General features: G+C 52.0%; 2 protein-coding genes and 1 long non-coding RNA gene across 3 annotated transcripts in view; 2 read left to right on the forward strand and 1 right to left on the reverse strand.

Annotated features, from left to right (window-relative positions):
* Nucleotides 1–13,387: 13,387 nt before the first annotated feature.
* On the reverse strand, nucleotides 13,388–38,628 carry LOC101948957 (cAMP-dependent protein kinase catalytic subunit alpha-like). Its single transcript, XM_065576272.1, has 10 exons — nucleotides 38,573–38,628; nucleotides 35,237–35,298; nucleotides 33,707–33,835; nucleotides 33,429–33,527; nucleotides 18,363–18,445; nucleotides 17,195–17,321; nucleotides 16,860–16,955; nucleotides 16,622–16,744; nucleotides 14,895–15,059; nucleotides 13,388–13,829 (listed from the first exon to the last, which is right to left on the reverse strand). Exons 1-10 carry the CDS (start codon nucleotides 38,583–38,585, stop codon nucleotides 13,704–13,706), a joined length of 1,023 nt encoding a protein of 340 aa, XP_065432344.1. The 5' UTR covers nucleotides 38,586–38,628; the 3' UTR covers nucleotides 13,388–13,703.
* On the forward strand, nucleotides 23,841–31,202 carry LOC135977126 (uncharacterized). Its single transcript, XR_010594475.1, has 2 exons — nucleotides 23,841–27,744; nucleotides 28,362–31,202. It is a non-coding gene; the product is annotated as an uncharacterized LOC135977126 (long non-coding RNA).
* A 25,670-nt stretch (nucleotides 38,629–64,298) lies between the features above and the next one.
* The window catches only part of LOC101953893 (uncharacterized), a 9,402-nt gene continuing 3,308 nt past the window's right edge, over nucleotides 64,299–70,392 (forward strand). Inside the window, exons 1-6 of the mRNA XM_065575487.1 lie at nucleotides 64,299–65,121; nucleotides 67,951–68,001; nucleotides 68,393–68,521; nucleotides 68,701–68,786; nucleotides 68,893–68,982; nucleotides 70,197–70,392. The exon at nucleotides 70,197–70,392 is cut by the window's right edge and continues 350 nt beyond it. Coding sequence (XP_065431559.1) covers nucleotides 68,396–68,521; nucleotides 68,701–68,786; nucleotides 68,893–68,982; nucleotides 70,197–70,392 — 498 coding nt within the window. The 5' untranslated portion in view covers nucleotides 64,299–65,121; nucleotides 67,951–68,001; nucleotides 68,393–68,395. The remainder of the gene's footprint in view (nucleotides 65,122–67,950; nucleotides 68,002–68,392; nucleotides 68,522–68,700; nucleotides 68,787–68,892; nucleotides 68,983–70,196) is intronic.

A 70,392-nucleotide genomic window follows, 5' to 3' on the forward strand; every position in this document is an offset into this window, starting at 1 on the left:
TGGGCCGTGACTCTAGAATATTGCTGGGTTTGGACCAGGCCTCCAGAACACAGCAGCACTTTTGGGTTGCGGCTCTAGAACACCACATTGTTTGAAGCCCTGCCCCTAGAATGCCAGGGCACATGGGGGCCCATTATGAGAACTCTGCAGTATGTGGGCCCATCACTCTAGAACATAGCAGCATCGCGCCCCGTGGCTCTAGACCAGGGGTAGGCAAACATTTCGGCCCGAGGGCCACATCTGGGTATGGAAATTGTATGGCGGGCCATGAATGCTCACGAAATTGGGGGCGGGGTGCGGAAAGGGGGAGGGCTCCAGCTGGGGGTGCGGGCTCTGAGGTGGGGCTGGGGATGAACGGTTGGGGGTCCAGGAGGGTGCTCTGGGGTGGGACCGAGGGGTTTGGAGGGCGGGAGGGGGGGTCAGGGCTGGGATAGGGGGGTGGGACACGGGGAGGGGTGTGTGTGCAGGCACTGGGCGGTGCTTACCTCAAGCAACTCCCAGAAGCGGCAGCATGTTCCCCCCTGCGGCTCCTACATGGAGGCGCAGCCAGGTGGCTCAGTGCACTGCCCCATCCGCAGGGCGGGGGCAGCGTGCAGAGCCTCCTGGTTCCCCCTATGTGTAGGAGCCAGAGGGGGGACATGCCGCTGATTCTGGGAGCCACGCGGAATGGGGCAAGACCTGGACCCCGCTGCCCGGTGGGAGCTCAAGGGCCAGATTAAAATGTCTGGAGGGCCGGATGCGGCCCCTGGGACATTGTTTGCCCAGCCCTGCTCTAGACCAACACCATAAATGGACTCGTGACTCTAGAATGCCATCCAGGCCTGTTTCTGTGACTCCCATTACCCTTTCCTGTCTCTGCCCTACAAATTGTTCCCTCCTTGATTGTTCAATCCAGATTGGATGCTGTTCTAAGAGATCTGCTCCAGGAATCGTTTGGGGGAGGAAAAATAATTACAGCTTCTGACAGATAATATGTTAGTGACGGGCAGTGTGAGCAGGGAGCAGGGAGGGCCCCGGCCCTTTAAAACGCCTACAGATGCTGGAGAAATTCTGGGCTTGATTTTTGGTGCCTAGCTACTGACACAAGCCTGGGAATTAGCAGAGCTCCGAAAAACTCCTGGGCTGCACAGCTCCCGCCCACACACCCACACAGTGAAGGAGGAGCCAGCGTCCTGTCCAGATGGCTGAATGGAGTCATTCTGGATCAAGCCCCAGCCAGGACTGATGCGGTCCAGTGGGACCTGAGGTAGGAGTCAGGACATTGGGGTTCTGGCTGGGCCTACTCTGGGCAAGCTGCCTCCTTTCTCTGTGCTTCAGTTTCCACTCCCAAACTGTAGATTGTAAGGTCTTTGGGGGCAGAGGCCATCTCTCAGTATGTTTTTCTGCAGCCAATGGGGCTGTGATCTCGGCTGGGGTCTGTGCAGCACCTGACACAATGGGGCCCTCATCTGGGGTTTCTGTACAACACTGGGGACAAGGAAGCCCTGATTTCAGCTAGGGCGTCTAGGTTCTGGTGTGTTATTAATAACTCACAGTTTGGGAACACACGAGAGAGGGAAAACTATTCGGATGATGGTTTGGAATCATGATTGGCTTTCCGTGCTCTAGCTCAACCATCAGATATGGGCTGGAGGTAGGAATAGCTGGGCGGATTCTCTGTTGTCTGCTATACAAGGGTCAGCCTGGAGGGCCTGAAAATCTAGGAATCTATGAAATTTGCAAACAGAAAGAGAAGGGAAATTCCTCCAGTACATTATTTGTTGCAAACTTTTGGCCCTGTTCTAGCAAGGACACTGTTACCCCCTCCCCCCCAACCGCCCCATTTCTGTGAGCAGGATGTCAGTTTTATGATGCATATGAAAGGCAGCACTGCTATTCCATGTTAGGGCATTGGGGTCAGCACTGACTGAGAGGGGAGAGGGCCCCCTGCTGAGCCCACACTCTGCTCCCTGCAGCACAGCGCCCCCTAGTGCTGCAGTGGGGCATTGGGGTCAGGGCTAACTGAGAGAGGAGAGCACCCCCTGCTGACCCCTCACCTCTAGGGGGCGCCCGTCTGGTGGGGGGCAGGAATGGAACACAGGAGCCTTTCTCCCCTAGGGGACACTACTGGTAGCAATTGAACTCTTACCCGCTGCCCCCCATTCTGCTCCCTCAGGGGCCCCCTTGCTGCAGTTCATTCTGGCTCCCAGCAGATGAACCACCATAGCCTCGGATGCAAACAACTCACATTAGCTCTCTTGGCTGCGGCCTGGTTAGTCACACACAGGCTCAAATGAGCCAGGGAGCCTGAACTTCTAACCGGGGGGGCGGAAGGGGGACACCCTTCTGGTGAGACACAGGACCACAGGACTCAAGTCCCAGACAGGTGCCAGGGCCCAGGACTGTAGCAGCAAAAGCCTGAAAGCCCTTGCAGGGCCCTTGCTGCTTCCCTGCTCCCCTGGTGGCAGGATTTTGCAGCACAGCTGGCAGACCGGCATCAGCCGCTTTGCCTCTCTGCACGACTGGCTGGCACCAGTTGAAAACACCACTGATCCGTTCACTCTGAGTGTGCAGCCCCATGGTTGTTGGGTTGGATTTGCAGATTTGGAGCTACCTGGCAGTCAGACCTGGCTCTCAGATAGCCCGGGCTCAGGTCACACAGGCTCAGGTCACACAGTTGGTGGCACAGAACCCAGGAGTCCTGACTTCCAAGCCCCACCCAACCCTAACTCCCAAAGCCAGGACTAACTAGAGAGCCCAGGAGTCCTGACTCCCAGCTCCAGCTGCACTGGCCTTCCTCAGTAGATCCCATCACAGAGCTGGGAATAGAACCCAGGAGTCCCAGCACACAACCCCACCCCCACACTCAAGCACCCCACTTTAACCACTAGAACATGGTCCCTTGGCATTGCTGGAAATAGTAGCCAATCACATGATCAGTCCTATGCCCTCTGACATGGGGGGTGGATTAAGGAGGGGTCATGCTTGAAGCCGCCCTGCTGGGTTAATCATGGAAGGCATCCAAAATGGGGAAGAGGACAGTCTGTAGAGATGTAGCTGACGTAGACGGGGTGGAGAAAAGGACTTGGAGAATCCAGACTCCTGGGTTCTATTTCCAGTGGTGGGAGAGGAGTGGTGTAAGACGGTTACTCACCGTTGTAACTGTTGTTCTTCGAGATGTGTTGCTCATATCCATTCCATTAGGTGTGCGCGCGCCGCGTGCACGATCGTCGGAGAATTTTCTACCCTAGCAACACCGGCGGGTCGGCTGTGGAGCCCCCTAGAGTGGCGCCTTCATGGCGCTGAATATATACCCCAGCCGACCCGGCGCCCCCTCAGTTCCTTCTTGCCGGCTACTCCGACAGTGGGGATGAGGGGCGGGTTTGGAATGGATATGAGCAACACATCTCGAAGAACAACAGTTACAACGGTGAGTAACCGTCTTTTCTTCTTCGAGTGCTTGCTCATATCCATTCCATTAGGTGACTCCCAAGCCCAACTTAGGTGGTGGGGTCGGAGTGAGACATTGCTGTGTGCAAAACCGCTGATCCGAAGGCAGCATCGTCCCTGGACTGCTGCACTAGTGCATAGTGAGCTGTAAACGTGTGGACTGATGACCAAACCGCAGCTCTACAAATGTCCTGGATCGGAACTTGCGCCAGGAAAGCCGTCGAGGAAGCTTGGGCCCTCGTGGAGTGAGCGGTGAGGTGCGGTGCTGAGACACCTGCCAGGTCATAGCAAGTCCGGATGCAAGACGTAATCCAGGAGGATAGGCGTTGTGAGGAGACCAGTGAGCCTTTCATTCGGTCGGCCACTGCAACGAAGAGTTGCGTCGTCTTTCTAAAGTGCCTTGTGCGGTCAATATAGAAAGCCAGGGCCCTGCGTACGTCCAGAGAATGCAAACGTTGATCCTGGCGAGTAGCATGTGGTTTAGGATGAAAGACCGGGAGAAATATATCCTGGTTGATATGAAAAGGAGAAACCACCTTAGGGAGAAAGGCAGGATGTGGACGAAGCTGCACTTTATCCTTATGGAAAACTGTGTAAGGGGGCTCGGATGTAAGCGCCCTGAGTTCAGAAACGCGCCTTGCTGAGGTGATGGCTACGAGGAAGGCTGTCTTCCAGGATAGGTACAAAAGTGAACAGATGGCCAGTGGCTCGAATGGAGGACCTGTGAGCTTGGAGAGAACCAGGTTGAGGTCCCACGTCGGAACGGGCTGACGTTGTTGTGGGTACATCCGGTCTAAGCCCTTGAGGAATCTAACGACCATCGGGTTAGAGAATACCGAGGACGCGAGTTCTCCTGGGTGAAAGGCTGATATAGCGGCCAGATGAACTCTAATTGAAGGGTTTCAGAGTAGCAGCCGTGTTAGTCTGTATCCGCAAAAAGAAGAACAGGAGGACTTGTGGCACCTTAGAGACTAACCAATTTATTAGAGCATAAGCTTTCGTGGACTATAGCCCACTTCTTCGGATGCATATAGAATGGAACATATATTGAGGAGATATATATACACACATACAGAGAGCACATGCAGAACACAACGCCATCTACAGCCTCAGAAACAACCCTGACATCATAATCAAAAAGGCTGACAAAGGAGGTGCTGTCGTCATCATGAATAAATTGGAATATGACCAGGAGGCTGCTAGACAGCTCTCTAACACCACATTCTACAGGCCATTATCCTCTGATCCCACTGAGGATTACCTAAAGAAACTACACCATCTGCTAAAAAAACTCCCTGACAAAGCACAGGAACAAATCTGTACAGACACATGCCTAGAACCCCGACCAGGGGTATTCTATTTGCTACCCAAGATCCATAAACCTGGATATCCTGGACGCCCCATCATCTCAGGCATTGGCACCCTAACATCAGGCTTGTCTGGTTATGTAGACTCTCTCCTCAGACCCTACGCTACCAGCACTCCCAGCTATCTTCGAGACACCACTGACTTCCTGAGGAAACTACAATCCATCGGTGATCTTCCAGAAAACACCATCCTGGCCACTATGGACGTAGAAGCCCTCTACACCAATATTCCACACAAAGATGGACTACAAGCTATCAGGAACAGTATCCCTGATAATATCACAGCTAACCTGGTGGCTGAACTTTGTGATTTTGTCCTCACCCACAACTATTTCACATTTGGGGACAATATATACCTTCAAGTCAGCGGCACTGCTATGGGTACCCGCATGGCCCCACAATATGCCAACATTTTTATGGCTGACTTAGAACAACGCTTCCTTAGCTCTCGTCCCCTAACGCCCCTACTCTACTTGCGCTACATTGATGACATCTTCATCATCTGGACCCATGGAAAAGAAGCCCTTGAGGAATTTCACCATGATTTCAATAATTTCCATCCCACCATCAACCTCAGCCTAGATCAATCCACACAAGCGGTCCATTTCCTGGACACTACTGTGCTAATAAGCGATGGTCACATAAATACCACCCTATACCGGAAACCTACTGACCGCTACACTTACCTACATGCCTCCAGCTTCCATCCAGGACACACCACACGATCCATTGTCTACAGCCAAGCTCTAAGATATAACCGCATTTGCTCCAATCCCTTGGATAGAGACAAGCACCTACAAGATCTCTATCAAGCATTCTTAAAACTACAATACCCACCTGCTGAAGTGAAAAAACAGATTGACAGAGCCAGACGAGTACCCAGAAGTCACCTCCTACAAGACAGGCCCAACAAAGAAAATAACAGAACACCACTAGCTGTCACCTTCAGCCCCCAACTAAAACCTCTCCAGCGCATCATCAGAGATCTACAACCTATCCTGAAAGATGATCCTTTACTCTCACAGATCTTGGGAGACAGACCTGTCCTCGCTTACAGACAACCCCCCAACCTAAAGCAAATACTCACCAGCAACCACACATCACTGAACAAAACCACTAACCCAGGAACCTATCCTTGTAACAAACCCCGATGTCAACTCTGTCCACATATCTATTCCAGTGACATCATCATAGGACCTAATCACATCAGCCATACCATCAGGGGCTCGTTCACCTGCACATCTACCAATGTGATATATGCCATCATGTGCCAGCAATGCCCCTCTGCCATGTACATTGGCCAAACCGGACAGTCTCTACGCAAAAGAATTAATGGACACAAATCTGACATCAGGAATCAAAATACTCAAAAACCAGTGGGAGAACACTTTAACCTGTCTGGTCATTCAGTGACAGACCTGCGGGTGGCTATATTACAACAGAAAAACTTCAAAAACAGACTCCAACGAGAAACTGCTGAGCTAGAATTGATATGCAAACTAGACACAATCAACTCCGGTTTAAATAAGGACTGGGAATGGTTGGGCCATTACAAACATTGAAATCTATCTCCCCTTGTAAGTATTCTCACACTTGTTATCTAACTGTCTGTCTGTGCTGGGCTAGCTTGATTATCACTTCAAAAGTTTTTTTCTCTTAATTAATTGGCCTCTCAGAGGTGGTAAGACAACTCCCACCTGTTTATGCTCTCTGTATGTGTGTATATATATCTCCTCAATATATGTTCCATTCTATATGCATCCGAAGAAGTGGGCTATAGTCCACGAAAGCTTATGCTCTAATAAATTTGTTAGTCTCTAAGGTGCCACAAGTCCTCCTGTTCTTCTAATTGAAGATATCGCCAACCCTTGTTGTTTTAGGGAGAGGAGATATTCCAATATAAGAGGAATAGGTGTCTGTAATGGGAGCCCGGAGCTCGACCTTGCAGGGAGCAGAACACGTGGCACTTCCTGTTGTCTCGAGATGCAAACAGGTCTATCTGGGGAAACCCCCACTTCTGGAAGACGGAATGTATGATGTCCGGCCGGATAGACCACTCGTGCGTTTGGAAGGACCTGCTGAGTCGGTCCGCTAAAGTGTTCTGGACTCCAGGGAGGAACGATGCCGTGAGATGGATTGAGTGGTGCAGAAGTCCCACAGGCGAATGGCCTCTTGGCATAGAATTGACGAACGTGCTCCTCCTTGCTTGTTGATGTAAAACATGGCCGTGGTGTTGTCGATGAGAACTAACACACAGCGGCCACGTAGGAGATTGAGAAATGCCTGGCACGCCAGGCGCACCGCCATCAGTTCCCGAACATTGATGTGCAGGGCTAGCTGAGGTGCAGTCCACAGGCCCTGGGTATGGTGCTCGTTGAGATGGGCGCCCCAACCCAGAGATGAAGCGTCTGTGACCAGGTGCAGAGAGGGTTGTGGGGCGTGAAACGGCATCCCCTCGCAAACCACATTGTGATCTAGCCACCATGTGAGGGAGGTCAGGACCGAGTTCGGGACCGTGACCACCATGTTCAGGCTGTCCCGATGTGGGCGGTATATCGATGACACCCAGGTCTGGAGTGGGCGAAGCCGAAGTCTGGCATGCCTGGTTACGTACGTGCAGGAAGCCATATGACCCAGCAGGGTGAGGCACGACCTCACCGTGGTAGTTGGGAAGGCCCTGAGCCCTTGATGAGGCTCGTGATGGTACAAAAGCGGTTGTCTGGCAGGATGGCTTGTGCACGTCTGGAGTCTAGGACTGCGCCGATGAATTCTATTCTCTGGGTAGGTTCTAGAGTGGATTTGTCCTTGTTGAGTAGGATGCCCAACTCGTTGAATGTGTGCACTATTATGTGGACGTGCGCTCAAACTTGCTCTCTGGTGCGACCGCGTACCAGCCAGTCGTCTAGGTACGGGAACACCTGTATCCCTTGCCGACGAAGGTACGCTGCCACGACAGCCATACATTTCGTGAACACTCTTGGGGCCGAGGATAGGCCGAAGGGAAGGACTGCAAATTGGTAGTGCACCTTGCTTACCACGAATCGCAGGAAGCGTCTGTGAGGCAGGTAAATTGCGATATGAAAGTATGCGTCTTTCATGTCGAGGGCGGCGAACCAGTTTCCAGGATCGAGGGAAGGGATAATGGCCCCCAAAGAGACCATGCGGAACTTCAACTTTACTACGAATTTGTTGAGTCCGCGCAAGTCCAAGATGGGTCGCAGACCTCCTTTGGACTTGGGGATCAGGAAGTAACGGGAATAAAATCCCCTGCCCCTTAACTCTACTGGAACCTCCTCTATGGCCCCCATAGCAAGGAGCGTGGAAACCTCCTGTATAAGAAGTTGCTCGTGAGAAGGGTCCCTGAAGAGGGACGGGGAAGGGGGGGAGGAGGGGGGGATTGAAGAAAACTGGATAGCGTATCCCCTCTCCACCGTGCGAAGGACCCAACGGTCCGAAGTTATAAGGGACCAAACACGGTGGAAGTGGGAGAGACGATCCCGAAAGGAGGGGGCTGGATCCTGGGGGATGACTGGGGCGCCGTCCTCGACCGCACCTTCAAAAGTTCTGCCTGGGGCCTGCGGGTGGTCTTGGTGGCCCTTGGTTCTGACCGGGTTGAGGGCCGGTCCACCTTCGTCTACCACCTCGCCCGCGCCTCCGGGCCGAGTCCTGTCTCTGACGAGGTGGAGGGGGGTAGAAGCGCTGAGGCTGAGGCCTAAATAGCCTGCGCTGAGGGCCCGCAACATGCATCCCCAGGGAGCGCATGATCGTCCTGGAGTCCTTGAGGCTCTGCAGGCGAGAGTCCGTCTTCTCCGAGAACAACCCCTGTCCTTCGAAGGGCAAATCCTGCAGGGTTTGTTGCAATTCCGGGGGCAAACCCGAAACTTGGAGCCAGGAGGTCCTTCGCATAGCGATACCCGAAGCCAGGGTTCTCGCAGCCGAGTCCGCTATGTCCAAGGAGGCCTGTAAGGAGGTCCGAGCCACCTTCTTACCCTCCTCTACCAAGGCCCCAAACTCCTCCCTGGACTCTTGGGGAACCAATTCCTTGAACTTCCCCATAGAGTTCCAGGAGTTAAAGTTGTAGCGGCTCAGGAGCGCCTGCTGGTTAGCCGCTCTAAGTTGCAGCCCTCCGGCTGAATAAACTTTACGGCCAAACAAATCGAGGCGCTTATCCTCCTTCGATTTGGGCGCTGCGGCCTGTTGACCGTGGCGCTCCCTTGCATTCACTGATGCCACCACCAGTGAACACGGCTGGGGGTGGGTATACAAGTACTCGTAGTCTTTGGAGGGGACAAAGTACTTCCTTTCCACCCCTCTCGCTGTGGGTGGGATAGAGGCAGGAGTTTGCCATATCGTACTTGCATTCGCCTGGATCGTGCGGATCAGGGGTAACGCCACTCTCGATGGGGCATCCGCCGCGAGGATATTTACGATGGGGTCCTGTACCTCCACTATCTCCTCCGCCTGCAGGTCCATATTACGGGCCACCCTACGTAGGAGGTCCTGGTGAGCCCGAAGATCTATTGGGGGTGGACCTGTGCACGATGTGCCCGCCACTGCCTCATCCGGAGAGGAAGAGGAAGATGCCTCCGGTGGTAAAGGATCCAAGGGAGGGTCCCGGTCTCCCTGCTCCTGGGCCGGAGCATCACCTGTGCTTGGGTCAGGTGGTGCGGACACGGAAGCCTCCATGCCCCCTGGCGGAGGCCGAGAGATGGTGGACTCCGGGGCCCTTCTAACGGAGTGGCCCGAGCGAGAGGTCGAAGTTATTGGAGCCCCTTGCGCCTGATGGTACGCCCACGGGGTCCAGAACGACCAGTGAGATGGCCCATGAGCAGGGTCCTCTGCTACCTCCTGCCAATGGCCTATGTCCTGCTCCTCGGCTTGCCCCTGAGGGGGGTATGCCGATCTCGATAAGTCCTCAGAGGAGCGAGACACCGATCTCGATGGCCATGGCGGTGCCGAGTGCGCCGAGACGAATCCCGTGGGCTGCGGTGCCGCACGGTGCCGGTCCGGAGATGTTCTATCTCCACGCGGTGCCGGCGATCGGTGCCGAGATCGCGATCGGTGCCGATGACCTCGCCGGTGCCGGGAGTCGGATCTGGACCTGGACGATGACCTGGAGTAGGCCCGGTGCCGGGAGCGGCCTCTCGACGTCGAGCGTCGATCGTAGCGGTGCCGAGAACTACGTCTCGATGTTGATCGGTGCCAACGATCATAACGGTGCCGAGACGTAGAGCGGTGCCGCGACGAAGATCTTGGCCGCGAGTACGACCGGTGCCGAGGTGATATCCGGCGCTGGGACTGCGAGCGGCGTGGGGACCTGCTTCGGGACCTGGACCGGTGCCGTGGTTCCAGCCCCTGCGATGGAGGGCGCATCAAGGCAGGTTTCCCCCTAGACTGGACCGGACGAGTCAACGGTGCCGGCGGTGCCGGTGGTTGGGGCGGTGCCGGCTCCGTGAGAGCGATCAAGTCTCTCGCCGTCGCGAAGGTCTCTGGGGTCGACGGGAGGCACTGTATCACCGCCGGTCTCGGTGGAGAGCCTGTCTGCACCGGACTCAACGGCCTCGGAGCCGGAGTCGACGGTGCTGGAGGCACCTGTTTCCGGTGCTCCACAGGCGGACGCGGCTCTACCCCCGGCACTGGGGGAGCTGGCGTCTTCGGCACGGAGGTCCCCGTCTTATGGGCTTTTTTATACCCCGGGGATAATGAACGGCGCCGAGGCACTTGCTGTGCTTGCGGTGCCGACGAGGTCCGGTGCCGTGGCGGCTTGTCCGACGCCACTCGCGTGGTCGGAACAGTCGGTGCCGCCGGGGCACTGCGCACCGAGGTGCCAGGTGCCGGGGCCTGACGCGCTGATGGAGCGTCCGGGCTAAGTGCCGCCTCCATAAGGAGTTGCCGGAGCCGAAATTCCCGCTCCTTCTTGGTCCTTGGTCTGAAGGCCTTACAGATCTTGCACTTATCTGTTTGATGGGACTCTCCCAGGCACTTCAGACACGAGTCGTGCGGGTCGCTCGTTGGCATAGGCTTAGCGCAGGAGGCACACTGCTTGAAGCCGGGAGCCTTGGGCATGAGCCCGGCCACGCGGCCGGGGGAAAAAGGGGGGGACAACCCCCTTAATCCCCTTGAACTATATAACAACTAGTAACAAGTGAAAAACCAACTATTTATCTATAAACAACTAGAACTATAACTATAACTATGAATGACTAAATAAGCTAGGGAGAGTGGAGAACAGCTATGCCGCGCTCCACAGTTCCAACGACCGTCAGGGGCGGTAAGAAGGAACTGAGGGGGCGCCGGGTCGGCTGGGGTATATATTCAGCGCCATGAAGGCGCCACTCTAGGGGGCTCCACAGCCGACCCGCCGGTGTTGCTAGGGTAGAAAATTCTCCGACGATCGTGCACGCAGCGCGCGCACACCTAATGGAATGGATATGAGCAAGCACTCAAAGAAGAACTAGTGGTTCGGGGAGGGGCTGGAAGCCAGGACGCCTGGGTTCTGTGTATGCTCCACTCTGTAAGAGGGGGATAATACCTGACACACACATTAAAGACAGTCAATGTGCAATCTCTCTGATTTTTAAAAAGGAAACTAAAAGTAGTTTAGGCCTAATGCCCACCCCCACCCCAAAATCCTCTGTCAATTTTTACACCCATGTTTCCCTTTTTAGGCCCCCCACTCATTCAAGACCCACACCAGACAAACAGAGAGATCTGCCCATAGACGGACAACAACAGAGACCAGAGAAAATGCTGCAAAGCGTAAACTGGGCAAACTAGGAAGGCTATTTGCCTTGCTCCCATAGCTGCAGCTCCCGTAGCTGCAGTGATGCCAACCCCAACTGGTAAAAAATAATGATGGGCCTCAAACCAAATCTTGAGATTGGCTTCAAAATCATGAGATTTTTTTTAAATAACTGGCAGGATGTTTTTATTCACCTGGTTCAAGCTTTTCTCTGTAGTGAAGGGGGCGAGACAGGGAGGGTTTTTCCACCTGAGGAAATTAACTGAAAGAGCTACAGTAGCACATAGCGACTCCAGTCAAATTTCCCCATGCAGACAAGCCCTGATTGCTTTTTAATCAAACTCGCATGATTTGGTGACTGGTACTTTAAAAAAAAAAATCCCCACACACAAATAGTGTCAGCCTTGTGCCCAAAGCACAAAGGTTGCTACGAGTAACAATATGAAGGTTACATTAAGAAATTGTAGCCATGCTCCTTTATACAGGCAGTGGTGGCCAGAGGCAGAGGTGGGTGGGAGTTTTATCGCCAGAAAATGTGGATTTATAGGCAACAAAACTTTTCAAGGACAGATTGGTTTCAATGAAAGGTTTCTCAGGTCAAAATGAGACACACACACCCAGTAACCCAGTGTTTTGGACATTCACTTCTGCTGTGGAAGACCCAGGTTCAAGGTCCTGCTCTGACACACTCCAATGTAGAATGGGAACAAATTTGAAACCCTCCAATTCTTTCACAAAACACAATCGGTTTCCAGCCCAATCGCACTTGGAACACCCTTGTGCACATAGCTGTACAGAAGGGCTCATCACTTACATCTTATTCCTGATAAACTGCCTTTAATTCACAGGAATTAGCTGGCATCTCATTACCTGATCCCTGCAATAAGGAAGGTGTGCACATAGCCACATTTAGATGGAAGTATTCTGCTTCTGGCAACCCCCCGCTGCTAGTGCACTACATTGCTGCACACCGGGGTCAGCCTGGCTGTTCATCTCTCCTGCCCCAGCCTCAGAAATGGCTAGATTATCGATTCAGACAGGACCACTGTGAGCACCTCGTCTGACCTGCGTAACACAGACCACAGGACTTCCCTGAATTAACTCCTGTTGGAATTGGAGCAGATTGTTTAGAAAAACCTCTCATCTCGATTTAAACAGCGTCAGTGATGAAGAATCCACCACGATGCTTGGTGAATTGTTCCAATGGCTAATTACACCCCGGTTAAAAATCTGCCCTTTTTTCCAGTCGGAATGTTTCCAGTTTCAGCTTCCAGCCACTGGATCTCCTTAGACCTTTGTCTGCTAGCGGGACTAGCTCATTATCACAATTATTCCCCTGGGTACATCGAGACAGGGATCACGGCACCCCTTAACTTTCGCTTTAAGAAGCTCCTTGCGTCTCAGCATAAGGCAAGTTCCCCCCCCCCCTCCATTTAATCGTTCTCACGGCAACTCTCTGCCGCTCTCCAATTTTTCACTTTCCTTCTCGAATTGTGGGCACCACCTGGCCATGGCATTCCAGCAGCTATCGCCTCCCCACCAGACACAGAGATAAAATATCCTCTCCACTGCTGCCTGCGATGCCCGTTTATCCATCGACCAGACGCCACCTCCCCATTTAAGCGCGGACACTCGTCCCTTTGAGCTTCCAACTCCAGGCGAGTTCAGGTACCACTAATGGCAGCCGCCGGCCCCCCAGCCACATCCCTGAACTCCTTGGGCCTCCGGGGAGAGGAACAGCTCCCGGCTCATCACAGCAACGACAACTGTCCCCTAGAGCTGAACAGCCCACACGCCAGTCTGATTTTTTTTTTTAAACAAAACTTTATTGGTAATTATTTCAAATATGTTACAAGAAAGCACACTGTTAAAGAGGAAGTGGAGGCTGGAGGGGGGTTGTTTTCTGTTTTCCAGTGAAACAGGTTTTGTCGGAGGACACAGACGTGTTTCCCGGGGCGGGGCGGATGATATCCCCACTCTCTATATGGGACTCTCAAGCTTTTTTGTGGGAAAGTGGAATTTTGGGGGGAGGGCTAGCCACAGGGCTCCCCCCCCCCGCTCCTGACAGCGCTCATGTATTTATAAAATATATAATTTATCTATTAAACCAAAATCCAACCCTGCCCGCACCTGTGCCGCACGCCCCCTCCCGGGGGGCGCTGACCCTAGAACTCAGCAAACTCCTTGGCACACTTCTCAGTAACCGAGACCCGGATCTCCTCTTCCTCGTAGTCGTCGAAGTTACTCGTGTCACCGGGGCCTTTGCACTTTGGTATAAAGGGAGCTTCCACCTGCAAAGGAAGGGGAGGGGGAGGTTGGGGACGAGGTGAGGGATCAACATTTGTATACCCCCCCCACTCCTGGGTCTGCTAGGGGCACATGATCAGGCCCCAACTTTGTAACAAGGCAGGCAAGGATCAGCTCCGCCCCCCACTATCCAGCCAGAAATCCTCACACTTTGCAATCATGGAAGGGGGAGCCCATGACCCCACTTAGGAGCTCAGAATCAGGGCCCCCAGCACTCTTAAGGGATACAGGATCGGGCCCCTTAGCAACCAGGTGAGGGATGCAGAATCAGCGCCACCTCAAGTTCGCTTTTATCTAGCCAGAATCCCCTCCTCTCACTTTGCAATCAGGGAAGGGCAGGGGGTCATGAGCCCCTTGGATCCCCGTAAGAGCCCCCACTTGTATCATCAGTAGGGTTTTAATCAGGACCTTCAGCACAGCCCTTTCCCACCTGAGCTAGAAGAATAACGCCATTAGCTGGCAGCAGCAATAGTAGGCTGTTATCCTCAGGGGGTGGGGACAGGACCATGCTTTTGACACCATGGGTACGTCTTCACTTACCGGAGGGTCCGGCGGCAGGAAATCGATGTTCTGGGATCGATTTATCGCGTCTGGTTAAGACGCGATAAATCGATCCCGGATCGATCCCGGAAGTGCTCGCCGTCGACGCCGGTACTCCAGCTCGCCGAGAGGAGTACGCGGCATCGACGGGGGAGCCTTCCTGCCGCGTCTGGACCCGCGGTAAGTTCGGACTAAGGTACTTAGAATTCAGCTACGTTATTAACGTAGCTGAATTTGCGTACCTTAGTCCGAAGTGGGGGCTTAGTGGGGACCAGGCCCATGTTACAAACAGGTGACTGAGGGCTCCCTACTTTAAACCAATGCTGGGTGAGCATATCTCCCCCTAGTGGTGGGACCCAGACACAACACCCTGCTACAGAGTCCCAGTAACCAATGCGCTTCTAGAGGCCTGGGCACTGATGATCCCAGGTTCAATTCCTGCTGATGAAGGCTGCATGCATGTGGAAGTTATCCAGGCTCTCCTCTGCCCGCCGCCCTCACCCTCCTACCTTCCTCTGGTAGATGGCGATCCAGTCGGTGGTAGCAAACCACTTGTGGTTCTTGATGTCGTTGACCCCATTCTTGAGGTTGCCAAAGCGTTTGGTGAGGTCCACCTGCAGCAGGTTCCGGAGCAGGTCCTTCAGGTCCGAGCTGAAGTGAGACGGGAACCGGACCTGGGGTGGGGAGGAGAGACAGAGGTCTGGCTTTTACCTGCCCTGCCCTCGTGGCTGGATTCATAGATACACCTAATAATGTACAGCCCCTAGCACAAAGGGGTCCTGGGCTATGCCTGGGCACTGAGGCACTACCATAATACACCTAATATGTACATCACCTAGCACAATGGGGTCCTGACCCATGACTGGGGCTTGTAGGCACTATTGTAATACACCTAATAATAAATAACAAGCCCTTTAAAAACACTCCAGGAGAATGAGTGGACAAGAAGTGGGGGCGCTACTGAGGACTGACACAGGAGCTGAAATGGTTAATTAGCAGCCACCCCCCAGCTCTCATTGAGCATTTTTCCTCCACAGATCACAAAGCAGGGCTGCCGCATCACTATCCTCATTTTACATAAGGGGAAACTGAGGCACAGGGAGACGTGACTTGCCCAAGGTCAATCAGCAGACTGGTGGGAGAACCGGGAACAGAACCCAGGCCCATTGAGTTCCCCACTAGGTTTAAAGCTGACCGTGTCCGACACGAGTTCTTGGAGATCCTTGGTGAGAAGGTGCTGGAGTGGGCAGAGGAATATTATTGGCTCTTGGTTACTATGGCAATGAGTGCTCTACCAGTGTCTGGAGATGACCGATGTGTTTAAGGAATGTTTAGTCTTGCAACAAAAGAGGGCGACAAAAATGATTAGGGGGCTGGAGCACATGACTTATGAGGAGAGGCTGAGGGAACTGGGATTGTTTAGTCTGCAGAAGAGAAGAATGAGGAGGGATTTGATAGCTGCTTTCAATTACTTGAAAGGGGGTTTCAAAGAGGAGGGATCTAGACTGTTCTCCGTGATACCTGATGACAGAACAAGGAGTAATGGTCTCAAGTTGCAGTGGGGGAGGTTTAGGTTGGCTATTAGGAAAAACTTTTTCACTAGGAGGGTGGTGAAGCACTGGAATGCGTTACCTAGGGAGGTGGTGGAATCTCCTTCCTTAGAGGTTTTTAAGGTCAGGCTTGACAAAGCCCCGGCTGGGATGATTTAGTTGGGAATTGATCCTGCTTTGAGCAGGGGGTTGGACTAGATGACCTCCTGAGGTCCCTTCCAACCCTGATATTCTATGATTCTATGATTTTATGAACGTAGCAGGATTGTGGAGGGTTTTGCAACTCACAACAGTGTATAAGAAAACCAAAGACACCTGTTTCAGGAGTCCCCATGAGAGTTACAGGGAGCACAGTGATGGTGGGGTGGGGGATGGAGTCCATGTGTTGGGGAAATAGGGATACGTGGCGAGGGAGGGTCCATGTGTGGGGGACACAATGGGGACGATGTCCATGTGTTGGAGAACAGGAGTATGTGGCAAGGGAGGGTCTATGTATTGGGGTGCAGGGGGAATGGGCTTCATGACAGGGAGGATGCCCATGTGTTGGGGATTGGGGGAGCATGGGAGGGCATGAGCATGTCGTGAGCATCTCTCTGATCAGTCACTGAGACTTGGCACCCCGCTTTAGCTGGCAAAACACCCCCCCCCAAAAATCACACAAGTGTCCTCTCCCCCAGCCCAAATACCTTGCCAGAGACGATCTTCTCATAGATCTGAATGGGCTGATCCGTGAAGAATGGGGGGTAACCAGCTGCCATCTCGTAGATGAGGATGCCGAGGGCCCACCAGTCCACAGCCTTGTTATAACCCTGCCCGTGGAAAGCAGGCCAGGGTCACGCATCGAACATTTGGGGATGGTGGGAACCACCTGGTGGCCAGGGATCAGCTAGAGATTAGGAAGCAGACAGGCTCTCCCCAGCTCACCTTGCTGAGGATGATCTCGGGGGCCAGGTATTCCGGGGTCCCACACAGAGTCCAGGTTCGGCCTTTCACCCGCTTGGCAAAACCAAAATCCGTCACCTGGAGCCAAAACACACAGAGGGGAGAAGCTGGATCAGCCTGGAGGCTGTGACAGCAGAAGAGGAAGGGGAGGGAGCAGATGATTGATATATTCTGGCCGTGTTACATTTCTGGGGGTGTCTTGGCTTTGGGAAGGGGATGGCAGCAGAGAGAGACTTGGGCAGGGAGGAGATCACTGCAGGGAGCCAGGAGCCAGCCCTGGCTTGGGAAGGGAATGGGGTGCGGGGGGGCAGCCTCACCTTGATGTAGCCCTGATGGTCTATCAGGAGATTCTCTGGCTTCAGGTCTCGGTATATGAGATCCAGTGAGTGCAGATACTCAAAGGTCAGGACGATCTGAGCAGCGTAGAACCGGGCGTGAGGTTCACTGCAATGAGGTGGGAGGAGAACGTGGGCATCCTGGGTCAGATCCGCCCCCTCTCAGCCAGCCCAGCACCCTCGGCCCCCTGCCACCCCCACCATCACTTTCCTTATACATCCCTGACTCCATCAACCCTGGCAACCCCAGGCAAGATGCCCTAACTCTTCTAGGCCTCGTGGCCCCATCCAGTGGCGTAGCCAGGTGGAGGGAACAGGGGGAGCAATAAAAAAAAAAGACAGTGGCGCTTCTACTCACCCGGTGGCTCTCCAGGTCTTTGGCGGCAGGCCCTTCACTCGCTCCGGCTGTTTTCAACGGCACTGAAGGTGCAGCGGGTGGCGCCTTTTTTTTTTATCACTCCCCCGGGTGAATACAAAGGCGCCAGGAAATTGACAAGGCACCATTTGGGCTCAGTGCGGGAGCAGCCGCTGCCCCCACGCTACTGGCCCCATCTGCCCTAGCCAGACCACTAGCCCTAGCACATCCATCCCTCCCATCATTGCTAGACCCCTGACTCCATCCAGCCTGGCAACCCAGGGCAAGCCCCTACCAGACCAGCATCTCCCCCCTAGCCCCAACACACACACCCATGGACTCCCAGCTCCATCCAGCCTGGCTCCATCTAGCCCTGGCATCCCTGGCCACTGACTGTGGCTAGTGCTGGCAGAAGACCTCAGCAGCCCTCCCCAGGGGGAATCCCTTCCTGACCAGCCCAGTTGGGGAACAGGTCATGCCCTCCAGCATGAGGATCAAAGCCAGCATCGCTGCAGATGCTGCTAGTGGATAAAAGGTCTAGTTCTCTACTGAACTAAATCCCAAATTTACAGCTGTGGAAACTGAGGCACAGAGTGATTCTCCCCCCTTCCCACAAGGAGTGAATGGCAGAGGCAGGAATAGAATAGAGGAGTCCCGACTCCCAGTCCCTCTGCTCTAAGTGCTAGATCCCACTCTCCTCCCTGAGCCAGGGATACAACCCAGGCGTCTAACCGCCACCCAGCTCTAACCAGTAGCGACACTGTCCCCAACATCAGCTCCCATGGCAATGCTCACCTGAACCTCCCAATACGCCGTAGGTGGGAGAACATCTCCCTGCCCGGGATGTATTCCATTACCATGTACAGATTGGAGTTATCCTAGAAGGAAATGCAGCAGCAATGGAGTGCAAGGGGGCCCCCCGTCAGCGCCTGTGACACCAGGATGAAACTGCTCCCCACACCCCTGCTCCATTATTAGCCCCATCCCTTTCAGGGCGCTGACCCCACACGTCTCCAAGGAACCTGATGGACTGGCTGGGCTTCCACATAGCACCCAATGCAGTGCACCCGCTGTCTGGTCCCAGGCACACACCTGCAGTGGGAGTTGCTCCCGCGGCTGGGGAACAGACTCACCAATGACAGGACGTGAGCTTTATTTGCTTGGAGTATTTAGTGCTAGAGCCCTAGAAAATTCAACCGCTCCCCACACCTCTGGTCTAGGGACAGGGACGGGCAGGCCCAAGAGGGATTTCCCACCTGTGACGTCTACGATCAAAGGGGAAACCCAACCTGCCACCAGGTCGGACACCCCAAAGGAGCAGAAGAAGGAAGTGAAACTTCTCAAAAGCAGAGTGTAAAATTGACCAGGCTGGCTTCATCCTCTCTCATGGCTGCAAAGTCAAAGAGCAGCCTCCGAAGTAACTCCGCTGAGCCCAACAAAGCCATTCCGCTAGTGAGACCCTACCCGGCTCAGTGATGAGAACATGAGCACGAAGCACCCGTGCACGTGCCAGCGGAGACCACTGCCCCTGCCCTCGAGCCCAGGGTCAACTTCCAGCTAGCCCTGGAGAGAGGGTCCAGGCGGGACATGGGCTGAGCATCCCATGCTATACGTTCGGAGGCCTTTTTCTGCAGCCAGATTAGGAGAGCAGGAGCCAAGAAGCAGAAAGTCACATCCTCACATTCCATCTAAATTATATCAGAACAATCTAATACCAGGCTGGTAAGAAGGCGCCTGTCTTAATAGTGCCCAGCATCACCAGACAAAGAAACAGATCTTAGGATGCTCAAAGGAATCACTTAGCAGCAGTGTGGATGTGAAATCTCTACGTCTTGATTGTTTTCCCTTGCTGGTCCCCACTTCTCTATTGTTTATCTGTCTGCTTCTTTGATTGTTTCTGTTACATAACTAATTTTGCCAGGTGTACATCAGCGAAGGTGGTGGTGTACAACTGGGTAAAGAATTGTTTCACACTACGTTACGATTGGTCAGAGAATTATTTTGTAATACTTAGTAAAATGATTGGTTAAAGTAGAGCTAAGCAGGACTCAAGTTTCACTATATAAACTGGGGTTCAAAAGGAAGTTCTGTGGAACCAACTCCAAGACACAGCCCAGCATCAGCGCTGCCAGACCTCAACACCCTGCCAATGACACCATGCAGAAGCTGGAGTCCCAGGAGGAGTTGATGGAGACAGCACCAAATCTGGGCCCCGAGAGGATACAGGATGGCATAAAGGGGATTATAAGGGAAAATAGGAATGGACAGGGGTTGCAACTAGAGGGAACAGGGGATAGATTAGTAGATCGCACTGTCACCAGGCAAAGGCAGGTTTACGTGATTGGGGACTCCTTACTGAGGAGGTTAGACAGGCCTGTGACCAGGGCAGACCCAGAGAACAGAAGGGTGTGCTGTCTGCCGGGCGCTAAGATACGGGATGTGGACCTGCGGCTGAAAAGGATCCTAAAAGGAGCAGGTAAGAACCCCTTGATCATCCTTCACGTAGGAACGAATGACATGGCTAGGTTCTCGCTGGAGAGAATCAAGGGAGATTATGCCAGGCTGGGGAAGACGCTTAAGGAAATCGAGGCTCAGATCATCTTCAGTGGGATTCTGCCTGTTCCTAGAGAAGGGCAGCAAAGGGGTGACAGGATTGTGATGATAAATAGTTGGCTAAGGGAGTGGTGCTATAAAGAGGGCTTTGGGATGTATGGCCACTGGGAGGCTTTCGGGGACAGAAAACTGTTCTCACGGGACGGACTTCACCTAAGTAGGGAAGGAAATAGACTTCTGGGAGGGAGGCTGGCTCATCTCATCAAAAGAGCTTTAAACTAGGAATTTGGGGGAGACGGTTGGGAGATGTCCAGTTAATCTCCACAACAGATTATAACATTGAGAGGGAGGACAATGAGATAAGAACAGATATAGCCGGGGAGAAGAGATTGGACATAAGGAGGGGGGGGGGGGATGGATACTAGACTAATAGGTCATACTAGCAGTATGGTGTCCATACCAAATGGGATAACAAATGTGAGAGAGGCCAAACAGCATAAATTAAGATGTTTATACACCAATGTGAGAAGCCTAGGTAACAAAATGGAGGAATTGGAGCTCCTGGTCCGAGAAATGAAACCGGATATCGTAGGAATAACTGAAACGTGGTGGAACGGTAGGCATGACTGGAGTACAGGTATGGAAGGGTATGTGCTGTTTAGGAAAGACCGGAACAAAGGTAAAGGTGGGGGAGTAGCATTGTATGTCAATAATGAGGTAAACTGTAAATAAATAATAAGTGATGGAATGGATAAGACAGAGTCTGTCTGGGCAATACTCACATTGGGTAAAAGAACTACTAGAGCCTCCCCTGGGATAGTGCTTGGGGTGTGCTATAGACCGCCGGGATCTAGCCTGGATATGGACAGAGAACTCTTTAATGTTTTTAGGGAAGTAAATACTAATAGGAACTGTGTAATCATGGGAGACTTTAACTTCCCGGATATAGATTGGGGAACAAATGCTAGTAACAATAATAGGGCTCAGATTTTCCTAGACATGATAGCTGATGAATTCCTTCATCAAGTAGTTGCTGAACCGACGAGGGGGGATGCCATTTTAGATTTGGTTTTGGTGAGTAGTGAGGACCTCGTTGAGGAAATGGTTGTAGGGGACAACCTTGGCTCGAGTGATCATGAGCTAATTCGGTTTAAACTAAATGGAAAGATTAACAGAATTAAATCGGAGACTAAGGTTTACAATTTCAAAAGGGCTAACTTTAATAAATTAAGGGGACTAGTTAGGGAAGTGGATTGGACTAACATATTTAGGGATCTAAAGGCGGAAGGTGCCTGGGATTATTTCAAGATGAAGTTGCAGGAGCTGTCGGAGGCCTGTATCCCGAGAAAGGGAAAACGGTTCGTAGGCAGGAGATTTAGACCGAGCTGGATGAGCGAGCATCTCAGAGGGGTGATTAAGAAAAAACAGAAAGCATACAGGGAGTGGAAGATGGAAGGGATCAGCAAAGAAACCTACCTTATTGAGGTCAGAGCATGTAGAGATGGAGTGAGAAAAGCCAAAAGCCGTGTAGAGTTGGACCTTGCAAGGGGAATTAAAACCAATAGTAAGAGCTTTTATAGCCATATAAATAGGAAGAAAACAAAGAAAGAAGAAGTGGGACCATTTAAGACTGTAGATGGAGTGGAGATTAAGGATAATCTAGGCATGGCACAATATCTAAATGAATATTTTGCATCGGTATTTAATGAGGCTAATGAAGGGCTGAGGAATAGTGGAAGCGAGACGGATGGGAATAAAGGAGGGGGGGTTGACATTACCGTATCCGAGGTAGAAGCCAAACTCGAACAGCTTAACGGGACTAAATTGGGCGGACCAGATGATCTTCATCCAAGAATATTAAAGGAACTGGCGCGAGAAATTGCAAGCCCGTTAGCGATAATTTTTAATGAATCTATAAACTTGGGGGTGGTACCGTTTGACTGGAGAATAGCTAATGTGTTTCCTATTTTCAAGAAGGGGGAAAAAAGTGACCCGGGTAACTACAAGCCTGTTAGTTTAACATCTGTAATATGCAAGGTCTTGGAAAAAATTTTGAAGGAGAAAGTAGTTAAGGACCCTGAGGTCAATGCCAATTGGGACAAATTACAACACGGTTTTACGAAAGGTAGATTGTGCCAAACCAACCTGATCTCCTTCTTTGAGAAAGTAACAGATTTTTTAGATAAAGGAAATGCGGTGGATCTAATATACCTCGATTTCAGTAAAGCGTTTGATACGGTACCGCATGAGGAATTATTGGTTACATTGGAAAAGATGGGGATCGATATGAAAATCCAGAGGTGGATAAAGAACTGGTTAAAGGGGAGACTGCAGCGGGTCGTACTGAAAGGTGAACTATCAGGTTGGAGGGAGGTTACCAGTGGAGTTCCTCAAGGTTCGGTTTTGGGTCCGATTTTATTTAATCTATTTATTACTGACCTCGGAACCAAATGTAGGAGTGGGCTGATAAAGTTTGCGGATGACACAAAGTTGGGAGGTATTGCCAATTCGGAGAAGGATCGGGATATCCTTCAGGGAGATTTGGATGACCTTGTAAACTGGAGTAATAGTAATAGGATGAAATTTAATAGTGAGAAGTGTAAGGTTATGCATTTAGGGATGACTAACAAGAATTTTAGTTATAAGCTGGGGACGCATCAGTTGGAAGTAACAGAAGAGGAGAAGGTCCTCGGAGTCCTGGTTGATCGCAGGATGACTATGAGTCAGCAATGTGACGTGGCCATGAAAAAAGCTAATGCGGTCTTGGGATGCATTAGGCGAGGTATTTCTAGTAGGGATAAGGAGGTGCTAGTTCCATTATACAAGGCACTGGTGAGACCTCATTTGGAGTACTGTGTGCAGTTCTGGTCTCCCATGTTTAAAAGGGATGAAATCAAACTGGAAGGGCCACTAGGATGATCCGAGGAATGGAAAATCTGTCGTATGAAAGGAGACTCGAGGAGCTCGGTTTGTTTACCTTAACCAAAAGAAGGCTGAGGGGGGGATATGATTGCTCTCTTTAAATATATCAGAGGGATAAATACCAGGGAGGGAGAGGAATTATTTCAGCTCTGTACTAATGTGGACACGAGAACAAATGGATATAAACTGGCCGTCGGGAAGTTTAGGCTTGAAATTAGACGAAGGTTTCTAACCATCAGAGGGGTGAAGTTTTGGAACAACCTTCCGAGGGAAACAGTGGGGGCGAAAGACCTTTCTGGCTTTAAGATTAAGCTTGATAAGTTTATGGAGGGGATGGTTTGATGGGATAAAGTGATTTTAGTCAATAGGTCAATAACGTACCATCGCTGGTAATTAGTAACAATGGTCAATGATGGGATATTAAAAGTTACTACAGAGAACTTTTTCCAGAGGGTCTGGCTAGAGAATCTTGCCCGCATGCTCGGGGTTCAGCTGATCGCCATATTTGGGGTCGGGAAGGAATTTTCCTCCAGGGTAGATTGGCAGAGGCCCTGGAGGTTTTTCACCTTCCTCCGCAGCATGGGGCAGGGGTCGCTTGCTTGGAGGATTCTCAGCAATTTGAAGTCTTTAAATCATGATTTGGGGACTTCAACAGCTGAGTCAAGGGAGAGAATTATTCCAGGAGTGGGTGGGTCAGCTTTTGTGGCCCACATCATGCGGGAGGTCAGACTAGATGATCATAATGGTCCCTTCTGACCTTAGAGTCTATGAGTCTATGATCCTGACTGGCCAGCAGGGAAAGTTCATCTGCCTTATTGGGAGTGATGGGCATTGTATGAGTAGTGTGGAAGCAGAGAAAGAACTGACAGGAAGGGGATGCAATACATGACAGTTTGTTAGCAAGAGTCAGGCTAACTGTAACCCTGATAACGCGAGATTTGTAGAAGCGAGGATTGTGTGAGGCGGGTGAGAAAGAACTGTGTAAGAAGTCATTATGACCTGGTATAGATAAGGTGTAGAAGACCTTGTGTAGATAAGGTATAGAAAATATTGTATGTTGGCAAGAGTCAAAACAAGTGAGGAAATGAGATATCAAGATGGCCTATGTATAAACAAAATGCAACTGTTGCTCATTATTGTCTGTAACAAAAGGTATAAATGCTTGCTGTAATTGTTTACCTGTTGAGAGACCTGCTTAGCTCTCTCCCTCTGTGCAATTGTGAGAGTTAATAAAGCATCTGACTTGCTATACTTAAACAAATAGTGAGAACTCTGTTTTTCTCCGACAATTTGGGGGCTCGTCCGGGATGGCAACGCCCGCAGAGGCACCGGCAGCTGCTACGGATCGTTCCCCTTTGAACCCCATGGCGCCACAATAGAGGTAGGAGACCTTTTGAAATCTCTATTGGGGTGTCGGAGGAGGACTGTCCGTGGGGCCGTCTGTCCCTGTTGGGCTCACGCCATCCGAACTTATTGACTGTGCAGCAAGGTCAGATGCTGAGCGGCTTAGGGGAATTGTTGCCGCCCCCTGTATGCATATGCGAGGTGCATAGGTATGCACCGGTGTTGAGGGGTTGTTACCGCCTCAGGAGGGGTTTTTACCGCCTCGAGTGATGCATCGAGGTACTTGGGAATAGTACCAGGAGGTACTTGGGAATAGTACCTGGAATAAGGCCTTGGTGTGTGTGTGTGTGTACACCAGTGTGAATTGAGTGTTACCGGAAGACGCCCAGAGTACTCTGCGAAGTCTTTTGGCTCGTGACCAGAACTACTCTAATGCAAGCCCGGTAACTAGAGGATCTTTTAGGAGATCCGACCCACGGTGGGCTAACTCGGCCTGGCATCGTCCGGTGAGGAGGCTACCTGGGTCTAGGAGTGTGTGAACCCATCTTCCCTCCCCCTTTTCCTCTCTGTGTGAGCCACTGACAGTCTGATCATCTCACTGGATGCAACAGAGTAAGCGGCGCCGTCTCTCTGAGACTAGCCGACGCTCTTTGCTGAAGGGAGGTGTAGGAGGGTCGTGGCCATCCTCGTTAGTCTCTCCTGTGTGAATACCCTGTAGGGAGAGATCCTTAGTTTATGTGCCGCTAGCGCGGACAGGGCATCCTCCTCCCTGTGTGTGTGATTGGAAAATGGGTGGGGGACAGTCTAAGGATTCCCTCTCACCCACTAAGGGTACCCCAGCTTATTTCATGTACGTACATTATGGCACTAAAACCTGCAGGTATTTAGAGAATTGAAATCATTACACGCGTGAAAATTCATCTAAACAATGCCCACTAGAAGGTACCTTCAATCTAGATAAGATCATACATCTCAGAGGAGCTTTTAATCACTAAAAAGCCTCTGACACACAATGGGAGCAATTTGTCTATTGAGGAAAGGAACGGATTAATTTGAAATTCAGCTTGGTCCAGAGATAAAGAGAAAGTTAATCTGCGTTCAAGGTCAAGAATCAATGCAGACCAGGCTAAGTACAAAGAAAAACTGCTTTCAGCCCCAGCTGACTGTGAAAAAATATAGACATAGTCAAACCAAAGGCAATACAAGTTACAGTGCTGAGATTACATTTGCAAAGCTTAACTGTCCAGTGAGATCCAACAGTCTGCCTTTGCGACCCTGGAGCCGGCGTGGTTTGGGGACACTGAAGAAGCCACAGGCAGCCGGCCTGGACTGGAATCACTGAAAAGACGCCCCAGGAGACCTCAGGGTGTAAAAGAACTGCCCTCCCAAGAGAGGAAGCAAGTTGGAGATTGCACAGCACCTTCTCTGAACGTTATACATAGACGTGGTCAGTCTGGACGTACGTGTGTGAGTATGAAAGTGTGCCTACTCTCAGCCACAGTAAGTCTGAGAACCGGAGAGGGATTTAGCATTCCTCTTTCCACCCCGGCTGACCGGGAAGGGTGTCAGGTGGATCTACCCCAGTCGTAGCAGGACTGGGCAATAGAGAAGTTGGAGAAAAGGGAAGAGTTGTGTACTTGATAACTAGAATTGAGCAATTAAGAGCATAGATCATGAACCAGGCAGCAACTCAAACCTACACCCAGGGCAAGTTGCAAGCCTTGAGACAGGACTTCCAGGCAGAAAAGGAAGCACTGGCTAAGCAAGTACCGGTCCTTCAGGGACTTGTCAGAATTTAACCATTTGTTTTTGCATATGCTCTAAGAGCAGTGTGTTTGCCACAAGAGAAAATTGAATAGTTAAATGCCAATGGGTCATGCGTTTTGCCCAAGTGGCAAGCCTCACGAGGGAGGACTCGGGTAGCCTTGTGAGTAAGAATGTTTAAGAGAAGAGACCAGGAAGGGTGGGGGCTAGTTGAGAAGCCCACCCTCCTATCTAAATTGGTAGTGAAAAAGCTGGTGCCCATGGAAGGGACGGTTCAGCGAGAAAAGCAGGATCGGGCCCAAGCGGGCAGGCAATAGATAGAGAGATTGGAGAACAGGTTGGAAACTTTGAGGGCATAGTGGAAGGAAAGGAGTAAGTAATTATAAGCATGGGGATTTCAAATCCCCAGGATAATAATTGAAATGGTAAAATGTGTGTAAGACAGAGTCTTTGTACCAAGGTGCAAGGCTCTCCTTTCTTCTGCTGAATAAAGCAACTCTTCCTTATCCCTGTCTGGCTGTTATTGGCTCTCAGCTAGATGGACCCGATATTTTGGTGACAGTTAATGGCGACTCCGGTTAATGAATTTCTGTCTTATACATTTAGGTGTTAGGTGTGTAGATGGAACTGAGCCTCTCATTCGTAATTCCTCAGAGTGGAAGCCATCGCGTGCGATGAAGCTCTGAGGTTGAATTGAGATCCTTCTGTCCCATCCCCTGTAGCGGTCAGTATTAGTAGAAATTCCTGTAATAGGATCCTATTATGCCATAATTCCCTCTGTTCTCTGTGTAATTCTCTGTTAGAGTATCAGCAGGCAGATGGGTGGGTCTCTGGTAAAACCCTCTAAGGATAGCCCTTTGAATTATATGTTAAGTAAATGGCCTTTACCCAGTGTTCAGGAAAGAATAAAGATTTGAATTTGTTTTTGGGTAACAAAATAGCAGATAAAAGATCTGGTAAAAAGAGAGAGAAGGACAGTGCCCCTGGCTCTGTGTGGTCGAGCTGTCACTTTACTAGGGGTGCATGGAGATTTTGTAAGCACAAAAGAATCAGTTACACCTTGTGTAGAAATTGATGTGGCTAGTGTTGTGGAAATTGAATTGTGGAGAGGATGTGCATTTTCCCCAGAACATGTGCAGTGTATATTGTAGCAGAGGTAAAAGAAATGCAAACCTACCAATATAGGTTGTGTTGTCTCTTTTCAGATCACTGGGTGTTTGAAAGCAGGAGTTAGAAGTAAAAGGCAATCAAAAGTCTGGGAAAGTTAATTGTGTCCCTTTTTACATAAGAATTTTTAAGCTGTGGATAGCTTTGGATCTGGAAGCAAGCCAGAAAGCATCTGTATTAATGCAATTTTCTAACTAATAAGGTAGAAGCCACTGAAACCTGGGCTGCCTATGAAACAAATACAAGGAAATATGGGGTAATTCCTCTGTTTTATCTAAAATCAACAAGAGTATGTGTGTATATAAAGGAAATATTTTAAGTAATGACTGACTACCCAGAAGGGGTAGACCTCTGTTCTTTTGTCTTTCAGATCATCAGAGAAAACGGATGCCAGCTGAACAGCATTCAATGTACCATGCATTTACTGGTACAATAGGAATTATTTTTGTGTTCTTTGTCCTGTCTTGTGGTGTTTGTCTTGTGGCCAGAATTGTTGGGTTTAATATTTTCATAAGACAGTCTAGTTCAAAATTAAATAGAAGGGTTAAATCAAAAAGCAGATACTTGTTTTTATTCAACTTGGAATACAAAAAGTGTTTGGATAAATCAGGAAAATGTGATATACTAAAGTCTAATACAGTTGCTTAAGTAAGAAAAAGAAACTTCATTGGCCAGATTTTTTTTAATTGAAAAAAATTGTTGTTAAAATTTGCATACCAACAGTCTTTGGAAGCAAGGACATGGAAGGTTAACCCACTCCCCATATTGCCCATGGGATCCTTCTGGCTACTTCAGATTTCTAGCCAGAGGGCTGGGGAGGGAGGAAAGCTATTGGACACCAGAGGTTGTACCGAGTGGACTCCTCAAAAGTGGGTGTGCTTGTCCTGGTTTGTTGCTCCAAAGCTCTGTAATAAAGTTATTTTACTGGAAGGGTGTACATGGCATACATTGAATAATAAGACTAATGTAATGTATAATGGCAATGTGTATGTGTTCATTGTTGGGAAAAGGTGTATGAGTGAAAAGTGGAAGTTTCCTTTGTAGGTTAAAAGAAGCCAAGAAGGGGAGAAGGAAAAAGAACAGAACGAGTTAACTGAGGAAAAATAGCTAGCAAGCTCAGTCCAAAGATAAGATGCTGGCACCATCCAAGGACACTGCCCACAGCTAAGACTTGGCTGATAGCCAAGAAAAGGGGGGCCTGAATGTGCCCAAGCAACTATGAGATCTGCAAAACACTGCCAGGCATTAATGAAATGTGTTAGGTTTCTTTTCTCACAGATAAAAGAAGTGCTACCCAAAGACCCTAGCAGCCCTGCCATTCATTGAAACAAGGAGACTGAGTCTACGTAAAGTCCATCAACGAAAGACTGCTTTGGCTCCACACTGGAAAGGCCCTTTCCAAGTCCTGTTAACCACCACCACCACTGTGAAGTGCCAAGGACTACCTGCCTGGACCCATGCTTCTCACTGTAAAAAGACCCCTCCACCTCGGGAGGACTCTCCGACTGATGATAAGCCTATTTCTCCTTCTAGCTCTGCTGTGTCTTCTGGACAGCAGAAAAAAAAAGAAAGAAAAAAAAAAAAAGACAAGGTGAAGTGCTAGTAACCTCTCCCTTGTCCACTGACAGACCTACTGTGCCTCTGGATTTTTCTAGAAGAAGCAAAACCATTACAGGGTGATGTGCTAGTAACCTCTCCCTTGTATGATGCTAAACCACACTGTTTCAGGAAAAGAGAAGAAGGAACACTTGCTTCACTGAAACCACAAAGTCCAGGGATTCCTGACTACAAGAGACATTAAGAACTGACCTGGTGAAGAAACAAAGAATTATACACTGGCAGGAAGAAACTTGTGGGACCCATGCTTGGGAACGTGGTATTGATTGGATTTTGGGGTTTATTCTACAGGCTGCGCCCTGTGTTTTGGATGTATTGCCCTCCCTAATTGTATTTTAAATGATAAGTACCAAAGGCACCTTGTTGCCATTGCCCCTGCCATCTCCTCCATTACACTATTACCCCTGTAACACATCTAAATACAGACAATGCCATATATTTGATAAAACCAATGACTAAGGCCTTCACACTTTAGTGATTTATTTAAATATTGTTTGAAAAAATATATTTTTAAGGTTCAGGATATCCCATATAAGCGAACAATTGAATGGATCAGTGGAGATAAAAGTATATGATATCACTACCAGTGAACCCCAAGAATTTATAATTGCTCACAGGGGGCTGCCATTAGATTAGCACAACAGAGGGCTTGGGTTATTTCCTCTAGAAAGAAGAGAGACTTGACCGGATCCCTTTGGGATGGGGCCAATAATGCAGCAGCAGTTTGGAATATTTTTAAGAACCAAGAACATGATGAGAAATTGGGGCAACTAGAGAAGGCCATTGGCCTTGTTTCTGGAGCACAACTAACCCAGGTACAGGCTGGAGTTGATGAGTTACATGTTATTTCCGCCCTTAGTTCAATGACCCAGAAGTTGCTGACAGAGATGGTATTGAATATCACTGAGGCTGGGAAGGCATTGCAGTGGGATCTAGCATGCTCAGAAGATTCAGGATTTCTTGAAGGACCAGCTAATGGCCATTCGGAATGATCTAGAGCACCAGGCTTGGCCCACTGCCCTTACAGACACATCAGGAGTACCATCTGATCTGTGGCCATGGAGACATACTTGGAAACCTTCTGGGTGGAAGTGTGGACGTTTTCAGTGCTCCTTCCAAGCATATGGACCGGTTCAGGGGGTGTGGGCTCCCACATACCGAATCCTGCCGGGTCCATGGGGAGGATGCATGTGGGATTGGGTAATTCACCGAGACATCTGGGAAATTAGACCTCCTGGTATGCCCAATCGATTTTTAGTCAGTGCTCCTGGGATTACATCTGATATTTGGATGGGGTTAGGGAGTCAATGGACATTTTGGCCGTTACAACCCCCACAGCTTCAGTGTATCCGTAAACTGAAGCCAGGAGAAGTTGTTACTCTTCATGACTACGTTTGCTGGGAGGGTAGGGGACAAGGAACTACCCTGACATACATTTTAATCTCATTACCACTGCAGGCAATCATATTATTTACTGGCCTGCAGATAGAATTTTGCAAGTAGTCCTTAGGTTCCAGATACCCTTTAATTGGACTAGTTTAGTACCTGATCGATTTCAAAATTTGCTTTCACTGTTACCAGAGGTTCAAAAAATCTCTGAAGTACAAGGGCAAATTCACATGCTTCAAAATATGTATCAAGTTAAAAAGTATGCCTTTCAGACAGCTTATAGAGTATCCACCTTATGTACTAAGTATGATGTATTGTGTTATATGACTAAGATTGTACAACAACCCCATCATATTATTGCTATGGGAATGTTATTGCTTGTGTTGTGCAGGAGTATGTTATTGTTGTTGTAAAGGACGTAATAATAGTAATACCTTTCATGTCCATGCTCATCATGCATTGTCATTACATCCAATCAAAACCCCTAAGGTTGAAGCATCTGATGTAGAATCTGAATTCCGAGATTTAATGCAAATAGAGATTTGAAAATGTTTGTTGTACTAGTAGTACAAATGGGGGGGTTGTGGAAGCAGAGAAAGAACTGACAGGAAGGGGATGCAATACATGACAGTTCGTTAGCAAGAGTCAGGCTAACTGTAACCCTGATAACGCGAGATTTGTAGAAGCGAGGATTGTGTGAGGCGGGTGAGAAAGAACTGTGTAAGAAGTCATTATGACCTGGTATAGATAAGGTGTAGAAGACCTTGTGTAGATAAGGTATAGAAAATATTGTATGTTGGCAAGAGTCAAAACAAGTGAGGAAATGAGATATCAAGATGGCCTATGTATAAACAAAATGCAACTGTTGCTCATTATTGTCTGTAACAAAAGGTATAAATGCTTGCTGTAATTGTTTACCTGTTGAGAGACCTGCTTAGCTCTCTCCCTCTGCGCAATTGTGAGAGTTAATAAAGCATCTGACTTGCTATACCTAAACAAATAGTGAGAACTCTGTTTTTCTCCGACAGTAGCGTGTGTATTCTGTTCTGGTAACTGTGACGAAGTGGGGGGGTTTCTTGTTTTTTTTCAATGGTTTGCATGCAGAGGGGGTGGGACACAGTTTCCCTGGGTGTTACTGGTTTAACAAGGTGATGGGAGAGGGAGTTTGTTGTTACAGAGGATCGGGGACGGAACTTGGGATGCCCAGCTGGGAAGCAGGAGGGCTCTGGGCTGGAGAGGGAGAACAGGCAGAGCCCACCTGGATGCAGGCGAGACTTGGATGTGTTGTGCTGAGGGAGGGCAGGCCTGAGGGCCCAGAGAGTTTCCTGTGCTGTGTTCAGATGCTCAATAAACCCTCCTGTTTTACGCTGGCTGAGAGTGGCTCCGGTCTAGAGAACAGGGTTGCATTATTCCCTCTGGGAGTGGAGGCCCTGGGGTCCAGAGCAAGTGGACTCTCTGAGGGGGCCCACGGCGAGAGACAGGTGTGCTAAAGCTCAGAGAGGTGTGGTTCCAGGAGGTGGAGGGGCTTAACTCCCAAGAGAAAGAGGACCCCTGAGAAGGGCTGTCACACTGAAGGAGGTTCCCCCCAGGGACTGCACGGGACCAAGAGTGGACACGACCTGTGAGTCTGTGACAGTAACTGTTAATAAACAGAGGTTAAGGATATTTCTGTGTGAGGCTCTTTCACTGGGAAAAGACCCTGCAAACCCGCAGAGTGTGAGGTGACGCCCTGAGCCCACGAACGGTGAGGCTAAGTACCTAAATTAAGAGGGTTACGCCTTGAGCCCCAGGAGCAGGGTAAAGGTGGGTGCCCTAGAGCGTAAGGGGAATGAAGCCTGAACCCTGCTGTCTCTAACAGGATGAAGGGAGCTCAGCCTTGGCAGCTCAGCCCATCCTTGGTCTCCCTGCTCAGGCAGTTCTGGTCTGCATGACATGGGCCTTCCTGACCCTCTGCCAACTAAACAGCCCCCAACACCCTAGTGGTATCTTGATGGTGCCCAGTCAGCACGTACCAGGCCAGCTGCCTAGCTCAGCGGGGTAAATCCAGACCAGTCGCATTGATTTCAACAAAGTTCTCCCACATTTACACCTGCGGATTCAGCTGCGAGGGATTTATTTTACACTGTCATAGGAGAATCGATTGGCTCAGCGAGACAGCCCGTGTAGCAGAAGCCGCTGGCCCCACTGCTACTGTGTCACCCGAGAGCTATCCAGCCCAGCCCCAGGCAGCCGGCACGGAGCAGGGGTGACATTTCCATTGTAGCAGCTTCTACGGAAAAGGGGCCAGAAATCAAAGGTATTTAACCCTAGAACGATGAGGGGCCTCAAGAAAACGACTCTGCCAGCACTGCCTGCTGCTAACACTCCCATCACCCTAGCCTCCAGGCTCCTGCAGGGGCTGCGATTTACCCTGCAGCCTCCTCTGAGCTGACGACTCTTCGTCGCTACAACCCATTAACCTCAGGCTGACAGACAGGAGACAGGTCTCCCTTCAGAGCCAGTCCCTCTTTAATCAGGCTGGCCACAGGGGGTGCTGTGGAGCTCAAAGGCACAACTTTGCTCTCCCCCCTACACACAGGGTGTAGCTCACAGGCCTCAAAATCCAGGTTTAGAGAAGAGGGTCCAAGCCCCAACGCTGGGGCCTGAATTTTAGCTTTCATAGAAACTCCCATCAGGAGGAAATGATCCCACGAGATGGTTTCAAAGTCTCCACAAAGCCAAATGTGCATGAAGTTAGGACTTCCTCTGAGACTCCCCAGCAAGCCAGACCTGATGCCCTAGGGCAGCACAAGGGAGCTGGAAACTGAAATTGACTAGGAACGAAAGCAAAACTGTGGGGGAGTATCACTGTTCAAAACCTGGAGTCCAAAGCAGAACAGAAAAGACTGAAAAAGGGGAATGATACAAACTGATTTTTCTTAGCTCCAAACCTGATCCCAGAAGTCACGCCAGGAACATTTGTTCTCAAGATACAAGAGACGCAGACTGTGCCCTTTCACCCCTTCAGCACAGCTTTGGTTTTAAATAGGAAACGAAACAAGGGGATTGTGGGAGTCTGGGGGGAGATACAGACCAGGGTCGGACTGGCAAGCCAAGGACACCTACTTTGAAAGAATACTCCAGTTTGATGAGTAATGGAAAGTTGATGGCCTGGAGTATCCGTTTTTCATTGAGGGTGTGCTCAATTTGTTTGAGCTTCACTACCTGGGAGAGAAAAGGAAATAGCAACATCAGATCTTCCTCTGCTGGCGCAGCACCCCCTGCGCCTCCCACACACTCCCCTCTCCTGCATCCCCACACAGGATTCAACTCCAAATCCCTCCCCCGCACTGGAAATTCCATGGTCCCAGGCCAGATCTCCGCGGCAGCCCCCAGCATCTCACCTTCTGTTTATCCAGGATCTTCATGGCATAGTGATTCCCGGTCTCTTTGTCTTTCACCAGCATCACCCTCCCAAATGAGCCTGTGCCCAGGGTCTTGATTCGATCAAACTGATCCAAACTGGCCGTGTTCTGGAGGGGGGAAAACAAACCTGATGGGGCGCCAGACTGGTCCTGGGGGCATCAGGAAGAAACCTGCCCGGGACAGTGGGATTTGCATTGCAAGACTGGAGTCTTGACCACGAGGGGGTCAGAGCTTCGGTTTTTATAGCTCACCAGAAAGGCAGCCTCTCCAGGGTCAGCACTGACTGACGGGAGAGCGCCCCCTACAGAGCCCCACTCCCTGCAGCACAGCACCCCCTAGCACCGCACTGGGGTTGTTCTTGAGAACATTGATATGAAGAATTGGCCCTGTCAACACTGGTTCTCCACTTGTGAGGTACTCCCTTCTCTTCATGTATCATTATATAATGCCTGCATTTGTAACTTTCACTCCATATATCTGAAGAAGTGAGGTTTTTTTATCCACGAAAGCTTATGCCCAAATAAATCTGTTAGTCTTTAAGGTGCCACCGGACTCTTTGTTGTTTTCGTGGATAGACTAACACGGCTACCCCCTGACAATTGATATGAAGAAGTATATGTCACATTTCACCACCAGAGGGCGCCAAAGGTAACCACTACATTTTGAATGAGACACAGACAAGGGATTCCCTGCTCCTTGGGCAGAACCAAAATCCAGTTCCAAACAGGCGACCCGCCCAGCTCCATTCACTGCGGGCTGGTGACTTAGAGGCAGGGGAGGGGCTGGGAGTCAGGACTCCTGGGTTCTAGCCCTCTGTCTGTGAGGAGAGGGAGTGAAATGTAGTGGTCCGACGGCAGGAGACTAGGAGTCAAAAGATCGCTTCCTAGTTCCGCCACCAACTTCCTATACCCTTGACCAAGTCCCTTTCCCCTCTGGGCCTCAGTTTCCCCATCTGTGCCATAGCATTAATGACACAGGGTGTGCGGGAGGACTAGCAAAGTGACAGTGCTGCAGAGGGACCAGCAGGTCTTCCTCAGGAATTATCGAGAACCACCCCAAGAGGGATTTCCAGTGGGGACAGACAGCAAATGGAGGCCCTTTGAACAGGGTCCCTGTTAGCACAACCCCCCTGGGAGCCAATCTGGGGCTGCGCTGGACGACCACGCTGGAGCCTTGGGAGGAGAATGGGCGATGGGGAGACAGGCTGGATCAGGAAGAGACCCACATGGTTAGTGTTCCCCTCCCCCAGCAGACAGGAGTTGAACCTCCATTATTCTTGGCCCTCCAATTACCAGAGGGCAGATTGGGGATTGGGGCGGGGGGGAAGAAGAGCATTGAGTCCCGCCGCCCAGGAGCAAAAATAACCCCAGACCTTCACTGGGGGCTGTTTGGCAAGGTGGCTCAGTGATGGGGAAAGAGATCCGGGGGTGATTGCAGAGTAATCAGCCTAGGGCTGCAGAGGCCTTGATTGAGGGGGTGAGGGGTGATCTGGGTTGGGGGCACAGTACCTGGGAGGGGTTCTCCCATTTCTTGAGGAAGTCTTCTTTGGCTTTGGCTAGGAACTCCTTCACTGTAAGGGAAACAGAAAGGGAGCAGCGTGAGGAGTCAGGAGGCGTGGGGCACCCAGCCTGGTGGACAGAACTCCCCTTTCAGCCCCCCACAGCCCCCTGCTCAGCGAAGAGGCATGCAGTCACAAAAGGGGGCGGGGATTTTGAGTGTATCAGCAGGATGGTGGTGCCTGATTGGCCACAAAGGGCGGCTCAGCTGGGGATTGGCTAGAGAGGTCCACACAGCGGCGCTCCTGCAACACCCCCACCCCCGGGTCTGCCCCTGGACACACTGAACAGCTCAGTCAGGGAGGGCTAATGCAGCTCCCAGCGCCTAACAAAGGGGTGCACTTGTGCCTCAAACTCCCCGCCCCCGCTGAACATGGCAGTCGGGGGTGCCTGTTCCACGCCCCGCAACACACAACTTGTACCCCACAAGGAGACACCCGTACAACCCTCCAGTCAAATGACATTAAGAGGCGTGGATCATGTTGCCCTAATGGGAGAATACGGGATCTACTACTGCTGCCAGCAAAAGGGATGAAGCGGGAGGAGATTTGGCCTTAGCTCAAAGGGCAGAGGTGGAGCCTTCTCTCAACCATGCAGGCAGCACGCACCAATGACACCAACAGCCCACAAGGGGGTACTCCACACACACACACACACACACACACACACACACACACACACACACACACACACACACACACACACACACACACACAGAGCTGCAGAAAGCAGCCGTGAAAGTCACAAATTCCAGTTGGGCTTTGTCCACAAAGGTGTTAAAACAACCAGCTGCAGCCTCCACAGCAGCACCCGGGGAACAGCAAGTGCCCCGTTCTCTGGCATCCAACCAGGTGATCCTTCCTTCGCCAGCCGGGCTCCCCGTCCTTGCTGCCAGATCCCAGAACCATGGGAGGAGGGATGGGGATTGGAGGAATCTGCAGCATCTGGAGGGATATTTGGTACCGAGAGCCCCTTGTATCTTCGCTGCCTCTTGCTGCTCCCGACAAGGACAAGTCCCACAGCTCTTAATAGTGCAAGAGATGCCCACGGGATTTGAATGGCTGCAGCAGCGATGCCAAGCACAAAGCAGCAGCAGGGGGTGGCTTTGAACCCAGAGCTCACCCCGACCCCCACCATCACAGGCAAGTCTCCCCCACACCGGAGGTGTATAAAGTTAATGTCCTCCCCCAGGGATCACTGGTGCTCAGACGCCAGGAAGGGGACAAGCTAAAAGCCTAGATCCAGATCTGGGTGCTGCAGTTCTTGGGGTCATGGATGCACAGGAGTCAAATCCCTGCCGCCCCACTCTCACCACTACAACCCACTCCCTTTCCAGAGTTAGGGAGAGAACCCCAGGGCCCTAGCTCCCAGCCCCCCAGTAAATAGCAACACTTCTGTGGAAACCCAGCACCACGGTGCTCCAGTCCTGTCCCTGCCTTAAAGAAAGGGCTGAGAAATAGGCCAGGCGAGGGCCTGAAATGCACCAGCGAAGCAGGACAACATGCTACAGACGTGACTGATTCACTGCTGGAGGGAAGGAGACCAAGATTATGGTGATTCCCCTGATCCCATAGGATAGGGCAGGGCAGCCCTGAAAGGGTTCTGGGGTTCAGCTATTTGCTGGTTAACTACCCCCGCCCACACCCCCTTCACCCTCTCGTCCCCACAGTCCATCACCCGTGGAGCCCCACAGAGGGGGGCTGAATTCACATCTGCTTCCCCCAGCCACATGCAGGAGCCGCGGCTCAGTCTGTCTGACCGACTTTCACTTTGTCTCCTACTCTCTCCGGATTATTTATAGAAACAGGCTTGGCTCACCAGCCACTGTCTCCCGCCATCAAGCCCAGCCCCAGGTGGGTGGGAGGGAGGGGGATCCTTGCATGGACACAGGACAGATAAGACGATTTCCTGCACTATCCTGGCCATACCTTACAGAACTAAGTTTAAGTTGCTTAGGAGTTCATTGCATTGCAAAGGCAGGCGGTTATGTATTATTGTGGGACTGTATGTGACGTCTACAACGGAAACCCAGGGAAGCGTTATGGGCTTTGAGGGACCATCTGAAACTTTTGGGCCTTTTAAAGTTAAGTATGTTTCCCAGGAAATCTCTGGGGGAGGGATATGCAAATATAACGCCTCTGTTTATGCAAAACCTCAGCCGCTGGAAGCTGCTCCCCCAGGAGAAACCCACTGCCTGTGAGATACCTGACTGGAAGCAGGGTGATCTCTGGAAAGCTTATTAGCAGGTGTATTGGTTCTCTGCTGGGTTTTAAGAGGGTTTCCTTGCAATGCTTATACCTTAAGAATCCATATGCTTGCTAACAGCTGTGTGGTACCTTATACCCGTGGGAGACTGGGCTGTTTGTAGCCTCAGAGGAAGGAGGGCAAAGCAGGCCGGCTGAGGGGGTCTGACTTGCTGGGGAACTCACAGTGTGGGCAGGAAGCTGTGCATCCTGGAAATGCCCTGGGCAGGGAGGAGAGAGACGCAGGTCTCGCCCAAGAGAGGTGATGACTGGGGTGACTGGCTGGACCATGAGGGGCAAATACAGGGGCAGTTGCCCTGACCTGCGACACCCCTCCCCCACTGTACTTCCCTGGCATCATCCACACCAGATCAATGCCTTGGGAGGGGAGATCAGCCATTCAGCCTTCTTCTGGAGGTCAAGGAAGACTTGTGAGGCACTGCTAATCAATTACATAAACTGGGGGCAGCCCCAGACAGCGATGGAGGAATCTTCTCTGCACCACCAGCCTCTAATTCATTTGGCCCAACACTGATAATTTGTTCCCTTTTGGGGTCTGTCTCATCTTAGAGTCTCGTTCTTTCTCTTTCAGGTCCTGGGCCCAGGACCCCTAGAGCCGAAAGCTCTGGGATGGGGATTGTGGCTGACAGCCCCACTCCTCCAGTCCCATGGCACTTTCTACCACCCAGGTGAAGCTCGTCTGTGAGAGAGACCGAGATTCTTTGGGGGCCCGTCCAAGACGGTGGAACTGCCTGGCGCAGGATCTAAGGATCATCTTGAACTTCCCCATCTCCTGCTCCTAGTGCTATGTGCCCTTCTCTGACCAGCCTTCTCCACTATAAACACAGCACAGCACAGGCATATAAAAACAGACCCTGCCCTGCCACCACAGGGTATGAGTGAGGGAAGTGACCCATATCTTATAGGGCAGAACAGGGCCCGGGGCGGGGGAATAACCAGCACCCCCTAGAGGGGATAGGCCCGGAGTCCTCATATGTGTCCCATTCCCCATCCCGCCAGGACCTTCGCCTCCACCCTGGCTCACCTCCGGCCTCCATCTTGCTGGCCCAGCCTATGGCCTCCTCTGCGCTCGGCCTACAGCTCCTCAGAAGGGCCAATCCACCTGGGCCCTGTGCCTAGCACTGCAGGGGGCGAGACAGGCACTCGCTCTAAGCCAGGGTGGGGGCCACCCAGGATCTGAGCCCTCTGGGATTCCATAGACGGGCGTGGGCAGGCCAGGGGAGCCAATGGGGGGTGGGGGTAAGGGCTTGGCCCCATGAGGGCTGGAGGGCCGAGGCCAGGGGATCTGCCCCTGCACAGGGCTGGGAGGGGGGACAGATTTAAAGCTCAGGAAAATCAGAGCGATATGAGGGGGCAAGCAGTCACCACTTCGAAGCCACACAAACCTCACGGGCTGCAGTTTGGGGCAGGGGCAGCATGTGGCGTCAAAAAATCCTTTCCCCTCCCCTCCAGATGGTTTGTTTGTGTTTGTCCTACCGATGGACGGGCCATTGCTGTCAGAGAGACGGCAGCATCCACCTACCCCTCATGTTTTATTTAACCAGATATTTCGCATCATAGAGGGATGCTGGTGCAATGGTTAGAGCATTAGCCTGGGACTTGGGAGATCCTGGCTCAATTCCCTCCTCTGCCCCAGACTAACCTCGGGCAGTCACTTAGTCTGTGCCTCAATTTTCCCATGCTACAGCGGGGGATGATAGCACTTCCTTGCCTCACCAGGAGGGTTGGAGAATAAATATATTACCAGTTGTGAGGTGCTCGGATACTATAATAACCGGAGCCAGATAACGCACTTCCTTATTGTCCATACATTTTTATCCCCTCGTTTCTTCTTCGACACCATTAAGGAAAAAGCAGCTCAGCAGCTCTTAGTCATTTTAAGATCATTAATTTTATCTCCCTATCAGGGCCGGCTCTGGCTTTTTTGCCGCCCCAGGCAAAAAAGCCTCCCGCCGTCCCCCGGGTGGGGAGCGCAGCAGGGGAGGGCGCCGAGCCCGGCCGGGGCCCCGCTATCCCCGGCGGCCAGAGCGCCGCCCCAAGCACATGCTTGGTGGGCTGGTGCCTGAAGCCGGCCCTGCTCCCTATCCATCAACAAGACTTAATGCACCTCTGCTACGTACCTATTTTACTCCTCAGGTCTGCAAAAGCCCCGTTTTCCCTTAACCCTTTTTGTGATTTTCTGCTCCGGGTGCCACTCCAGTGATCTCCTCCACCTTTCCCTACAGGCTAAGGCCTGCAACCAGCACAAGGCATACAGCGGGGTAAACTGCTCCAGGCAGAAGGACATGGCCAAATGGTAGATGCCTCCCGGGTTCACATTATGATGCGGCTGCCAAGAGCTTGTTTGCCACGGGAAGGACCCTGCCAGCCTTGTGGAGACGCCAAGGAGAAGAACCTGGCGTGATGCAGGGGGCTCCATGGGGAGCACGGCAGCATCAGGGAAGGCAGTAGCCATTTCTCAGCTGTGGTGAGCAGTGCTGAATGCCAGGGGGGAAATTCAGGACTCCTGGGTTCCATCCCCAGCTCTTGATCTAGTGGGACAGAGAAGGGGGGACAAGGAGCCCCAACTCCTGAGTTCTCTTCCTAATCTAGGCAAGTCACTTCACCTTCGTCTCAGTTTCTCCATGTGTAAGCAGAGCTGATCCTGCCTCATCTTTGGGAAGACGCTAGACCCTGAATATACATATCCCGTAGTTCAGGTGTATCATAGTTTATCACACCATCTACGTTGTTTCCTAAACCAGATAACCAATACAATAATTTCTTTCTTAAGAAATACCTTTCAGGCCATTCATCCGGGCCTGTCTTTCGGAAAATGCTTTACCAATAACATTCTCATAAGGATAATACACTTTTAACACAGACAAATACAAATTAGCTGGATTATCTTGTACATCAGTAATAGCATGATATGGCAACAAGCTAAAATCATCAATGGGCATGCATTCCCTTAGCAGGGATACCATATCTTCCTGGGTTAAATTAGGAGTGATGGATATTTTAGCTGGCCAATTTAGAACAGTGTATTTATTACATGGGCCCATCTGCTTGCCCACGGCTCTTATCTGTTGGGGTTAAGGCTTTGCTCTCATGTTTAATCACTGGGGGCCCTTGTCCATCATACCTGGTGACTGTAGTTACAATAGGGGCTAAAGGAGCATAAGGTAGAGAGTCACTTTCTCCTTGTTCATAGGGGGCTGAAGGCTTCTTCCCTCCTCCTTTTCTGGTGGTGGGTTACAGTCGAGTTCTGACCCATCAGAGGTGGTACTGGTAAAAGCTGCCAGTGGGTTTGACTCAATAGCATTAACCAGACAATTGCAATTGCCCTTGCAGCTGCTCAATTTGGCATTGACATGCCGAATGATTAATAGGCCCTTCTTGTTCACCTTAGCCTCTAAGGATAGAACCAGAAACAATGGGTTTAAACTGCAGCAAGGGAGGTCTAGGTTGGACATTAGGAAAAAGTTCCTAACTGTCAGGGTGGTTAAACACTGGAACAAATTGCCTAGGGAGGTTGTGGAATCTCCGTCTCTGGAGATATTTAAGAGTAGGTTAGATAAATGTCTATCAGGGATGGTCTAGACAGTATTTGGTCCTGCCATGCGGGCAGGGGACTGGACTCGATGACCTCTCGAGGTCCCTTCCAGTCCTATAATCTATGAATCTATAACCTCCTGGGCCTCCTTTAGTAGCTGCCGAACGGCTGTTTGTGACTCTTGCAGCTCCTTGGCTTTCACCTCGGCTGCTGTTTCAGCAGCAGCAGTCTTTGCATGCAGGCTCCTTAGCTGTTGTTCTAGTTGGGAGGCCTGCAGCTTTAAGTTGGTAACTGCAGCTTCTGCTGCGTACTTCTCAGCAGCTTGCGTTCTGGTGCTTGCTTCAAGCTGCTGCTATAATTTAAGTGCGGTATTAGCCTGCTTTTTCAGCAGCTGCACTTGAACATTTAACACTTGGCTGACCATGGCCAAGCCATAGATCAAGGCACACTTACGGGCCTTCTTGTTCGGGGCTGGTTTACTGATGGAATACCGCGCCGACAAGGTAGAGAATTTTTCCAAGGAGTCTGTGCCTGCAAACGACCCCATTCCCATTCCCCATGGGTTCTTATTCTTTCCAAATAACTCAATCGCGTACTCCAACGAATGTTTATTAGTCTGCTTTGTCCACCCCTGAAGACTGAATACGCAATCCATGGCACCTAACAGTTGCTTACCCAACCGTAATGAAAAATTAAGGGAAGACAGATAGGGACCCCAAAGGAAGCGGATTACCACTCTGGGGTATGACAGAGGGAATGACAGGTTTCAAACCTTATGAGGTTTCAATAGGGTTACCATATTTCAACAAGCAAAAAAGAGGACGGGAGGAGCCCCGCCCTAGCCCCGCCCCTGCCCCTCCCACTTCCCGCCCCCCCAGAACCCCCAACCCTCCCCCCGTTCCTTGTCCCCTGACTGCCCCCTCCTGGGACCCCTGCCCCTAACTGCCCCCCAGGACTCCACTCCCTATCTAAGCCTCCTTGCCTCTTGTCCCCTGACTGCCCCAACCCTTATCCACACCCCCACCCCCAGACAGACCCCTGGGACTCCCACGCCCCATCCAACCACTCCCCACCCCCTGACAGCCCCCCCCAGAACTCCCAACCCATCTAAACCCCTCTGCTCCCTGTCCCCTGACTGCTGCGATCCCTCTCCCCACTTCTACCCCCTGACAGCTCCCCCCCAGAACTCCCAGCCCCCTAACCCCCCCGCTCCTTGTCCCCTGACTGCCCCCTCCTGGGACCCCTGCTCCTAACTGCCCTCCAGAACCCCACCCCCTACCTAAGACTCCCTGTTCCTTGTCCCCTAACTGCCCCCTCCTAAGACTCCCCCCAACTGCCCCCCAGGACCCTACCCCCTACCTGTACCCTGACTGCCCAAAACTTTTTCCACTCCCCCCAAAAAGCCCCCCCCCCCGTTTCTTGACTGCCCCCTCCAGAACCTCCCTGGCCCCCTTACCCTGCTGCTCAGAACAGGGTGTTGGGCTCTGTGCCAGCCGGACACATGGCTGAGCTCCCCAGCACAACAAAACCCGGTCCCTGGCCCTGCACAGGGCTGCCGGACCGGGCTGCAGGAGGAGGAGCTGCCGGCCGGCTCAGAATTCCGGGGGGGGGTGGGAGGAGGAAGCTGCTCCGGAGTCCAGCCCGGGACTTTCCTGCAGCCCTCCCAGCCGCTCGCTCTGCTCTGCCGGGGGAGGGGGAAATCCCGGACATTGTGAGTGCTTTACAAATTCCCCCCGGACGCTATTTTTAGCACGAAAAGGAGGACATGTCCGGGTAAATCCGGACGAATGGTAACCCTAGTTTCAAAATGCACGGGATACAGTATTCTTGGCTTTATCACAGGCCGCAAATCCTTCAGACGGGCAGTAGCTGCGTAAACGCAGGTCCATCTACAAAATGGGTGGAAATGCTCCCAGCCGCAACCGTCCCTACTAATTACCGCTTGCTGGAAAAGAAAGGTGGTATCTCGATACCACCACATGTCTGCCTTTAACATACGGGCACTAGTGACGCTGCTAGCATAGGGCCCACTAGCATTCACTACCTGCTTCTCTGGTGGGGGCCCAGGCGTCCCCGCAGCCCTTGTCACCGGTAGCAGGATTTTTAATCGGTAGGATAAATCCCACCGTCTCAGACCAAGGGCGGGGGGGAGGGGAACAGAGAACAACAGATATACCAGACTCACCCAATAACTCCTACCCCAAGTCAAACGGACCGTAGTCACTGTTCACTGAAATCTAAAATAAACCCACACAGCTAGCTCGTAGGACCCAAATGGGGTAACTAGTCCCACGTGGGTTCTGCCGCGGTCACCACAAATGTTGCCTCAAAGGGGGGAAAAAAGGTAACCTTTACAATAAACCAGGTGTGGTAAAGGGAAAGAAAATAGATACCCCTTTTACTCAGAAGTGCAGATACGGCCCACTCTGGTATCTGATCACCCAGTGGACCAATACCCCAGGTATGGTGTGGTGTAAAATGAAGAGGAGACAGGTAAGTGAGGTAAAAACAAAGGGATATGTATTAGGGATAAAAATACAATTAATAGGGAAGGGGAAGAAAACCACAAATGCAAACAGCACTAGAACCAATGACAATAACAATAGTGACAGTGACTTCAGTGGGGCATGAAGCCCGGACCCAGATAAATCCCTCCCTTGGCCAAATGCCCTATAACAAAATAAATGTCTTCCTACTCCGTCTAGGTGCTGGGTTGTGTGTGGTGGCGATGCTCAGGACCTCTACTATCGGGCTAGTGGGAAGACATCAAGGAGGAACTCTGAGGAGTCCAACGGATGAATGGTGATCTCCGTGGAAGAGAAGCCCTCGCGCACAGGCTGCCGCTCAGATGGAAAGCAGCCTCATTTGCACAGGAGTCTTTGATGTCAAGGCAGGGGAAAGTGCACTGTTCCGAATGGCCATGCCAAACACGTCTGAGGTAAATCGGAGGTAATAGAACCTTCAGGGATTTGGGCGGGAAAACAGATGGAATGTCCGGAGCCCAAAGGTGGGAAAATCCAGTTCTAACCAGTTGGGGCTAGTTCTGAGTCAGTGCCCCTGAAGTAAACAAGGATTGAATCCTGAAGTTGCATGTCACAGCCTCCATTTTGTATTTCTTACTTTTAATTATCCCAACAAGTGGAAGAGCTTAATGATATGATGCTTCCTCACTAATGAACTTCTCCTTGTGCTCACGCGCAGCCTGCTGTTCTAGCTCCACCTCCAGCCCCCCCCAAGCAAACAACCAGCCCTGCCGAGGGGGCTGACCTAGTCTCCATCACCCCACTTCCCACATGGGGGAGCTGGGCCCATGTCCCTGCTTGCTGCTGGCTTTGGTGGCGCTGCAGAGCGGCAGTGGTGGAGGCTTGGTCGACCCTTTAGGGGATGGGGGAGATCATGGGGTGCTTCCATGCCCCCCCCCCCCCCCCCGCAATAACCCAGGGCTCAGGGTCTGGGCGAAGTAACCCTGGGTCCATCCAGAGGGGGCACAGCTAAGCAAGGCTGGCTCGGAGGGGTGGGGAATAGAGCACGAAGCCTCTCTCCTCTAGGGGGTGCCCGTCTGGTGGGGGGTGGGAATGGGACACAGGAGCCTTTCTCCCCTAGGGGGTGCTGCTGGTAGCAATTGAACTCTTACCCGCTGCCCCCCATTCTGCTGCTTCAGGGGTCCCCTTGCTGCAGTTCATTCTGGCTCCCAGCAGATGGGCCACCACAGCCTCTGATGCAACCAACTCACATTAGCTCTCTTGGCTGTGGCTTGGTTAGTCACACACAGGCTCAAATGAGCCAGGGAGCCTGAACTCCTAAGCCGGGAGGGGGCACCCTTCTGGTGAGACACAGGATCACAGGGCCCAAGTCCCAGACAGCTGTGTGGAAGAAAGACCCTTCACTCTCAGGTTGGAAGCAACAAAATCAGAGGCAGCTTTATTCGAGCAATTGCAAGGGAAGAATACAGCTGACAGAGAGCATCTCTGCCTCAGTTTCTCCGAAATACAAGCAATAACACACAAGCATTTATATTCTTTTATGGCATGCATTAATTGGAAACATCTCCATTTTGTTTATATTATATCCTGTCTAATCCAGCATTTTCTCACTTTTACTTCTCAAAACATCGTTATCTCAAGGCTAGGTCACACTGACTCTGCGCTGCTGTTTTCTCCACTCGATATTAGGCTAAGACTTAGCATAACAGTTGCTCTGTTTCTAACAAATGAAAATGGCTACACTTAAACCCTCTTTCTTTCCTGCTTCCACACTCCCCCCTTTTGTGCTTTTTGTAGCACAACTACCATTCTTACACTTCCAGTTTCATTAGACCTTGTATCTCTGTTTCTAGATCAAAAGGATGAGGATCAGCCCCATACATCTTAGCTAGTGTGACAAAGTTCCTCCTCTATCTTGGTGGGTCCTGCGCTTATTGGCGGACTTTCTTGTCTCAGAGATTCACCATGTGGGTTGGGGAACAGCCCAGAGACCTTCCCCTCTGGAAGAACTCACAGTCCAGGTCAATTGGGAGGTTTGGCGGGAACCCGGGCCCGCCCTCTACTCCGGGTTCCAGCCCAGGGTGCTGTGGACTGCAGCTGTCTATAGTGCCTCCTGTAACAGCTGCATGACAGCTACAACTCCCTGGGCTACTTCCCCATGGCCTCCTCCAAACACCTTCCTTATTCTCACCACAGAACCTTCCTCCTGGTGTGGGATAACGCTCCTCAGTCCTCCAGCAGCACACCCTCTCACTCTCAGCTCCTTGCACCTCTTGCTCCCAGCTCCTCACACTCACACCACAAACTGAAGTGAGCTCCTTTTAAAACCCAGGTGCCCTGATTAGCCTGCCTTAATTGATTCTAGCAGTTTCTTCTTAATTGGCTCCAGGTGTCCTAATTAGCCTGCCTGCCTTAACTGGTTCTAGCAGGTTCCTGATTACTCTAGTGCAGCCCCTGCTCTGGTCACTCAGGGAACAGAAAACTACTCATCCAGTGACCAGTATATTTGCCCTCTACCAGACTCCTGTACCCCACTGGTCTGGGTCTGTCACACTGGATATAACGATAATGCATGATTAGTATGAACATGAAAGGTATTTTCATTATTAGATTTCTTACAACATCATATCACTAAACTAAACAAAAACAATATAAGCATTATTGTCCCCATAGTAATATGCTGGAGTTGAGTCATTGCCTTAGTTACATAGCACATGACATCATAATTAGTACACAAAGGAGACACTCTATAGACTGTATGAAAAGCACGTTGTTCAATTAGATATATATTCAGAAGCACATGGATTTGACCCTGTACGTCAGAAATTTTCCGGTAGGAGTGAACGCAAATTTTGGAATCGGTCGGGTATTAAAATGGTGCAATTAAAAGAAATTTGATACCTAAGGTCTAATTGTAGGGCTTTGTCTGCAGGCCAATAAATAATGTGATTTCCTACGATCGTAGTGAGATTGAAATGCACATCTAGCAAAGTGGTGGCCTTAACATATACACATCTATCATTAGCTTGGAAAAGTAACTGTCCTGTCAGGGTAGTTCCTTGCCCCATACCTTCCCAACAAACTTTGTCAAACACTGTGACAACGTCCCCTTGCTTCAATTTTCTTACACATTGAAGCTGCAGAGGTTCTAAGGGCCAATATGTCCACTGATTCCCTATTCCAATCCAAATATCAGGTGTTATTCCAGGAGCACTAACAACTAATCGGCTAGGCATACCAGGTGTTCTAATCTCCCAGATGTCACCATGAATTATCCAATCCCACATGCATCCATCCCAAGGGCCTGGCAGGATTCGGTATGTGGGAGCCCACACCCCTCCGATCGGCCCGTATGCGTGGAAGGAACACTGCTAGTACTCGCACATCCATCCTGAAAACCTCCAAGTATGTCTCCATGGCCACAAGTCAGATGGCACTCCTGAAGCACTAGTAAGGGCTGTAGGCCATCCCTGATGCTCGAGATCACTCCAAATGGCCATCAGCTGGTCATTCAGGAAATCCTGAATCTCTGAACATGCTAGATCCCACTGCAATTCCTTTCCTGCCTCAGTGATATTCAATATCATGTCTGTCAACAGCTCCTGGGTCATCGAACTAAGAGCGGAAATAACATATAATTCACTAACTCCAGCTTGCACCAGGGTCAGCTGTGCTCCAGTAATAAGACCAGCGGCCTTTTCTAGTTGCCCTAATTTCTCATCATGTTGTTGGCCCTTAAAAACATTCCAAATTGCCGCTGCACTATTGGCACCATCCCATAAGTGTCCCACTAAATCTCTTTTCTTCCTAGGGGAGATCCATGCTCTTTGCTGTTCTAGCCGGATAGCAGCTCCCTTGGAACAATTGGGATCCATGGAAGTAATTTGAAAACTGGATAGGGGCAGGGTGAATTTCACAGTCCCTAATGTGGCATTAATTATTGTTATTCGATATCCTAGTACATCTCTCTTGGGGATAGCATTATACCACATCTGTTGTTTAAATATTCTCAGGTACTTTTGAGAGGCATTAACATTAACAGCATAGGAAGGGGTATACTGTAATATGGTACAGGTTAGATTATTAGTTATCAGGATCATCTCAGCACAGTATGGGGAGGAGGTGACCAGCCCTCCATGGAGAAAGAAGTGGTTCGGGACTATTTAGAAAAGCTGGATGAGCACAAATCCATGGGGCCGGATGCACTGCATCCGAGGGTGCTAAAGGAGTTGGCGGATGTGATTGAGAGCCATTGGCCATCATCTTTAAAAACTCATGGCAATCAGGGGAGGTCCCGGATGACTGGAAAAAGGCTAATGTAGTGCCCATCTTTAAAAAAATAGATTGATTATTAGTTATCGGGATCATCTCAGTACAAGTAAAGTTTCCGGTGGCAGAACACACTCTCTGAGTAGGAGTCTGATTATTTACTAATTGGGTAACTAAATAACAATAAGGGCCCCTTTCTCCTAATACACTACAACCCCCTGGAATGGCCATCATATCAAGCCCTTCATAAAACCCATCCATCTTAAGTTCAGATTCCCTAGGCTCAATTGTGGTAATGTTATATACTTCTATTTCTACTGATCCATTTGTTCTCCATTCAATTGTTTGCTCATATGACATGTCCTGAACCTTAAAAAATAAATTTTCCAAACAATACTTAGATAAATCACTAATATATGAAAGCCTTGGCCATTGGGTTTCATCAGAATAGATAGTATTGTCTGTATCTGGGTATGTTACAGGAGTGGTAGTGGGAATGGAGGTAATGGCAGGGGTAGTGGTGGGAAATTTGAGGCACAGACTAAGTGACTTGCCCAAGGTTAGTCTGGGGCAGAGCAGGGAATTGAGCCAGGATCTCCCAAGTCCCAGGCTAGTGCTCTAACCATTGCACTAGCCTCCTTCTATGACGCGAAAGATCTGGTTAAATAAAACTTGAGGGGTAAGTGGATGCTAGTGAGAGAAATCAGCCGGCTTGGGTGAAACGCTCGGTTCTTGGAGGGAGTTTGGTTGAAAGGCAGGGGAAGAATGCCAACCTGGCACCGATCTTCCTGAGGCAGAGAGCAGCGATCGCCCTCTGGCAAACCCGCATCACGTGAGATTGCTGCTGCCGTCTCTCTGACAGCAATGGCCTGTCCATCAGTAGGACAAACACACCGTCTGGAGGGGAGGGGAAAGGATTTTTTTATGCCACGTGCTGCCCCTGCCCCGAACTGCAGCCCGTGAAGTTTGTGTGGCTTCCAAGGGGTGTCTGCTTGCCCCCTCGTATCACTTTGATTTTCCTCTGCTTTAAATCTGTCGCCCTCCCAGCCCTGTGCAGGGGCAGATCCCCTGGCCTCGGCCCTCCAGCCCCCATGGGGCCAAGCCCTTACCCCCACCCCGCATTGGCTCCCCTGGCCTGCCCACGCCCGTCTATGGAATTCAAAAGGGCTCAGATCCTGGGTGGCCCCCACCCTCATCCCCCAGCTACGGCTCCCTGGTGGGGTCAGTCTTCCCCATGCTTGGCAGAGTGCTGGGGACCCTGGCTGAGAGCGAGTGCCTCTCTCGCCCCCGGCAGTGGCAGGCACAGGGCCCGGGTGGATTGGCCCTGCCGAGGAGCCATAGGCCGAGCACAGAGGAGGCCACAGGCTGGGCCAGCAAGATGGAGGCCGGAGGTGAGCTGGGGTGGGATGAAGGTTCTGGCAGGATGGGGAATGGGACACATATGAGGACACAGGGCCTTTCCCCTCTGGGGGTTCTGGTTATTGCCCCGCCCCGGACCCTGTTCTGCCGCATAGGATATGGGTATGGGTCATTTCCGTCACAGTGGTGGCTGGTCAGGGCTGGCCCAAGGTTCCCTGTGATGCCCCGTTCACTGGCCCCTGGAAAGGGTTTGGGTCTCGGGTCAGTCCAAGTGGCATGGATGTCCAGTGTCACCACCCCATTGGCACTGACTGGGCCCCTGGCTGGCAGGGAGACCAAGAATTGGATGGGCCCTCGGGACCGAGCCCTCATCTGTGTGCGGGGGTGGTGGGATGCCCTCCTACCCCTGTTTTAGGGGGGACCCAGAAGCCTCATTCTCCAGGGCTGGGAGTCAGGCCCCAATCCCAGCACTAAATCCACTAATAATTAAAGAAGGAAAATTAAGGGGTTTGAATTAAAAAAAATAGGAATTGGTGGTTGCCATGGGAACATGCTTTCATCTCTGTGATGTCCTGGTGTAGGGTTGTGGGAGGAGCCTCTCAGAAAGGGGTGGGTCCTTTACTCGGAATTTCTTGATGGAAGGTGGTAAGTCTTTGAATGAATTGTGCAGCTTGGGATGTGTTGGGTGCATGGCTGGGGTGGGGCAGGAATGGTCTCTTCTTTCCTCCCATGATTTGAACCGTGATCTTGAGGGCAGTGCCTTCCAATGGGATTGTTAAGCGCCGGTAGTCTGTATTGGGGGAGGGGGGGAAGGTGTGTGTGGACCGATCTAGGGGTTTGTCTGGCTCCCATTGACGTAGGATCAGAGCCCCCCATGGTCATTAACAGACTCGATCCTCGCAGTGAGGCAAGAGAGTATTATCCCTATTTCACAGATCTGGACACTGAAGCACGGAGCGGGGCGGGGGAAGTGACTCTCCCAAGGTCACACAAGGAGCTGTAGGCAGAGCTGGGAATTGAACTTCGGTCTCTTGAGTCACAATCCAGGTCCCATTGTCACTGAGACTCAACCACCCCCAGCTGCTTCCTCCTCAGGAGTGAGCAGGATGCGAGTGGAAGTGTATGAGATGTGTGGAATCAGGGGCAGAACCAAGGAACAGACTGATTTCGGGGGCAGGAGTGGGCGGAAGGGGAAAAGGGACAAGAGACTGAATTGTCTAGAGGAGATGAGTGCAGCTCTTAGTTATGTTGCTGCCCTGAAGGGTTTGCTTCATGGTCTGGTCTCCGTTAGTAAATATCAAAACTGTGGGTTCAAATTCTTTTGTGGCACCTGTGTAACTCTGTTGGGGGTGCCTCTATCGCCCTGGTACTTTGGGAGTTACACCAGCGAGACCTGTGGGAGAATCAGTCCCTGTAACTACTCCAGTGTGAGAATTCTGATTTCTGGGACAGTCCTTTAGTTCTCAGCAGGGGTGATGTTATATCAAACTCCGTCCTGGCAGGGTTTAAACCCAGGATTCTCAGTGTTCAAGTGAGGTCCTCTACTACGTCACCTGAAGGGGTGATCTCTATTAGCTGGCAGCACTAGTAAGCTGTCATCCTCTATGCGGGCCACATGCTAGATGTGATACCCTTTTCACAAGCATGTTATGCTATTACTTAAGATCATTTTTCCAGCCCCAGTGTAAGAGGATTCTGGCTCCTACGTCTCTTGCGACAGGCAGCCTGAGGAAATTCAAGGGACGTTGTCAACATAAAACTCATATAAATGTGTCCTAGTGCCTAAAAATGTTACCGATGTTCACAGTTGATGCTATTTGGTTAATGTTCTCTTGCATCTGACTGAGCATGCGACAGGGAAATTCACCTGGCCAGTTGCACAATCTGTTTTTAGCCTTTCACTATCGAACTGTGTCCCATTCTGGTGTGTGTGCTCGAAATCAGATGGCGGGTGGGGAGTAGAGTGGGCTACTAGGTCTGAGTGAGAGAGGTAAGAGGCTCAATCTGTTCAGTCTAACAAAGAGAAGGTGGCTTGATCACTATCGATAAATACACTAGGAGAAGATTTCTGATAGCAGGGGCTCTTTCATCTCGTAGATGAAGGCATGACAATTCATCAGTTGTAAGTTGGTGCTTGAGAAATTCAAACTGGGAAGAATAAAGAGCAAATTTTTAACAAGGAGTGGAATTGCCCATGGAAACTGCTTATCAAGGGATGCAGTGAATCCTCCATCGTTTGAAGAACAGGAGTACTTGTGGCACCTTAGAGACTAACAAATTTATTTGAGCATAAGCTTTTGTGGGCTACATCCCACTTCTTCGGATGCACAGAATGGAACATATATTGAGGAGATATATATACATACACATACAGAGAGCATGAACAGGTGGGAGTTGTCTTACCAACTCTGAGAGGCCAATAAGTAAGAGAAAAAAAACTTTTTAAGTGATAATCAAGATAGCCCAGTACAGACAGGTTGATAAGAAGTGTAAGAGTACTTACATGGGGAGATAGATTCAATGTTTGTAATGGCTCAGCCATTCCAAGTCTTTATTCAAACCTAAATTGATTGTGTCTAATTTGCATATCAATTCAAGTTCAGCAGTTTCTTGTTGGAGTCTGTTTTTGAAACTTTTCTGTTGTAAAATAGCCACCCGCAGGTCTGTCATTGAATGACCAGACAGGTTAAAGTGTTCTCTCACTGGTTTTTGAGTATTATGATTCCTGATGTCAGATTTGTGTCCATTAATTCTTTTGCGTAGAGACTGTCCGGTTTGGCCAATGTACATGTACAATGTACATGGCTTGGAGTCTTTAAATCCAGGCTGGATGTTTCTTTCTAAAAGATCTGCTCTTATTCCACTACAATTTGTTGCGCTGGATGCGGGTGTGACTGGGTGGAACACCCTGGCCTGGGTTATGCAGGAGGTCAGTCTAGAATGATGATGATGATCAGCGATCCCTTCTGGCCTTAAACTCAGTGCACCTATGATTTGTCTCGCTGCAAGGGAAGATTTTAGAGAGATTTATTTGAAGACCAGTGAAAATTTCCCCCCAAAACTTCTCACCGGTTCTGAAAAGTGGCTGGAGTCATGGCACGGCCCAGGCCCACCTTAACTGATGGTTGGAGCTGTCAGAGCCTGGTTAAGGCTCTGGCTCCAGCTTGTTTTAAAACTGCTTAGAATTTTTGGGAGGGGTAGAGGAGGGGGCATTTCCCCGTGTAGACAGGGTTGGGGTTGATTTAGACCTTGAATTTAGGGGTTGTAAAAACAAGGTTGTTACATACCCCTAAGTCCCTAGAAATTAAGAAATTCTAAAGAGAACAGTTTGTTTTTTAAGCTTCCCCTGCAAACCAAACAATGCAGCATTGTGACAGTGCAAGCTACTTTGGCAGATAGTCCCACCTAGAGCATTGAGCACGGGGACTTGGGAGACTTGGGTTCTATTCACAGTTATGACCTTTGGCAAGTCCCGTCCCCCCGTGCCTCAGTTTCCCCATCTGTAAAATGGGGCTTGTGATACTGAGCCTCCTTTATGAAGCACTTTGAGATCTGCGGATGAAAAGTGCTAATTAAGAGCTTGGTGTTACCTCAGACTTTTGATAGTGTGGGGTTGAGGAGATTCCCATGGGACCCTCTGTTCCCATTGTGCCATCCCATCAAGCAGCTCCTCCTTCATGATCTCCTAATGTCCCGGGGCAGCGACAGCCAATGTGGAAAAATAACCTGAACACAGCTATTGCCAGACTGGGTCAGCCCTGAGGTCCATGTAGCATCAGCAGTAGAGGCTGCAGAGGAAGGGTAAAGAACTCCACAGTAGCGGGGGAGGGGGAAAACTTTCCACTGCCATAGTTCTTGATGTCTAGTAGTTCAGCTTAAACCCTGAAGCACAAGGTTTAATATCCATTCCAGAATTATTGTTGTAATTTAAATTCTAGCCCTGGATAGTCTTTATCCATGTGAATGTCCAGGCTGGTTTTGGTCTCAACTTCATGTGGTGGTGAGTTCCACAGGCTAACTGAAAAGTGTTTCCTCTTATTGGTTTTGAATTCCCTACCTTTTAATTCTATTTGAGTGTCCCTTGGCTCTTGTGGGATGAGACAGGAAGAACAGAAGCTCCTGACCTCCCTTCTTCATCCCAATTATTATTTTATAGATATTTATTATGGCCCCTCTTATTGGTCTCCTTTCTAAAGGTAAACAATCCTTTCAATCTCTCCTCATAGGAGAGTTTGTCCAGGCCCTAGATCATTCTTGTTGCCCTTCTCTGAACCTTCTGATTCTGCAGTATCCCCTTTGACAGACATTATTTCAAATTCAGATTAAGAAAGTCTTTAATGGGTCGATGCAGTTTAGCGGCTGGAAACAAGGAATCGGCACCAGCAGTTGTTGAGGTATCTCCATCTACTGATCACAGTTCAGTGTAGCAATGTGGAGTTATTTAAGTACAGTACCAGAAGTTAAACTGATTAGAACGGGAGTGAAATTGACTGGCTATGGTGGGTTTTCCCCCCATTTGTCCATATTGAAATACCTGCAAAGGCAATAAGTGCGGAGGGATTTATATTAAAAACAAGCTTTACGTTTAATAAACCCAGGTGCTGGTAACACAAGAAGGAAACATAGTTTTTGTTGTAATGTTTTTTTTAAAGCAGTAATGTCTCTCTAAATCCTCAAGCAAACTTTTTTTTGTTTACTGAATTTTGTTTTGAAATCCTGCAAAATTGCTCTCTGCATTTGGTTTTTGAGGAACTCTTTGTTTGTAAACATACATAGTTTTGGGGCTGAAAATGAGTGCAATTCTCTCCTGCATCAGCATGTTTGTGATGTGAGCATCCCAGCTGATTTCCTGCGTTCCTTCTGATTAGTCATTACCTGGTTAAGAATTGGATGGGTTTGTATTATTTGTATTACAGTAGCACGTGATGACCGAATTCGAGGCCCTCCGACACCTAGAAAGAGTCTCTGCCCTAACGATCTTTGACTCTAAAGAGAGCAGACAGACAATGGAGGGATTCATAGCCCCATTTTACAGACAGGGAGCTAAGTTGAATTGACTCACCCAAGGTTGCGTGAAGTCAGTGTCCAAACTGGGAATAGAACCCAAATCTCTGTCCCCTGCCTTTACCACAAGGCCGTCTGTCAGAGATTCCAAAACCAGAAGAGACCACCGTGTTCATCTAGTCCGGTGGTTTTCAACCTGTAGTTGGCAGACTCCTGGGGGTCTGCAGACAGTGTCTAAGATTTCCAAGGGGTCTGCACCTCCATTTGAAATTGTTTAGGGGTCTGCAAATAAAAAAGGTTGAAAACCACTGTGCTAGTCTGACCTCCAGCATGGCACAGGCCATAGGACTGGCCCGTTTGACTTAGAGCAGATCTCTTAGAAAAGCATCCACGTTTGTTTTGAAAATTGCCTGTGCTGGAGAATCCGCCCCAGCCCCTGGTAAATGGTGACAGAAAGCTGGCTGTAACGTAGGGAGTGGAGGGTTCTGTGCAGAGCCTAGATCTATATTTCATGCTGTCTCTTGCCTCCCCGCTCCCCCCTCCTTGGTGTGTTACAACTTCCCTTCTCCCTGCATGTTCACAGACCCAGCTGGTTGCTGTTGGGGGAGCAGAAGCAGGGTTAAGGGGAGCAAGATGCGTATATTCTCCATTTGCAACTGCGTGGGTGGGCCTCAGTTGTTCAAAGATCATGAGTCCCTGCGGTGGCTTCTAAAGCGGGGTGGCTTGCCTGCTAGGCCAAAATGAACCTGTCTGGGTTAAATGGCCTGTACTCCCAGTGATGCCTCCTTGGGTGCACAGGATTGTTCAGGCAATGAGCATTCAACATTTCCCCGATGCGCCCACTTCTGGGGTGAAGCAGGGATTCCACTGCTGAAATGAACGACTAATGAGCTTCAGGCTGCCAGAGCAGACAAGCCTCCTGGTTAGACCGGGTGTACCAAGTGGGGCTCTCACTGCAGTGAAGGTCTCAGTACTCAGCTCTCTTCCCCAGCCCGTGCGAGCAGCAGGACGGTCGTGCACTGGCCCCTGCAATCGTTAGCAGGGTGTAGCGCAGGCCGTGGGCACCAGACCGCGTTGTATTAGATCCTTCGCGTCAGGAGCCGGCCCTGGATCGCTTACTCTCCAGCCCCATCACGTGACCCTTTGGGCCTCTTTCCCCACTGGGCTCATTAAAGGAAATAAAACAGTTTGTTTTGGAAACCTGCTTGGTGCTCACCAGAGAGAGACAGTGGGTCCCCAGTGGCAGGGAAGAGCTGGATTTAACCCTTCAGCCACCATCACTGGAGGGATGGGGCAGGGAGGAGGTGGATTCTCCTCGGTTCCACCCAGGGAAGATGGAGTTTACACTGCTGGAGATCGGGATCTGGAGCAGCTGGGGGCATGAGATGGGCGGGACGTAGCTGGAATCGGAATAAGGCCCGGGGCTGCACTAGAGACGGTTCTTTCACATGGTATTGCAGCTTGCCCCGCCCCTCCCCCCATCCTGGTCAGGCGTCATCCCAGTGGAAACCCTCCCATGGCCAGAAATGGCGTCCAATGTAGAAAGCTAGTGGGGCTGAGGCAGGTTGCTAACGTGCATCTAGTGGCCTGGGGGAACTGGCCTCACAGGGCTTAAAATCTAAATTGATGCTGGCAGGTGATGATGCTGGGCTAAGGGGGAAGAAGGAGGTGAGTGGAACAAGCTCATGGAGGAGCTGTCAGCACGTTCGTTCCTATTGAACAATCGTCGCTGGGGCGTGGGGCACGCAAGGACGGAATCTGTGTGGGTGTTAACCCTGGTGCCATTCTCCCTCCCTGAGTTTTCGCCTGTAGCTTCAAGATCTCTTTGCTGTTGTACAGTGTCCTTAAACAGCTGCCCTGTTTCACCCCAGAGGTGGCTGCATTTTGGTGGCGGATGAAATGATCCTTTTAGTGACCATTTTTAAAGCACTTAGTATTGGCTGCTGTGGAAGCTTTTGCTTCAGGAGCCCTGACCCCCCGTCAATTACTCTCCAAATGGCAGGAGGAATGAGCCTGCTTTTAAATTCTGGCTGCGTTCCAAGGTGACGGTCCCTGTAAACCTCTAATCTGCTCTTCACCATTAATGCCCTTTGTGCCTCTGGGGCGTGGCAAATTAGATTAGTCAATTTCACTTTGTTTCTGATTTCTCCGGTGTTTATTTGCAAGGCTGGGGTCCCAACACTGGTTTTGGGAGCAGGTTTTGTCAAACTAGCTCCACCTCCCCCCAAATTGGGGGAAAATGGTGTTACGTTTTGTAACCCCGGCCTTCATGCAACACAGTTGTTTTTCTTACAGACCTGGCCCTGATCCTGCAACGGGATTTCAGAAACAAGGCTATTCTGTTCTCTCTAGGTTCTTATTCTGCTCTTATCATCCCAGTATCTGAATGCCTTCCAGTCATGCATTAAGCGATGTGACTGCACATCAGTTATGTGGCTTGTTCTCTCATCTTCTCCCTGGAAGGAGAAGTGGAGTGTCTTGTTTTTTGAGAGGTTCTGGTAGGTCAAAGAAAGGCGTCTGGATTTGGGATGGTCTCTGGTTCATGTGGCAGGTAGTTCTACAGTCTACAACCAGACCCTGCACAGATGAACTTCACCATAGTGGTAGGTGCCATTTTACCAAGAAAGTAGAGTTGTCAGCCATTATCTTTCTGCCAAAGTCGTACGCTCATTTAGATCCCCCTTGGCGCAGGCCATGGAGTGCCTTGAAGATGGGGACCGAGAACTTGAACTTGGTTTGAAAGTTTCCAGAGGCTCTAAGATGAAGCATGAGGTTGGAAACTGCTACTCGGAAGCTGGTGTGCATTAGGTTTCTGTAATCACAAAAGTTGGGCCTAAAACTTGTCATGTCTCTTTAAGAGCAGTCTGCCCTCTGATTAGGAGACTCAGATCTCTTCCAGATAACTCTGATCTCTCCTAATTACAGGTCCTTAGAGCCCTGGTGCTGGGCCCTGCTGGGCTTTGAATCAGGCGCTGATTTCCCTTTCGCAGAGAATGGCTTTGTTAACCAGTTCTGTGGTCCTAAGTGATCCGACCTTCTCATGTATTTTCCTTTCTGTGTACTGGGGTTGATCCCTGTCCCAGGTATTCGAATAATACCTCGTGCTGCTGCACCGGATACAAGAGAACTGGATGCATTGTGATAAGCAAGAGTGCAGTGTAGCGGTCAGAGTAAGGAATGGGAGTTGGGATTCCTGGCTCTGGGATGGAGAGTGGGATCTAGTGGTTAGAGCAGGGGCCTGAGAATCAGAATTCCTGGGTTCTATTCCCAGCTCTGAGAGAGGAGTGGGGTCTAATGGTTAGAGGGGGCGGAGTCTGAGAGTCAGGACTCTTGTTGCTCTTCTCAATTCTTCCACTTCCTGTGCAACAGTGGGCAAGGTCATGGCTCCTGCCTCAGTTTCCCTGCCCATAAAAAGGGGAATAGTACCTGCCTCCCAGAAGAATTAAGGAGTTTAAGGTTTCGCTCAGTTCTTTGAAAGGTGGTACAAAAGATTAGCGGTAAGAAAACATCTCCATTAGCCAGCTATCCTCTGGTGTTTATCCTGGTGCAGGTCAGTGTGTTAGTCTATTGTGTAATTAGACCCAGTCAATTAGTTTCATATGCCAGATTCATGCCATCTGACAAAACTGACATGAATAGAAACGCGTTCATGGGTCTTTAAAGGGGCTCTCTCAGCTGAAAAGCCACTGAGCTGGAAAGGAATGGCTGCAAAACCTCAGGGTTATTAGAACGAGAGGATTCTAAAAATCCAGTTTGCCGTTCACAATTTACAAGTTACTGTCAATGGCATGCAGCCTCCTAAAGACCTATAAGCCCTGTGGAAAATGTTACCCTGTTCCCGCTATTGCTTTTGCATAGAAGGTGCTCTAGGGAGCTGGGCATCCATATAAACCCCTGAGATAGGTAGGTCTGTCTGCTGAGCAAAGGAAATCTCAGTGGTATCAATATCACTCCCGCTTATAGTCCGTTTCACTCTAGGGTTCTCTGAGCTGCAAGAAGGGTGGGGGACCCTTCCTCTGTTTCAAGTGTGACTTAGTTTAAAAATAGTTGGACTATTTCAAGATTTGTTTATAGAAAGCATTGGGGGGCTTCACCAAAACTTACTTTTTTGGAGGCCAAATTTGAATTGGCTGCTTGTTAAATGGTCTTTTAATTACAGTAGCCCCCAGAGATATTGATTGCAACCGAGGACTCCTTGTGCCTGCGTTCTGTACAGACCTGAAATGAGCCAGAGTCTGCCCCAAAGAGCTTACAATGGAACTCCCAGAGCTTGCAATTGATTATATGGGGGGATCCCCCTGGAAATCAATGGGGCTTAGTGCCGGGGTCTGTCCATACACTCAACTGCGGGATTGGAGCCTCGGTTAACCCTTCGTCCTGCCTCAGTGCTGAGAACCTGCAGGATGGCGTCTTACCCCTGCTGGCGAAGGAATGAAACTGACCGGTGCAGAGGCACTGTGTACGTTCCTACCTGCCCTCACTACCACAGCATTTGGGCACTTTTCAGTCCATGCCATACAGGGCTGGCCTTAGCAAGCAAGCCCCGCCCCCAGGAATCGGGCCCCGCTCAGGCTGGGGTCGCGGGGTTTGGGTCCGGGCCGGAGCTGCCGGGGCCGGGCTGGAGTCGCTCGGCCCGGGGCCGAGCCGGCGCGCCGGGGCCCGAGCCAGAGCCACCGGGGCCCGAGGGGCTCATGCCGGGGCCGCTCGGGCCAGCGCCCCAGGGCCCAAGCCGGGGCCGGGGGTGCTCGGCCGGGGCCGGAGCCATGGGGCCGGAGCCGGGCCGGGGGTGCTCGGCCAGCACCGCTCGGCTGGGGCCGGGGCCGGCGCCCCGGGGCCTGAGCCAGAGCCGCCAGGGCCGGGGCCTGAGGTGTTCGGGCCGGGGCCGGGCCAGCGCCCCGGGGCCCGAGCCAGGGCCGGGGGTGCTTGGCCGGGGCCGGAGCCGTGGGGCTGTGCTGGGGGTGCTCGGCTGGAACTGGGGCCGCTGCCCCGGGGCCCGAGCCGGGCCGGAGCCAGAGCCGCTCGGCCGGGGCCAGGCTGGCGCCCCGGGGCCCAAGCCGGGCCGGAGCCAGAGCCAGAGCCGCTCGGCCGGGGCCGGTGCCCTGGGGCCCGTGCTGGGCTGGAGCCAGAGCCGCTGGGGCCGAGGCCAGGGCCGCTCGGCCAGGGCCGGACTGGGCCGCGCCGCGCCTCCCAGGAGCCCTCCTCGCGCCCCCCCCCCCCAGCTTACCTGTTGCTGCTACCGCCTGCCCCTGCTTCTTTTCAGACTTCCCGCGAACATCTGATTCGCGGGAAGCAGGGGAGGGGGAGGAACAGGGGGCGGAGCATTCAGGGGAGGGGAGGAGGGGAGAGTGAGCTGGGGGCGGAGTGGACAGCTGTGGGGCTCTCTTAGGCGCGGGGCCCAATTCAGCCGAATCGGCTGAATCGGCCTAAAGCCAACCCTGATGCCATAAGCAAGGTGACTCCCATCTGTCCCCTGGGGTTCATTCTCTCACCAGGGAGGAGAGCTGTGTGTGCAGTGGAGGTGTTGGTTTTGGTAGGGTCTGTTTTTATATTTCTGTGCTGTACTGTGTTTATAGTGGAGAAGGCTGGTCAGAGAAGGGCACATAGCACTAGGAGCAGGAGATGGGGAAGTTCAAGATGATCCTTAGATCCTGTGGCAGGCAGTTCCACCATCTTGGACGGGCCCCCAAAGCAGTTCTGTCTCTCTCACAGATGAGCCTCACCTGGGTGACAGAAAGTGCCATGGGACTGGAGGAGTGGGGCTGTCAGCCACAATCCCCATCCCAGAGCTTTCGGCTCTAGGGGTCCTGGGCCCAGGCCCAAGGCCTTGAAGAGAAAGAACAAGACTCTAAGATGAGACAGGCCCAAAAAGGGAACAAATTATAGGTGTTGGGCCAAGTGAATTAGAGGCTGGTGGTGCAGAGAAGATTCCTCCATCAATGTCTGGGGCTGCCCCCAGTTCATGTAATTGATTAGCAGAGCCTCACAAGTCTTCCTTGACCTCCAGAAGAAGGCAGAATGGCTGATCGCCCCTCCCAAGGCATTGATCTGGTGTGGATGATGCCAGGAAAGAACAGTGGGAGGGGGGGTGTCGCAGGTCAGGGCAACTGCCCCTGTATTTGCCCCTCATGGTCCAGCCAGGGAAACCACTTAAGCTTCTGGCTCCTAGTCATCACCTCTCTTGGGCGGACACCTGCATCTCTCTCCTCTCTGCCCGGGGGATTTCCAGGCTGCACAGCTCCCTGCCTACACTGACTTGCTGGGGAACTCGCAGACTGCTTCAGCCAGTAGCGTAGCTGGGGGGAGCATGGCAGCGGCCACTCCCCCACTGAGCACAAGTGGCGCCTTGTCAATTTCTTGGCGCGTTTTTAATTTTTACTCACCCGGAGAGAATGGGGAGCGATCAAAAAAAAAGGCGCCATCCGTTACAGCGCTTTTACTCACCGGGCGGCGCTCCGGGTCTTCGGCGGCATTTCGGTGGCGGATCCTTCAGTGCCGCCGAAGACCTGGAGCGCCACCGGGTGAGTAAAAGCGCCGCAGCTGGTGGCGCCTTTTTTTTTATCGCTCCCCCTGTTGCCTCCACCTGGCTATGCCACTGGCCTCAGTCGGCCTGCTTTGCTCTCCTTCCTCAGAAGCTACAAACAGCCCAGTCTCCCACGGGTATAAGGTACCACACAGCTGTTAGCAAGCACATGGATTCTTAAGGTAAAAGCATTACAGGGAAACCCTCTTAAAACCCAGCAAAGAACCAACACGCCTGCTAATAAGCTTTCCAGAGATCACCCCACTTCTAGCCAGGTAACTCACAGGCAGTGGGTTTCTCCTTGGGGATCAGCTTCCAGCAGCTGAGGTTCTGCATAACCAGAGGTGTTACATTTGCATACCCCTCCCCCTAAAAATTTCCTGGGAAATGTACTTAACTTTAAAAGGCCCCATAGTTTCAAATGGTCCCTCAAAACCCATAACCCTTCCCTGGGTTTATAGAATCATAGAATCATAGAATATCAGAGTTGGAAGGGACCTCAAGAGGTCATCTAGTCCAACCCCCTGCTCAAAGCAGGACCAATTCCCAGCTAAATCATCATCATCATCATCATCATCATTTCCATCGGAGATGTCGCATACAGTCCCAAAATAATACATAACTGCCTGCCTTTGTAATGCAATGAACTCCTAAACTACTTAAACTTAGTTCTGTAAGGTATGGCCAGGATAGTGCAGGAAATTGTCTTATCTGTCCTGTGTCCAGGCAAGGATCCCCCTACCCCACCCCGGGACTGGGATCGATGGCGGGAGACAGTGGCTGATGAGCCAAGCCTGTTTCTATAAATAATCCACATAGGGTAGGAGAGAAAGTGAAAGTAGGTCAGACAGACTAAGCCGCAGCTCCTGCGCGCGTCTGGAGGAATCAGATGTGAATTCAGCCCCCCTTTGTGTGGCTCCATGGGAGATGGAGTGTGGGGACGAGAGGGTGAAGGGGGTGTGGGCGGGGGTAGTTAGCCAGCAAATAGCTGGCCCCCAGAACCCTTTCAGGGCTGCCCTGCCCTATCCTGTGGGATCAGGGGAATCCCTGTAATCTCGGTCTCCTTCCCTCCGGCAGTGAATCAGTGACATCTGTAGCATGTTGTCCTGCTTCGCTGGTGCATTTCAGGCCCTCGCATGGCCTATTTCTCAGCCCTTTCTTTAGGGCAGGGACAGGACTGGAACGTGGTGGTGCCAGGTTTCCACAGAAGTGTTGCTATTTAGTGATTCAAGTGGGGGGCTGGTAGCTAGGACTCCTGGGGTTCTCTCCCCAGCTCTGGGAAGAGAGTGAGTTGTAGTGGTGAGAGTGGGGCGGCAGGGAGTTGACTCCTGGGTTGTGCATCCGTGACCCCAAGAACCGCAGCACCCAGATCTGGATCTAGGCTTTTAGTTTGTCCCCCTCCCTGGTGTCTGAGCACCAGTGATCCCCGGGGAGGAAATTAACTTTATACCTCTGGCATAGGCGTGCGCATGGTGTGTTCCAGGTCTTCCCAGGCACACCCTAATGCAGGGGTGGGCAAATGGCCCCACTCTTCCGGCACGGCAAGCCGCGGGGTCCGCACTCCCAGACCAGAGCACCTGGCCAAGTACAGCAAGCCGCCAGCCCCTCCCCCGCCTTCTCCCCTCCCCTGGAGCCATCCTGCCACGCACACAGCACTCTGGGGGCCGGGGCTGCGCGCTCCCGCAGGGCAGTGTTTGGCTCCACGGGGAGGCAGACATGCTCCCTGCTCATCCGGAGCCATTCCGCCACACGCGCAGCATTCTGAGGGGCAGAGCTGCCCTCTCCCACGGAACAGTGTGTCTGGCTCTGCGCAGAGCCAAACATGGTGCTAGGAGCCTCATGGTAAGGAGTCCGGGGCTGGGGGGGTTGAATAAGGGGTGGGGGCAGTCAGGGGACAGGGAGCGGGGTGGATTGGATAGGGGGTGGGATCTCGGGGGGGTGGTTAGGGGCAGGGGGTCTCTGGAGGGGGCAATCAGGGAGCAGGGGGGGGGTTGGATGGGGCATGGGAGTCCTAGGGTCTGTCAGGGGGCAGGGGGTGGATAGGGGTCAGGGCAGTCAGGGGACAGGGAGCAAGGAGGGTCCTGGGGGGGACAGTTAGGGTGGGGGGGGGTCTCTGGAGGAGGTGGTCAGGGGACAAGGAGCTGGGGGGGTTGGATGAGTCAGGAGTTCTGGGGGGGGCCTGTCAGGAGGCAGGGGTGTGGAGAGAGGTTGGGACAGGCAGGGAGCAGGGGGGGTTGTATGGGTTGGGAGTTCTGGGGGTCCTGTCAGGAGGCGGGGAGCAGTTGGATAGGCGTGGGAGTCCCGAGGGTCTGGCTGGGGGCGGGGGTGTGAATAAGGGTTGGGACAGTCTGGGGACAGGTAGGAGGTAGGGACCTAGGGGGGCAGTCAGGGGACAAGGAGCATTAGATAGGGGGTGGAGTCCTGGGGGGCCGTTAGTGGCAGGGATCCCAGGAGGGGGTAGTCAGGGGACAAGGAGTGGGGGGGTTGGGAGTTTTGAGGGGGGCAGTCAGGGGGCGGGAAGTAGGAGGGAGTGGATGGGGGCAGGGCGGGGGCAGGGCTAGGGCATGGCTCCCTAGGTGCACACCCTAATGAAATGTGCTGCGCACGCCTATGACCTCCAGTGTGGGGGAGACTTGCATGTGATCAGGGCCGGTTCCAGTCACCATCCGAGCAAGCTGGTGCTTGGGGCGGCAGATTGAACGAGGCGGCATTCCGCCCAATCCTAGGGTGGCACGGCCGCTTTTTGTGTGTGTGTGTGTGTGTTTTCTTACGCTCCCGCCGCTGTAAAGGGCGGCGGCGGAGAACGGGAGCGCCCTGCAGCAAGCCCGGCAGGGAAGCCCGCGTCCTTCCCTCCCAGCCGCACCGGAGCGGTGCGGAACCCTCCCTGCAGGGGGCATGGCGGGAGGGGCCGCGTGGCAGTGCCCGCGGAAGCCCTGACCACCCACCTTCTCTCTCTCCCCCCCGCTCCCTCCCCATTCCCCCGCTAGCTGGGGCACATCTGCAGCGCAGGGACTCCCCCTCCACCTGCGCTGCGGCCGTGCCGCAGGTTTTTTTTTTTTTTCTTTTTTTCTTTGCTGTTCCGGCCGCCGCGTTTTTGTTTTGTTTTTTTTTTTGCTTGGGGCGGCCAAAAAGACAGCGCCGGCCCTGCATGTGATGGTGGCGGTAGGGGTGAGCTCTGGGTTCAAAGCCACCCCCTGCTGCTGCTCTGTGCTTGGCCTCGCTGCTGCAGCCATTCAAATCCCGTGGGCATCTCTTGCACTATTAAGAGCTGCGGGACTTGTCCTTGTCGGGAGCAGTGGGAGGCAGTGAAGATACAAGGGGCTCTCGGTACCAAATATCTCTCCAGCTGCTGCAGATTGCTCCCATAGTTCTGGGATCTGGCAGCAAGGATGGGGAGCCCGGCTGGCGAAGGAAGGATGCCAGAGAGCTGGGCACTTGTTGTTCCCAGGCTGCTGCTGCGGAGGCTGCAGCTGGCCGTTTTAACCCCTTTGTGGGCAAAGCCCAACTGGGGTTTGCGACTTTCACGGCTGCCTCCTACACCTGTGTCTGTGTGTGTGCGGAGCACCCCCTTGTGGGCTGTTGGTGTCATTGGTGGGTGCTGCCTGCATGGTTTAGAGAAGGCTACACACAGGCCTCTGCCTTTTGAGCTAAGGGGGAATCTCCTCCCCCTTCATCCCCTTTGCTGGCAGCAGTAGTAGATCTTGTATCATCCCATTAGAGCAACATGATCCACGCCTCTTAACGTCATTTGACTGGAGGGTTGTACGAGTGTCTCCTTGTGGGGTGCAGGTTGTGTGTTGCAGGGCGTGGAACAGGCACCCCCAAATGGTATGTTCAGTGGGGGGGTAGAGGCATAAGTGCACCCCCTTTTGTAGGCGCTGGGGGCTGCATTAGCCCTCCCTGACGAGGCTGTTTGGTGTGTCGAGGGGCAGGCCCGGTGGTAGGGGTGTTGCAGGAGCACCCCCACATGGACCTCTCTCTAGCCAACCCCCAGTGCGGGGCAGGGATTTGGAGCTGAACCCTGCGTGTGGATGCAGGAGAGGGGAGTGTGTGGGAGGCGCAGGAGGTGCTGTGCCAGCAGAGGAAGATCTGATGTTGCTATTTACTTTTCTCTCCCAGGTTGTGAAGCTCAAACAAATTGAGCACACCCTCAACGAGAAATGCATCCTCCAGGTTGTCAACTTTGAAATCCTCGTCAAGCTAGAGTATTCTTTCAAGGTAGCTGTCCTTTGCTTGCCAGCCCGGCCCTAGGCTGTGTCTCTCCCCCCTCCCCCCCCTACTCCCACAATCCCCTCGATTTGTTTCCTATTTAAAACCAAAGCTCTGCTGAAGGGGTCGAAGAGCACAGTCGGCGTCTCTTGTATCCTGAGAACAAACGTTCCTGGTGTGACGTCTGGGATCAGGTTTGTAGCTAAGAAAAATCAGTTTGGATCATTCTCCTTTTTCACTCTCTTCTGTTCTGCTTTTGACTCCAGGTTTTGAACAGTGATACTTCCGCCCCCCTCCAACCTGGTCAGTTTTGCTTTCGTTCCTAGTCAGTTTCAGTTTCCGGCTCCCATGCGCTGGCCTTCATGCACAATTGGCTTTGTGAAGACTTTGAAATCATCACGTGGGATCATTTCCTCCTGATGGAGTTTCTGTGAAAGATAAAATTCAGGCCCCGGCGATGGGGCTTGGACCCTCTTCTCTGAACCTGGATCTTGGGGCTTGTGAGCTACACCCTGTGTGTAGGGGGGAGAGCAAAGATAATTGTGCCTTTTAGCTCCACAGCTTTCTTGGTGTGTTAAGTTCACATGCGAGGGCCCCCCACAGCCTAGGCCCCCTCCTGGTGGGTCCAGATTCTGCTCTCACACTGGAGTAAATCTGGAGATGCTCGGGAACTGCGGCCAATGGGAGCTGCGGGGGCGGTGCCTGCAGGCAGAGGCGGTGCGCAGACCCCTCTGCCCCAATCCCCAGTGGCTGTTTCTGGGAGCAGCGTGGGGCCAGAGCAGGCAGGGAGCCTGCCTTAGCCCCGTTGCGCTGCCGACCAGGAGCCACCTGAGTTAAGCGCCGCCCGGCTGGAGCCTGCAGGCATAGGAGAGAGGGGTCTGACTTTGAAAGGCTCTCCCAGAATGGGGTTTCACAGTGTGACCTGGCCGGACGGCTGAGACCCGGGGCAGCCGCAACTCCGGGAGCTGCAATGGTGGAAGAGAAGAAAGGGGGCGCTGAACTGGAGCTAGTCACCAGAAGTGGGCACCACACACAGCGTTACAGACCCCAGCCCGATGGGTCCCCTCCCCGTTCGGAATACACCCAGCACCCCCCCTCCCGTGGAGCACCAGGACAAGGCTGGGTGGGCTGTGCACCCAGGGGAGTGCAGGGGGATTGGGTGGTGTCTTCCCTGCGGCCCGTGGAGCTCCCCACGCCCCCCCCCCCCTGTTACTTCCTGTCGCCGCCAAACTCCCCTCACCCCTGACCCCCAGAGTTATTTTCTGTGCCTGTTGAGCTCCCCGTGCGCTGCTCCGCAATGTTTGGGGCACCTGCCACCCCCGAGTGTCTCCCGGCACCCACTTGCTGCCTCCTCACTGCCCTGAAGCCTGCAGCACACATTGACTCAGGAGCCTGCAGCACACCTTGAATCCGCTCAGCTCTGCAGGCTGCCGGCTTCCGGCAGGTCCTACTGTCCATCTTCATTAGGGCCAGGGCAGGCTGCCCTTCCCCTGCCCTTCTGCCCTAGTCCTGAGCCTCTCTCTTCAGTGAGGTGCTGCCACCCTGGAGTCGCTCTAGGTAAGCGGCGCCAGGCCGGAGTCCACACCCCGCACCCCAACCCCCTGTCCTGAGCCCCCTGCCACACCCTGCACCCCGACCCCCTGCCGCACCCCACACCCCTCCTGCACCCCACACCCCAATTCCCTGCCCTGAGCCCCCTGCTGCACACCTCCTGCACCTCAACTTCCTGCCCTGAGCCCCCATCACACCCCACACCCCTCCTGCAACGCCAGGGGGCAGAGTTGGGGTGAGGACTTCGGGAAGGGGTTGGAATGGGGGCAGGGAAGAGGTGGGGCAGGGGCGGGGCCTCATGGAAGGGGTGGAGTAGGGGCAGGGCCAGGGCCAGCAAGGGGTGGGTGTCAGTGATGCGGCCCTCGGGCTAATGCAGTAGTCCTTATGCAGCCCTCGTGGTCATTTGAGTTTGAGACCCCTGCAATGAACCCTCCTGTTTTACGCTGGGTGAGAGTCGCTCCGGTCTAGAGAACAGGGTTGCACTATTTCCTCTGGGAGTGGAGGCCCCGGGGGTCCAGAGCAAGTAGACTCCCTGAGGGGGCCCATGGTGAGAGACAGGTGTGCTAAGGCTCAGAGAGATGCGGTTCCAGGAGGCAGAGGAGCTTAACCCCCGAAAGAGACTGGACCCGTCAGGAGGAAACGAGGGGGCCCTGGGCTTTCTGTACTCGGGACTTTGTGACTTTGACCTGGGGAATGGTTTGCCAGGAGACGTCTGGACTCCTGGGTTCTGTTCCTTCTCTCGCCTGGGCGGGAGTGTGGCCTGGGAGGGGAGGAGGAAGCTGCCTCTCCAAAGTGACCAATGCTCTTTGTGACTGACCTCACTGCTCTAAAAAGTTTCAGAGTAGCAGCCGTGTTAGTCTGTATCCGCATGCTGCCTGCATGGTTGAAAGAAGGGTACATACAGGTCTCTGCCTTTTGAGCTAAGGGGGAATCTCCTCACCCTTCATCCCCTTTGCTGGCAGCAGTAGTAGATCCCGTATCCTCCCATTAGGGCAACATGATCCATGCCTTTTAACGTCATTTGACTGGAGGGTTGTATGAGTGTCTCCTTGTGGAGTGCAGGTTGTCTGTTGCAGGGCATGGAACAGGCACCCCCGAGTGGTATGTTCAGCGGGGGGGTGAGGGGGGTAGAGACACAAGTGCGCCCACTTTTGTAGGTGCTGGGGGCTGCATTAGCCCTCCCTGACGGGGCTTTTCGGTGTGTCGAGGGAGAGGTCCGGCGGTGGGGGTGTTGCGGGAGCGCCCCCACGTGGACCTCTCTCTAGCCAATCCCCAGCTGAGCCGCCCTTTGTGGCCAACCAGGCACCGCCATCTCGCTGATACGCTTAAAATCCCCACCCCCTTTGTGCCTGCATGCCTCTTCGCTGAGAGGAGGGTGAGGGGGCTGAAAGGGGAGCTCTGTCCACCAGGCTGGGTGCCCCACCCCTCCTGGCTCCTCACGCTGCTCCCTTTCTGTTTCCCTTACAATGCAGGAGTTCCTAGCCAAAGAAGACTTCCTCAAGAAATGGGAGAACCCCTCCCAGGTACTGTGTCCCCAACCCAGATCACCTCTCACCCCCCCAATCAAGACCTCTGCAGCCCCATGCTGATTACTCTGCAATCACCCCCTGGATCTCTTTCCCCATCACTGTGCCACCTTGCCACACAGCCTCCGCTGAGGGTCTGGGGCTATTTTTGCTTCTGGGGGGCAGGGTTGGGGGGCTCAGTAGCGGGCGCTCTCCCGTCACAGTCAGTGCTGACCCTGGAGGGGCTGCCTTTCCGGTGAGCTATAAAACCCAAAGCTCTGACCCACTCATGGTCATTAATGACGCATCCAGTCTTGCAGTGCAAATCCCACTGTCCTGGGCAGGTTCCTTCCTGATGCCCCCAGGACAATCTGGCCCCACATCAGGCTTGTTTTTCCCCCTCTTCCAGAACATGGCCAATTTGTATCAGTTTGATCGAATCAAGACCTTGGGGACGGGCTCATTAGGGAGGGTGATGCTGGTGAAAGACAAAGAGACCGGGAATCACTATGCCATGAAGATCCTGGATAAACAGAAGGTGAGATGCTGGGGGCTCCCGCGGAGATCTGCCCTGGGACTGTGGAATCCCCAGTGCGGGGGAGGGATTTGGAGCTGAACCCTGCGTGGGGATGCAGGAGAGGGGAGTGTGTGGGAGGCGCAGGGGGTGCTGCGCCAGCAGAGGAAGATCTGATGTTGCTATTTCCTTTTCTCTCCCAGGTAGTGAAGCTGAAAGAAATTGAGCACACCCTCAACGAGAAATGCATCCTCCAGGTTGTCAACTTTGAAATCCTCGTCAAGCTAGAGTATTCTTTCAAGGTAGCTGTCCTTTGCTTGCCAGCCCGGCCCTAGGCTGTGTCTCCCCCCCGACTCCCACAATCCCCTCAATTTGTTTCCTATTTAAAACCAAAGCTGTGCTGAAGGGGTCGAAGGGCACAGTCGGCGTCTCTTGTATCCTGAGAACAAACGTTCCTGGCGTGACGTCTGGGATCAGGTTTGGAGGTAAGAAAAATCAGTTTGGATGATTCTCCTTTTTCACTCTCTTCTGTTCTGCTTTTGACTCCATGTTCTGAACAATGATTCTTCCCCTCCTCCCCCCAAACCTGGTCAGTTTTGCTTTCGTTCCTAATCAGCAGGGCCGGCTCCAAGCACCGGCTATTCAGCGGCAAGCAGGTGGTTGGGGCGGCCACTCCGGAGAGGGGTGGCATGTCCAGCTATACGGCGGCAATTAGGCAGACGGTCCCTCACTCCCGCTCGGAGCGAAGGACCTCCCGCCGAAGTGCCGCCGCAGATCACGATTGCGGCTTTTTTTTTTTTTGGCTGCTTGGGGCAGCCAAAACCCTGGATCCGGCCCTGCTAGTCAGTTTCAGTTTCCGGTTCCCATGCGCTGGCCTTCATGCACAATTGGCTTTGTGGAGACTTTGAAATCATCACTTGGGATCGTTTCCTTCTGATGGAGTTTCTGTGAAAGCTAAAATTCAGGCCCCAGCAATGTGGCTTGGACCCTCTTCTCTGAACCTAGATCTTGGGGCCTGTGAATTACACCCTTTGTGTAGGGGGGAGAACAAAGATAGCTGTGCCTTTGAGCTCCACAGCTTTCTTGGTGTCTTAAGTTCATATGCGAGGGCCCCCCACAGCCTAGGCCCCCTCCTGGTGGGTCCAGATTCTGCTCTCACACTGGGGTAAATCTGGAGATGCTCGGGAACTGCGGCCAATGGGAGCCATTACAAACATTGAATCTATCTCCCCTTGTAAGTATTCTCACACTTCTTATCAAACTGTCTGTACTGGGCTAGCTTGATTATCACTTCAAAAGTTTTTTTTCTCTTAATTAATTGGCCTCTCAGAGTTGGTAAGACAACTCCCACCTGTTTATGCTCTCTGTATGTGTGTATATATATCTCCTCAATATATGTTCCATTCTATATGCATCCGAAGAAGTGGGCTGTAGTCCACGAAAGCTTATGCTCTAATAAATTTGTTAGTCTCTAAGGTGCCACAAGTACTCCTGTTCTTCTTTTTGCTCTAAAAGGAGGAGACTCCCCGGGTATTGCAGCCCCAGGGGGAACATTGGGAGCAGATCATGCACTGAGCTCCTGTCAGTGTGCAGCTTGCACTCCCTGCACCCCTGTGCGGGAGGAGGAGCTGCTCTGGCTGGGGCAGGGATGGGGAGGGGCTTGACCCCAGACTCACGCCTGCTCCCTGCTCGGTTCCAGGATGGCCAGGCTCCTGAGGATGTTCAGGAAGAAGGCTCTGCAGGTGGCCCCAGAGCCTGAGGGAAGCAGCTGCCATCTTCCCCAGGAGCAGAGTGGCCCCTCCGTCCCCGCTGGCGGGGAAGCAGCTCCCAGCCAAGTCAGGAAGTGGAAGTGCCCAACCTTCTGGCAGGGGAAACCCGCTCCCCCAGCAGGTGCC

Source organism: Chrysemys picta, chromosome 22 (genome assembly GCF_011386835.1).
Source record: "Chrysemys picta bellii isolate R12L10 chromosome 22, ASM1138683v2, whole genome shotgun sequence".
NCBI classification, from domain to species: Eukaryota; Metazoa; Chordata; order Testudines; family Emydidae; genus Chrysemys; species Chrysemys picta.

What these genes read in the sequence shown, in the direction of transcription:
- LOC101948957 (XM_065576272.1), bottom strand. An exon ending in AATGGGAGAACCCCTCCCAG is followed by an intron (nt 33,836 to 35,236) that starts GTACTGTGCCCC and finishes TCCCCCCTCCAG; the next exon opens with AACACGGCCAGTTTGGATCA. An exon ending in AGAAGATCGTCTCTGGCAAG is followed by an intron (nt 15,060 to 16,621) that starts GTATTTGGGCTG and finishes TCCCCACCCCAG; the next exon opens with GTCCGGTTCCCGTCTCACTT.